Source organism: Diadema antillarum, unplaced genomic scaffold (genome assembly GCF_040938485.1).
Source record: "Diadema antillarum isolate AM-2024a unplaced genomic scaffold, OU_Dant_1.0 seq00000953_RagTag, whole genome shotgun sequence".
NCBI classification, from domain to species: Eukaryota; Metazoa; Echinodermata; class Echinoidea; order Diadematoida; family Diadematidae; genus Diadema; species Diadema antillarum.
Window position 1 is genome coordinate 1,358,034 of NW_027271801.1, and position 61,908 is coordinate 1,419,941.

The following is a 61,908-nucleotide window of genomic DNA, read 5'->3' on the forward strand; positions in this document are numbered from 1 at the left end:
CCAAGGTCGAGGAGCATGATCAGGACGACGGTGATGGAGACCCACCGATGCCTCCTCCCGATCGTATGGAGAATAATGCATGGTGCACTTGTGGAAGATGGGAGCCTCTGGACAGACCAGTACAGTGCCAATGCTGCAAGGAGATAGTTAACTGCAGACGTTTTTTAAGCGAGGATGTTCCATGCATCACAAGCCACGAAGACTTTCCCAGAGTTGTTTTGCAGAAAGCTGTCCTGAGAACTGCGCTGATTGCGCGCCTGGATACAAGTTGGACAGCACTCACTAAGAATAAAGAACACATTAGTCGTAATTGCCTACAAGACTGCATCATAGGTATACCATATCAACTTGGTCTACACACTGCTGTCACTGTCACCGTGAAGCAAGACTCTAGCTTTCATTCACAGGCAAAATGACTGACACCCTGCACAATTCAAATGCACATATCGTGTGATATTTTTGTGCAGTCTGTCATTTTTGTGCATGTTCTTCCCTTCTTTAAGGCACTACACAGGAGCCAGTGGTATCCGGATGCTGCAGGTCCTTGCTTGGGTGCAAGACCTGCCTTGAAGAGTGGTAGAGGACATCCCAGCTCTGCCCCAAATGCAGGGCAGATGATGCGGAAATAAAATCGGTAAATGTGACAGGACTCGACAAGGTATGTGGTCTAATCAGACCAGTTTTGGCAGAATTTGAAAACATGTAAGAAATACAGCCTCTATTTGATATCTATCAATCAATCAATGCATGATGTACATGATGATCTGATGAGCTGCAGAGAAATGGTAGCCAAAGCTTTTTAGAGTAAATAAACTACTGCTAAAAATGAAAAATACAATGACAGACAGATGTATCATGAATTAAGAAATTCATAGAGCTCCTTGAGCAGTGGCAAAGAGAGGCACTAGCAAAAGTAATGGAGCATTAGGATACATCAAGTGAGTCTGTGAAGGACAGTGATAATTGTGAATGATCTTTACTGTGGTAAACACTTAATATTGACAGCGCGAGTCGATGGCCTGAAGTTAAGGTTCAAAAGCGTCAACTTCAAGCTTCAGCATCCAACGAGGCCGAGGTCGAGGAGCATGATCAGGACGACGTTGATGGAGACCCACCGATGCCTCCTCCCGATCGCATGGAGAATAATGCATGGTGCACTTGTGGAAGATGTGAGCCTCTGGAAAGACCAGGGCAGAGCCAATGCTGCAAGGAGATAATTAACTGCAGACATTTTTTGAGCGAGGATGTTCCATGCATCACAAGCCACAAAGACTTTCCCAGAGTTATTTTGCAGAAAGCTGTCCTGAGAACTGCGCTGATTGCGCACCTGGATACAAGTTGGACAGCACTCGCTAAGAATAAAGAACACATTAGTTGTAATTGCCTACAAGACTGCATCATAGGTATACCATATCAACTTGGTCTACACACTGCTGTCACTGTCACCGTGAAGCAAGACTCTAGCTTTCATTCACAGGCAAAATGACTGACACCCTGCACAATTCAAATGCACATATTGTGTGATATTTTTGCGCAGTCTGTCATTTTTGTGCATGTTCTTCCCTTCTTTAAGGCACTACACAGGAGCCCGTGGTATCCGGATGCTGCAGGTCCTTGCTTGGGTGCAAGACCTGCCTTGAAGAATGGTGGAGGACATCCCAGCTCTGCCCCAAATGCAGGGCAGATGATGCGGAAATAAAATCGGTAAATGTGACAGGACTCGATAAGGTGTGCAGTCTTATCAGACCAGTTTTGGCAGAATTTGAAAACATGTAAGAAGTACAGCCTCTATTTGATATCTATCAATCAATCAATGCATGATGTACATGATGATTTGATGAGCTGCAGAGAAATTGTAGCCAAAGCTTTTTAGAGTAAATAAACCACTGCTAAATATGAAAAATACAATGACAGACAGATGTATCATGAATTAAGAAATTCATAGAGCTCCTTGAGCAGTGGCAAAGAGAGGCACTAGCAAAAGTAATGGAGCATTAGGATACATCAAGTGAGTCTGTGAAGGACAGTGATAATTGTGAATGATCTTTACTGTGGTAAACACTTAATATTGACAGCGCGAGTCGATGGCCTGAAGTTAAGGTTCAAAAGCGTCAACTTCAAACTTCAGCATCCAACCAGGCCGAGGTCGAGGAGCATGATCAGGACGACGGTGATGGAGACCCACCGATGCCTCCTCCCGATCGCATGGAGAATAATGCATGGTGCACTTGTGGAAGATGTGAGCCTCTGGACAGACTAGTGCAGTGCCAATGCTGCAAGGAGATAGTTAACTGCAGACGTTTTTTGAGCGAGGATGTTCCATGCATCACAAGCCACAAAGACTTTCCCAGAGTTGTTTTGCAGAAAGCTGTCCTGAGAACTGTGCTGATTGCGCGCCTGGATACAAGTTGGACAGCACTCGCTAAGAATAAAGAACACATTAGTTGTAATTGCCTACAAGACTGCATCATAGGTATACCATATCAACTTGGTCTACACACTGCTGTCACTGTCACCGTGAAGCAAGACTCTAGCTTTCATTCACAGGCAAAATGACTGACACCCTGCACAATTCAAATGCACATATCGTGTGATATTTTTGCGCAGTCTGTTATTTTTGTGCATGTTCTTCCCTTCTATAAGGCACTACACAGGAGCCCGTGGTATCCGGATGCTGCAGGTCCTTGCTTGGGTGCAAGACCTGCCTTGAAGAATGGTGGAGGACATCCCAGCTCTGCCCCAAATGCAGGACAGACGATGCGGAAATAAAATCGGTAAATGTGACAGGACTCGACAAGGTGTGCGGTCTTATCAGACCAGTTTTGGCAAAATTTGAAAACATGTCAGAAGTACAGCCTCTATTTGATATCTATCAATCAATCAATGCATGATGTACATGATGATTTGATGAGCTGCAGAGAAATTGTAGCCAAAGCTTTTTAGAGTAAATAAACTACTGCTAAAAATGAAAAATACAATGACAGACAGATGTATCATGAATTAAGAAATTCATAGAGCTCCTTGAGCAGTGGCAAAGAGAGGCACTAGCAAAAGTAGGATACATCAAGTGAGTCTGTGAAGGACAGTGATAATTGTGAATGATCTTTACTGTGGTAAACATTTAATATTGATAGCGCGAGTCGATGGCCTGAAGTTAAGGTTCTTGGATCGACCACCAACAACAACATTACGAACAATCTGGACATCATGTTTGCCACTCACAGACTTCCTGTGTGCCTTGTTTCTGATAATGAACCACAGTTTGCTTCGGCAGAATTCACAACCTACTGCCGCACTCATGACATCAAACATCGCAAAGTCTCGCGTTACCACCCCACAGCAAATACCAAAGTCAAAGGCTTCAATGGCACGATAATGAAGGGCATTCACGCAGCAATCGCCGACAACTGCGACTGGCGCCAAACATACTGACGCCATAGTCCAAATATCACAGCACTTGCAATGGAAGGTATCTTACTGTGGGCGTTGAATAAAACGGGGGCATTTTTGGATGAATGCAGTTCAGACTAGAAATGTCGCTAAGGCGACTGCTATGCCTCCGCCATAATGCATGATTCTCCTAATAGGTCTATAGTACATGTGGACAATGTATAATTACATTTTCACAATATTGGCAAAATATTGAAATTACGTTTGTCACAAATGTGTTGAATGTGTTCACCTTCCTTTACCTAGGCTAAATTAGATGAATAGGAGAGCATGTATTTGGGGACTCAAGGACTTTAACTTGACTTTGACCCATTCATAAGTGTATGAATACTGTAATTTTCAAGGTATGGAGAAAAAGTGTAATTTCTGTATTGAAAAGTACACTGTTACCATTTTCTTTTGGCCTTTGACCCTAAAATTCATAGGATAATCACTATCAGGCAGAACATGCATAAATATGTAGTAAGTTTCAAGATAACTTGAGCCACTTCTGAGATATGGAGGAAAAAGTTAGTTCAGCACTTTCCCTTGATCTTTGACCTTTTGACCTTTGAGGCAAACACCCCCCCCCCCCAAAAAAAAAAAAGAACATTTCCAGATAATCTAGGTTATACATGCATACACCAAGTGTAAAAAAAAAAAATTGCTGGCATTACATCAATACATGTATGAGGGAAATAGTAAAAATTTGAAGTGTTGCACTTGACCTTTGACCCCTGACCTTTGACCCTATGAACCCTAGATTCTCTAGATAATAACTGCCAGTCAGTACATGTATATATACTATGTTCCATGAAGATACCTTGAACAATTTCCAAGGTACGGAGAAAAAAGCAAAGTTTCAATAGTTTAACTTGACCTTTTGACCTTTTACCTTTGACCTCACGACCCAAAACTTTCACCAGAGAATCTTAATTGGGTAATACATGTATACACTAAGTTTCAAGAAAATATCTGCAGGCATTGCATAGATATGGAGGAAATAGTGAAAATTTACGTATTTGACCTTGACCTTTTGACCTTTGAACTTGACCATTTGCACCAAAAAGTTGATAGGCACAACTTCACCCCCTAATACACATACATGCCAAGTTTCATTAGGATACCTTAAAAGGTTTTGATAGTTACCCTGTCCACAAAATTTATTACGGACGGACGGAAGGACGGACGGACGGACAACCCGAAAACATAATGCCTCCGTCACCACTTCGTGGCGGAGGCATAAAAAGGGAGAAAAACTTATCTCTAAAGCCAAGAAGAGTAGAAAATGATCTATAAACATTTGAGGAGAACAGACCCATGCTTAGGGGAATGCCTGGTGACGGTGAAAAACGACAGCCAGACTGAGAAGCTACGCCTAATCGTAGCAAAAGGATCTGCCCTAAAGTCTTACGGGCCGTGACTGGCTGCGGAAATTTCAGCTCAACTGGAGCACAGTAAACATCTTACTATAGCACAAAACAGCCGCCTGGAGAGTCTGCTTGACCATCACAGTGCCCTGTTCACACCAGAATTGGGGAAACTGAATGGTTTGGAAGTGGAGATTGAAATCATTCCATGAGAATTATCATTGTTTGTGATTATTTGTGAGAGGGTAATTTAAATCTAAGGGGGAGAAATGTGATGTATGTACACCAAAACCCTTGTAACAGTCTTGCAAAGAGACTACTACGCGAGCTGCACGTGTGTAGTTGGTAATAAACCACTCTTGAATCTGCATCTCTCCCGTGTCGATGTGTACGATTGTTTCTCTCACATTATTTTGTGCTTACAAGTGTAGTAGCAGCACATTACAAGAAAAGAGAGAAAAACATGTCTCTAAAGCCAAGAAGAGTAGAAATCGCTCTGTAAACATTTGTTCAGCTATTTTGCTATGAATGTAGCACATTTCTTTTATTTTTCAATGTCCATGATACTCTAAAAAGATTTTGTTAGAATGAAAATTTTGCTTTAACCGTGTTTGTTATAAGCAAATTTTGATAATTTGGGGACCTGAACTTTTACTTCGTTATTACGAAATTTCGTTTCTTATGTGTTAGTTGTAACGGTAGTGCACTGAAGCAAACTGGCCTGTATAAGATCTGTTCTTTGACAGCGAGCATGTGATGCTTCATAGTGTTTGGCTGAATTTTGGAGAATACTGTACAAGCTGAAATTTTCATGTACAGATATTTTCGCAAATTGCTACTTAGAGGACATTTTCGCGTGTTGTTAATTTCGCGGTTGTGAGGGTCTAAATGAACTTAGTTACTCGCATGTTGTTATTTTTGCGTGCTGTTATTTTCGCGGTTCAAAGGCGATTCGTGAAATTCGCGAAAATAAAACCACCGCGAAAATTTCAGCTCATACAGTAGTTAGGAACAGATATATATGTATATATATATATATATATATATATATATATATATAATTTTTTTTCATTTTTTTTATTTTTTTTTAGGGTTATGCTGTGGAGAGTAACTAAACTAGGTTTTATTCATTGCTAAGTTCATTTCAGTTTGCCCACTGGTATAAACATTTCACCCACCTAATTCCAGCCATCTGTCTGGTTAGCAGGAGCATGATAGCAATGTAAAATACTGTTGCTGATTGGGGGACTCCTAACAGAGAAACTCAATCTATGGAAAGCAACAGTGTGCAGGGAGGGGAGAAGTGGGGAAAACACCTGTTTGAGACAACTCCTTGGTTCAGGGAGTATATATCATTATGGTTATAACATATTGCAGTTGAGTACATACGTATAATTATTTTGTGGCACATTTGGGAAGTTACATGCATGTCAACATGTCACAATGCTAGACATTTTATTAAAGCTATTGGACCAGACGTTGTACACTTCATGATAAAGCCACGTCACCATACACACAGAGTTGCTATTGTCATTTGTCCGGCATGAATAATGCATTTGTAAAGAGACTGCAGGGAAAACCAATGAAGACGTCCATGTAAGGCTTGTTTGAGGAGAGATCATCATAACCTCTACAAAGTTCGTCTTGCCTCAGTGGGTAAAGATAAATGAACAAAAAACATCTATAAGAGAATGAACTCTCACACCACTGTGGTTTGTAAAGAACTGTGGGAGCTGGCATGTCCACTAACTACAAAAGATATCAGATGTATCATTGAGCACACTGGTAATATTAACTGCGTAATCAACACCAGATGACCTCATGTTGATGTCACGCGGGTCATCGAGGAGAAATTCACTCTGCACCTTCTGACTTGAATGTGTGCTTTTTAAGCGACCATTTCCATCATCAAAAATGGGCTTTGGTCATTCATTCTGTATCTCAGTCCACAATGCTAACCACACGTAAATAACAACTAGCAGGAGTGCCAGAAACACAAGCGAGTGTACAACAGGAACCCACATACCTCCCAATGCAGATTGGTACAAAGAAAAGCTGAATATCAATTCAAACAGAGTGACTTATCACAATCATCTCCGCCTCATTAATTACACTCAATACACAAGCCCTGGAATATTTGTCCACTGTAACACCAAAGGAATAAAAGCAGGAATTCAGTCATGCCTATCTACAATTGTAAATCCACCTGAAGATAAAAGGACTGATCCAATCAGGAAGGCCTACTTTCCTTCTCTCCTTCTCTGTATCTTCTTTTATTTCATCCCTTCTCTTCATCTCTTTTCTCTTCCCTCTATTTAATACATTCTTTTTTTGTTGTGTTTTACACTTACGCCAGTCCTGATTACACTGTTTAACTACCCAAGCAGACTCAGTAAATGCCTATTTAGCATCAGAGATGTGCTTATCATGACTACTGCAACCTTCAAAATTACACTACTGCGATCTCACTCTCTGTGAATTGTCAAGACAGATTCTATCTGTATAAAGTTGCGTAAATTTACACTCAACCTCCATGTCGTAGAACTGGCCAATATTTGTTCCTTTTTTTTCCCCTTGTTTGAAAATAACCATCACCAAGACTACAGCGACAACAAAACATGTAACCCTTACACAGTGACAACAGCATTGCATGATGCTGTATAAGTCCATCGCGGAAAGTTGACAATACATGTTTATGGGCATTTGCATACCAGGTATGCAGAGGCCCATCACTCAATAGTGAATGGGATAAGGCTGCTGAGTTAAGTTGTACAAAGGATAAGTTTCCCTTGTAAGTTCTATTCATCTGTGTTTGTATAGCTGCCCTGAAATGTCTTCCATAATGTAATCTATCCTTGCAAGAAGCAAGTTATCAAGTAAAGGTAATTTGCAACTGATTGTGACAAAATGAATATTTTAATCAGATGAATCTTTTCAGCAATATCCCTGTCCTGCACTATACTACCCATCTGGCCTTGCTTTAATCCCCCTTTCCTATCAAAGAGAACAGGAATGCAATTTTGCCACAGATTTTTGATCTCTGTAAACTGGCTAGCTTCTGATTAAATATGAATGGCATGTGCCCTATTTAGAATTACAGCACTAACTATTGCACACTAAAAAAAGGCCTTCAAATCCAACTGTGTGCTGCATGCTTGACAGAAGCTTGATGCCAATATATTAATTGGCTAACAATAAAATGAAGAGATTGGCAAAGGACCCTAAGTCCATCCCAACCACATCAAAAGGGTAAAAAGCAAGTACGAATGATTCCTCTGTACCGAGTTACCACCCAGCTCAAGGAGTGATGTAACTGTGCTACGAATCAACGTCCCTATCGATCTCTTCCACCGCTATGGCAGCATCACCATCAATCCCGACTTCCTGCAGCGTCTTCTGCCAAGCATGCTGGGATAGGTCCCGTCGGGGGTATACGGTGACGAGCGTGTAGAGCTTCTCGTGGTAGCCCCACTTCATCATCCAGTCAAAGAGGACCTGATTTTGTGAGCAAAGTGTGAAACATCAGAATAAATAGCTGAAATCAGTATGATGATTTAATCTTCCATCAAAGAAGGTTTCTGAGTCTTGTTTTTTAACATGATACAATGGCTTGGACGAAAAAATTCTAAATGGAGAAATGGAAAATTTATGTGTGAAGTTTATTTGACTTTCTATATCGACAGAGAAATGCCTGTTTACTGCTTGTCACAAGCTGATGACTACTGTACAAGATGTTATTTTCAAGGGTTTAATTTTCATGAATTTCGCAAATCACTGTTGGACCGCAAATTTTAACAACACACAAAAATATCTCGAACTGACAGGCATTAGTGTACTTTTGCTAGCCTTAGTGTCAAAATCGTCAAAACGACATTTCGCAAAAATCTCTGTGACCTCTTCGCCAGCAAAAATATCTGCACATGAATATAACAGTATAAACACCCAGTAATATCACATTACTTCACCAGTATTTTTGCTCACATTTTTTTTTCCACACAGTGAATACATATGATACACTTCATCACATATATAAAGAACGGAGCATTTCTCCTTCCTCCTCCTCCTATTTCTATCTCTCGTTCCGTCCCTCACAGACTTTAGTTTGTTTTGAACTCTTCCTGCACACTCCCTTTCATCAAGTGTATTGTGCAGACACAACATGGCATACGGTGGCAACTAAGGATTCAGATTTTTTCCGCAGTGTGCCCACGACGCACCTGAACAAACACACGCCTTCACAGTATTTCCATCATGGACAACAATTCGCTGTGTGATGTTTGTTGTTGGCAACAGCTCTGAAACTTAAAGGACAAGTCCCCCTTCATATACATGTGGATTGAGTGAATGCAGCAATATTAGTAGAACACATCAGTGAAAGTTTGGGGAAAATAAGAAAATCCGTTCAAAGGTTATGAGTCTTTACCTAAGTGACTGCGCAGTCACTGCTGGATGAGATAACTACTACAGTGTATGATGTCACATACGTAGAACTATAAAAGGAAAATATAAAGACAATTTCACAAAATCTTATTTATTGAAAAAAGTGCACATTCCTTCCACTTGTCACTGACATATGTTAAGGGTAATATTATTTCCCCTACCTTCTGAAAGAGGCAAGTCAAGTGTTCACTTATTATGCAAGAAAAGTGAAAATATGTTGAATTTTCTTTATATTTGTACATAGATACAATTTTCTATATATTTCTACATATGTGACATCACAAGCTGTCGTTGTCTTCACATCCGGCGATCGTGGATCTGAAACTTTAAAAATCTATACCTTTTGAACAGATTGTCCAATTTTCCACTAACTTTTACTAATGTGTTCTAATATTGCTGTATTCTCTCAACCCACATGTTTATGAAGGTGACCTTGTTCTTTAATGAAAAAAAAAAATAGAACAACAATGGGCACATTTTCTGTTAGCTGCTATGTCATGGGTAATCAATTTTGCTGAGAATACATGGATCCCTTTGAAATAGGCACCAATTGCTTTGGGATTGCTTGCACTAGATGAGCTAAAGGAAGAATGTACTGTAAAACATGATATATTCGCGGCATGAAATTTTCGCGAATTGGAGCCGACAGCCTTTTTCGTGGCATGAAATTTTCGCGAATTGCTACTGGCATTCAATGCATGTAGTGTAGACAAAAGCTTTCGCGATTTTAATTTCGCGAATTTTGGCACTCGCGAAATTCGCGAAATTAAAATGCACGCGAAAATTCCTCGTTTTACAGTATATTTAGCCTAACAGGACTGTCAATTTTGTTTGTTACGCCCACAACATTACAACACATTACCTGGACTTTATGCGTATATAAAAATCTCCGTGTCTTGCGCTGTCCTGTGACGCCCCTCATAATGACGGTAATACACTGGGATGCAAACAGACAAAGCAAAAAAAAAAAAAAAAAATGCATGAGTCATGTTTAAAGTAAGGTAACTCACAAAAATTTCTACCAGCACATCATACATATTGACACATATGTATGTATACATATTGGCACATATATGCTGGCAGCTCCAAGAACATCTCTTTGGTTATTAATCCATGCCATTTGGAACTTTGTGTGATCAGCATGAATGTTTGCAATAATGCATATATATTCAGGTGGAAAACGAAAGAAAAATGTGCTTGCTGAAATGTCCAAATGATACTGCACTAAAAGTAAAACCAACATGTTAGAAAAAAATGAAAACCGACATCATAGTTTACTACAGATGCCCATGGACACCTAAAACCTGGGTCCATGAGATTATGACATCATTTGCAGCTTCCTGTAAGCCAATTCATAATTTATAAGATAATTATTCAATGTAATTTTCTCATCTTTCAGTATAATTCAGATGTTTGAAGGAAGTATTTTTTTCCCATCTTATCAGACATCTGAAAAGAAAGCTCAAGGTTTATGTATCATGAGTAGTCATAAAGGAACATTATGAATCACAAATAATTGATTGTGACAGTTTATACACACAACACAGATATAGCCTTGTTCAAGTAGCAGCACAATTCAACATGCCTACTACATTCTATGTACCAACATTCACTGGATCAAAGGTGTATCACCAATTAAAAATGTTGAAAGAGCAATCATTCTGTGTCGAATAGGAAGTTTGGAAAGCATGAAATCAACTGAAAGCACTGTCTTTCCCAGTTTTTCTTTTTCCTGGCTCTACATCTCGACCAAGATTCTCCACCTTCCAAACAAATGGAATCTTACAGCAGACAATGAGTATAAATATGGGCTTGCTTGCACTGGATCAAAGGCTACTTCAGCAATGATGATTTCTAATTTGGGGTACTTTCTTCGGGAGTAATTGTAGTTTGGAAAGCAAGAAATCGACTAAAAGTATTATTTTCTTCAGTTTTTCTGGATCCATATTTCTTCTCTTATTTTCCACTTTCTGACCAAGTAGCACCTAAAAGCTTACTGAGTATGAAAACACTGCATGAACACTGCCCAAAACAACATTCAAAACAGCCAACAGCACTGTATGTGTACAATGTGTACAATGGGTTTGTAATGTTCAGAGTATTTTGAGATGATACGACAGTCCTCACACTGAAGATGCCATGGAATTTTAAATCACCTCTATGTAGAGGAACACTACACACACAAAAAAAAAAGAAGAAAAAAAGAGGAGACACAGTGCATTCTCACACAACGTCCTTTCACTTTAACAAAAGATTTTTTTTTCAATGTGTTGAATATCTGTTCCATTTTGTTAAAAACAGAGGAACTCCTCATCTTAACACTAAGAATCAGTTCTTACAATATCAGAACTGAACAAAGGTCTTATTTGGGGAGTCTTTTGTTGGTTTTGAGATCACCTATTCCTGTGTGTCACTTCTGTTGTCAATTTCTGTTCAATGGGCCAAGTACAATTCTCCTATCACCTGCTCCTCAGCAGATAATATGAAAAACTCATTTCTACTCTTTCCAACATTCTAAGACTCTCTTAAATAACCTTCTCAGAAACAAGAGAAAACAATGATATATCAAAAGATTTCTAAAAAGGGAAAACTTTCAAGGGTGCATGCTGTTTCATCAGCAAAGGACACTGATTCTTGTGTGTCCTTCAAGAAATATCCTACAGCCGCCCTGACGCTTGAATGAATTTGGCTTCCGCACTGGCTTCTGCAAATTGGAACATGTTGAAAATTTTGTCACACGTTTCTGCATTGGCCAATTATGCTCCCACATATTGCGAAGAATGTTTCCAGCACTGTCACGAAGTAGTACGTGCCAATGTGCACACCATGTGCAAACTCAAATACTGAAAGTGTCAGGGCAGCTTTTGGCTCTAAAATAGGCTACTTCACATAGAGCATTTGAAAAACTTGATATCCCCTACTGCTGAGAAGGATTCCTGCCTAGTTTGACAGAAATCTGATTTGGCAAAGATGCAAAAATGAAACATCGATTTGGGCGCTGACCCAACTTTTAATCATCTCATGCACATGCACCAAATCAGGTTACCTTGCTGCAACTGTCATGAACATTCTGTATATAAGCCTGACAGTCTGAAAATGACTTGACTGAACTACTTCTGAACCTGCAGAAGATCTCTGAAATTGCTCACTTCTGAGCCTTTGGGCACTGCCCATGGCCCTCTATCATAGGAATAATTTTAAAAACTTCGCATTCCCCTATCCTTCAAGGTCGAATAACCCTTTTGTAAGTGCCACACAATTTTGCATGTTTAAAGAATAATGCATCCTAAAATCATGTATGAAGATTTATAGCAATACACAACACAGAGTTTTACAGAAGAAATGAAAAACTAACCCCATGTCACTTGAGAATATGCTCCCCTTCCATATTGAGAATAGCTGTAGGATTTTTTTTTTTTTCAAAATCTGAATCAATTCACAGGAAATTCATAGTATTGCTTCCCTCTCCATCATTCAAAAAGAAGTTTCCAGTTTTATCATTCTGAGGAAATGTCTGAATTACCTTCCTCTACAATATACCAGCTCATGAAATGAATCTCATTTTCAGTGTTGCAAAAGGGATTCTCAAACTTTATGAATGATCTCTGCCAAGTTTCATTACATTTAAACGAGGGACTTACAAAAAAAAATGCTAAAATTCTTTCAACCCACAACAGACAAAACAGCCATAACAAGTTACCCGAGCCCTTAGCTGGATGAACATAGATTAAAAAGAGGAAACAAAGAGAGAATAGTGGCTTCACAATCATTGTCAGCATACACAATGTACTGAAAATTTGAAGCATCTGTAATTCTGCAACAATTCATAGTCAATGCAGCTGCAGAAAACACCTGTTTGTTTTAGACCTTCAGGGTTGACAAACCTGCTGCATTTTATCTCATGCAACCATTCAAAAAAGAACAGAAAAGAAAAGAAAAGAAAGACTTAACATACATGAGTGGTTACATTCAAATACTTGTTTTGGTATTTCTGTTGAATACACAGTCTCAACTATTTCAGACCGCACAATCATTGAAACCAGGCCAAGAAGCCGTCATTTATGTTTGGAATGAATACAATGTATCTACCTCTATTACTGGCATTCAACCATGCCTTTCGACAAACATACGTGTGCAATACATGATGTAGGTGAGACCGAAGTTTCCAGTTTTATCATTCTGAGGAAATGTCTGAATTATCTTCCTCTACAATATACCAGCTCATGAAATGAATCTAATTTTCAGTGTTGCAAAAGGGATTCTCAAACTTTATGAATGATCTCTGCCAAGTTTCATTACATTTAAACGAGGGACTTACAAAAGAAAATGCTAAAATTCTTTCAACCCACAACAGACAAAAGAGCCATCACAAGTTACCCGAGCCCTCAGCTGGATGAACATAGATTAAAACTAGATATATCGCTACGGCGACTGATATGCCTCCACCATAATGCATGGTTCTCCTAATAGGTCTATAGTACAATGTCTTGACAATGTGTGATGACAGTTTCACACAATTGGCAAAATATTAAAACGACAGGTTTGACACAAATGTGCTGAATGTTCACTTTCCTAGAACTAGGTTCAATTGGATGAATGATTAAAATGTCAGAATGCGGGTATTTGGGGAACTGATGATTTTTACTTGACTTTTGACCCTTTTATAAGTTTATGCATTGAGTAATTTTCAAGGTATTGAGAAAAAGTATAATTTCAGTATCAAATGGGAAAATAGCATTATCTAAACCTGGCCTTTGACCTTTGACCTCACAGTTCCAAAGAGAATCACTGTTAGGTTGAGGATGCATAAATATGTAAGTTTCATGATGATACCTTGAGTTACTTTTGAGATATGGAGGAAAAAGTGCAATTCAGCACTTTCACTTGACCTTTGACCTTTGACCTTTTGGCAAGAAACTTCCCACAGAATATATATTGGGCAATACATGTATACATCAAGTAAAAAAAACAAACCTTCAGACATTGCATAAATATAAGGAAAGTAGTGATATTTTGAGGAGTTGACCTTGACCTTTGACCCTGACCTTTGAAATATGACCCCCAACTTCCCTAAATAATCACTGCCCATTGGAACAAGCATATATACTAAGTTCCATGAAGATACCTTGAACCATTTGCGAGATATGGAGAAAAACATGAATTTTCAACCTTTTTTTTTCACAAAATAACCTGTGACCTTTGACCTTTGACCGCGTGACCCTAAAATCCAAAGAAAGTATTATCCCCCCAGGATATACCCTCATACCAAGTTTGATGTAAAACCACCACACGGTTCTTGAGATATCGACAAAAACAAAACGGGACAGACGGACGGACGGACGACCCGAAAACATAATGCCTCCGGCCACTTCGTTGGTGGAGGCATAAAAAGGAAACAAAGAGAGAATAGTGGCTTCACAATCATTGTCAGTATACACAATGTACTGAAAATTTGAAGCATCTGTAATTCTGCAACAATTCATAGTCAATGCAGCTGCAGAAAACGCCTGCTTGTTTTATGACCTTCAGGGTTGACAAACCTGCTGCATTTTATCTCATGCAACCATTCAAAAAAAAAAAAAAGAAAGACTTAACATACATGAGTGATTACATTCAAATACTTGTTTCGGCATTTCTGTTGAATACACAGTCTCCACTATTTCAGACCGCATAATCCTTGACACCAGGCCAAGAAGCCGTCATTTATGTTTGGAATGAATACAATGTATCTACCTCTATTACTGGCATTCAACCATGCCTTTCGACAAACATACGTGTGCAATACATGATGTAGGTGAGACCAGGGAGGTGTTAGACAAGAGACCCGGGGGTCACACGCTCACCCGAGTATCGCAATTTCACCTTCTATGCATTCTTGCACACTCTTACCCGAGAACATTGGAAACTTAGGTCTGCAGGCAGCCCTGGATCTGCAATGAACAAACTTGGAACTAAAGTCATCAATGTACAAACTCATGGTATTAACTATGCTTTATCATTTCTGGTTCTAGAGTAGAAGATTTTAAATATTCCTTAATGTGGGGGGGGGGGGGGCCTAGGGGGCCCCAAAGAGGGACATGGTGCCCATTTGAAGAAATTGAGATTCTATCCCCCTAGGGATGCTACCTGCTAAGTTTGGTCAAAATTCATCATGAGGTTTTCAAGAAGATGAACATGTACAATTCAGGCCCCATTACAACTGTAGGACTTCTCTCCATCCCCTCTCCTGGGTCCCAAGGGGGGTACCCCTGATTCCGCCAATCCCATGAACAAACTTGAATCTACAGTCATCAATGTACTAAGTCATAGTATTATCTAAGCCCTATCACTTCTGGTTCTACAAGATTTTTAAAGATTCCTTAATTTTAGGGTGTTTGGGCCCCCCTGGGGTCCCCAAGGTGGGCCATGGAGCCTATTTGAACAAATTGAGATCCTATCCCCCTAGGGATGCTACCTGCCAAGTTTGGTGAAAATCGGTCATGGGGTTCTCAAGAAGAAGATGAAAATGTAAAAAGTTTACGCACGACGGACAACGCACGACGGACGCCGGACGAAGAGCAATCGCAATAGCTCACTTGAGCCTTCGGCTCAGGTGAGCTAAAAAGGAGAGACACCTCTTCGTAATTCATGCAAACACATGTTTTGGTTCAAAGTGTTACAATGGAATGTCTAGCATTCCACTATACACTTTGAAGTCATATGCTCTGCACCGCTCTAGTTGCAAGGCGAAGTTCGGAGACGAAGAACGCATTTCACCTTTCGTTGAATTACAAGCTTTATTTCCCCGTAAAATTTTAAATGAAATACTCGAATTGATTAAGAGTAGTTTAGGAAAGAATTCAATATCATAAACATGTATTTCTAGTTTCTTCGTAATGCGCAAATTGAAATGAAATGAAAATTAGGCCATCTTAAAAACCTAATATTTTTCAATAATGTGCACATTTCTGCATGTTAGTTTTCTATCCTTTAATCTGGGATATTTTGATCTTTCAAATAAAGTACTCCGCTAAAGCGTGCACCAGCTTGCTTTTAAACTATTTGCTGTTAAGATTGTCAGTTTTACACTGCATTTTGATTCGCTGCTCCAATTGAAGGTACACAACTTCATTGTTGCCATCACATTGAAAGAGAGAGAGCGAAATGCAGTAGGGGCAAGTATTTCTAGATGTGAGAGCGCTAGTCCCGATTATTGATGCTCTCTTTTGTCGAAGCACCTGATTTCCACCAGTAGTTAAGCGCATAACTTCTCGGCGGTGCCGCGCATGACTTCAAAGGAGAGCAGGAGTTGTCTCTCCTTTTCTAACACCTCCCTGGTTAGACTTGACTGCACACAATCTATGCCGACAGATCACTGAAAAGCAAATAGATGCCGTCTAGTGAAAGAAGAAAGAACAGTTTGCCGTATTTGGTAGGTTGAAAACTAGACAAAACAAAGAGCCCCAAAGGGTCTGGATGCTCACTAAGGCTTCAAACATATTCATCATTGCTGCAAATTTTTTGTGGTGCCCTTGATAGCATGTTAAACTGATTAAAAGTACCTCTTCAGGAGCCTCACAAACCGTTTCGGTCTCCAGTAGCCCCATCCCATGCCCCCTATGGGAACTACTACATACTACACCTTTTTAATGCATCCCCTACCCCAAAATTTAAGATACAGCTGTTTGTTTCCCAATTTGGCTAAGGGAAGTGAATATATCCAGTGAATATTGCTTCACTTTCTCTATTCCTGCAGGAATCTACTGGTCATCAGAGGATAACCAAGGGGTCTAAGGCAATTACCCCCTGGGCAATTACTCATACCCTTCCCATGGCCCTAATCCTAATCCTAATCCTGAACCTAATCCTAACCCTAATCCAAACTCCTAACCCTAAACCTAACCCTAGCCTTTACTCTGACCTTACCACTAACCAGTATTTAGCCAGGGGGTAATTGCCCTCTGGGGGTAATTGCCCGGATACGTAACCAAGGCTTGACATTAGCAGTAGCCGGCGCCACTAAAAACTGATGTCAGACCACCAAACTTCAAAGAGGTTATAGTTTCGCGGCCCGATCAGGCAACTACGAATCAAAGTGAATTATTACATTTCCTTTTATTTGGGGCCAAAACATTTCTTTTTTGGACCACCAAAAGTTCAAATTTAACAACTTTAGTGGCCCAACAAACCACAAGAGAAAAAAAGTTAGCGTCAAGCCCTAATAACTCTTTCCATACAAATACATAATTTAATCCACAACGAAGCACAAAAAACTATGACACTCTACTGTGTGAACCATCATATCAACCTTCTTTTATCTTTATCAATAAAACTGTCATTCTATAGACTTACTTGAAAAATGAGGCAAGCATAGACAAGCAAATGCCAATGCAAATAGGAAACATAAAACTGGAATCTACAGCTACTGTATCTCTACCGAGAATGACTTTACCCAATCATCTGTCAGTCAGTTTTTCAGATTTATAAGCACAATCTTTGGAGAGCTACGAGGCAATGAAAACTCTTGCAATACAAGAATTGTATTTCACTAAATGTGAGACAAAGGTCCTACTTGCACTTTTGTTTTAAATGTCATTTTCTTTTGACACATCATACATTGCACCGATAAATGCCTCCCTCTTATGTTCTACTTGGCAGATTCTTACCTCAGGAGATCCATGCTCTGGTTCTTCGGGCAATTCAATAACCTTGGACCAAAATGAGAACAAAAGCACAAATGTTACATTACAGTTTTATATAGCACATCAACACATAGTGAATATGTTTCCATCAATGCACTCAAGAAAAAGAACGACTACATGTATAATAGAATTTTAAAAAAATTGTAATTACCTCAAGTTCTCTATCATTATGCTAGAAAAGTGAACATGTGTTGAATTTTCTTCATATTTTCTTTATATATTGTTGTCCATACATGACATCATGAGCTGTAGTAAAGAAAGTCTTATCAAGCCATGATGGCACTGAAACTCTAAAAAATTCATAACTTTCGAGGGGATTGCCCTATTTTCCTCAAACTTTCACTGATGTCTTCTACTACGAGTGCTTTCACTTAATCCAGACTTGTATTTCAGTTTGGGTTTACTTTATAAAAGGCCAACTACACTATCAACCAACAGTTTGAGAAACTAAGAAGTCAACAATAAACATCTTGTGACTTTTTACATTTGACAAAATTTTAACTTTGTTGTTCCATCACAAGTGTTCCATCACAGGTGAAAATAGTTATTTTCTGCATGATAGATATATGATTTGTTCTTTTATATGATTTGCTTGAAAAAAAAAACAACAACCACTGACATATCTACATATATGATCATAAGTATTTGAATTTATCACTTCCTAAATCATTTATGTATTAGGCACTTTTTATTCTAAGTTTACTTCATGCATTTTGCTCTCTATGAGTATCGCCTTTTCTTTCGATTTTGTATTATGGAAAGGTTGCAGAAATCAATAAATGAACTCAACTGAATATTCATTTATGTACGGGGCCAGCTAAATTGTCTTAATGGCCACACCTGTTTCTAATGGCCAACATTTATGTTTCCCTTGAGTGGTTGCTCTTGTCAGATTTGACTGCATTTCCTCCCCCCCCCCCCCCCCCCCCACTTCCACCCCTTTCCCCTCTCCCATCTCTCTCTCTCTCTCTCTCTCTCCCTCTCCTAGGTTGTGGGACTCACTCGTTTGGCCTGCTTTGGTTCTGGACGATGAGGAGGTAGAGGTCTTGGTGGATTTGTGGCTGCTTCGGGAAGCCTCCTGGCAATGGCTGCATCCCGGCTGGTGCCCTCAAGGTCCCTACGTCTCAGGGCAGGACGGGACTGAGGGCCCTCTCCCAGAGTCCCAGAGTCAGAGTCATCATCTGACTACACGGAAAAAAAAAATGAAAATAGTGTTGCAAGCTTGATACTTGATAGCAGGCACTGAAAATTCATGAAGAAACACAAAATGAATGAATGAATGCAACACAACTGTTACCTAGAGCTAATTCAACTGCTTCACAAAATGGACTCAGGTAATGCAGTGGTCTCATGTTATTAGATTCTGCTCAACGTATGGCCCCTTATCAAATGTACGTCAAGTTCATTCAGATATTTGACAGATTGTCTTAAACCCCTCTACATTTCTCATTACTTCTATCTTTATTGTCATGTTGCATTCCCAGTATAACTGTTTTAGCTGACATTATGGCTGCAAATTAAAATTCTAGCCAAATTTGGTGAGCTTTGCCCAACATCTTTGGACATTTGATCCAGGTACCATTCCTCCTTCCCACCAACCAAACATTTCATTACCACTGGACATTCAGAGCTGACGTTATGGTAAGAAAATGAAATTTTATGGGCTAATTGAAATAACCTTTGGAGCTTGAGCGACAATATATCACCCACTCATTCATTCAAATAGAGTGTTCAGTCTATTCATTTCTATTCATCCCACCAAATCATTGTAACACATGATATTTCTAAATCAAATTAGGTCTTGAGAAATAATATTTTTTGGCAAACTTTCAGCGACTTCTGTCTGAGTTGGATTGCACCCTAAATCTAATCAGCAAATCAGCAGCTGCCCGACAGGTCCTTCACGGGTGCATTGTCTAAACTACCTTGTGACTACCTCTACTCACAAGAATACAATATATTCCTGTGTACGAGTATCTACATACAGTCCAGTACTACTTCGCCATAGACAGAAAGTACTTCTGATTTTACAATATTAATTTCATTTCTCATAATGATATTCTTAAATCTTGACTACATACAATAGTCACTGATCATATCGTTAGCCTTTAGACAGTTCACACCACTATTGTGATATTTCTGTGTTGTATCTCCATCTATCATAACTTCAAACAGTAGTGTATACTGGTACTACATTCATTTACGTTAAAGACACACTCACTGCAAGTTTTCTCTCTTTTTTTTGTATTTCTAGAGATGTGACCCCAGCACGTTCAAATGATGGCATTGTTATTTTTACTTATCAATTGTTTACTGGAAATAAATGTCATTGAACTGAACTGACAAAAAGAAAAAAAAATTTCAAACTAGCAAGGAATAATACAATGGTGGGTTAGACTGCAAAAACTTGCACCTGCCAATGTAACAAGGTATATTCACTACTTAATCATATCGCATAAAACCAACATGCATACAAAATCAACCCCACAAATGGCATACGTTATCTGGTTTACTAGCAATTTCAGGCAATCTAAAACACTAACAGACATCTAAATCACTGCTGGCAATCTTCTGAAGCGGCTCTGAACCACCTGTGAAAGGCCCCTGAATATCAAAAGTGCCCTAGATAATTCCTCGCCTATTCCCCACAAACTTCCCCAGAGAGGCTCCCATTGTGAGGTTATGTACTACTTGAAACATACAAAAATGTACACTCACCCTTGTTCTTTCCCCTCTTCCCTTCCAGGCCGGGCCAGCAAACCTGTAGAACTCCTTTTCAAGATCAGCTTTCTTAGCCTCTTCTCGAGGCAAGAGGACTCTCTCTTTGTAGCCTTCTGCCTGGACAACAGCAAACGAGTAAATAAACGAAACTGATAAGATATGGAGCACAGTCAAGTCTTATCCTCAAATTTGATTTTCAATAGCATAATTCACCTTTTTTTTAAATGTAATTAAGACATATCATAAATTCTAAGCATGGCATCACACCTAGTTCAAGGATCTTTATCATGACATGGCCATTTTTTTTTTCCAAACAGTATGGTAACTAGTAAATGTATTTTAAAAATATATATGTATGTATATCAATATCATATGTAACTAACGAATGTAATAGAAAAAACAAAAACACTTCAAACACCCTGTATACAACAGATAACCAAAATACCTTAAAGTTGATGAAACAGTAATCTTCTTAAGTTGTTGTTTTTCTCCTTAAAAATCTGTTTTCCATAATTACTAATGCTTTACACTTTATGTACATACACACAATAGTATGTAACAATGCAAGTCACTGATGTACTCGTATCACAGATGTCTTCATCCTTGACTACACAGTCACAATCACTCCCTTGTTACAATGTATGTGGATAATAACTGGTAAACACAAAATAACATTCTTTGTGAGTTGCTATCATCTTTGTCATGTGACTATGACAATGCTTTTTCAAAAGTTCCCTGCATCTTTTCATTTGCTCTGTATACACTAACCCCCCTCCCCCCCCCCCCCAAAAAAAAAAGCATGAAAAAAAATCATAAAATATCAACTGAGGTTCAAAGTTTAAGTACAAATTCATGATGTTTGCAATTAATCATGATTAAAAATCTGAAAAAAATTCTGGGAACTGAAGAGCATGTCTCCTTACTGACATTGTATACATACACCAAGATGAATCTTCAGGAATCTTTGGGGCAATATTTGATTAGATATTATCAGCCGTTCACATTGATAATCCTCAATTCTATCATGAGCTGCAGTTGACTTTTAATGCACAAAGCTCATGAGTGACTGGCTTTGTTTTCATGAAAGAGAACAAGCTCAATGTATTATCCTGCAGTCCACAGCAACAAGTTCTCATTGAATCTATAATACATGAGACATCACGCTACATGCATGCTTTGGTTTTTAATTCAAATTCATCAAAGTATGAAAACTAGCATACCACAAATTGTTAATTGAGTAAAATGCAGATCTTTAAGAATTCCAGACGATCAATAAAAAAAGTTAAATAAATATTTTTAAAAAATGCTGAAATGTGACAACCCATGTTCCAACGTAGACTAGCAAAATTATCACAACTGCATACCTTGCTCTCATGATCCTCTTGCAATTTCTTTCTGGCTATTGTTCGTTGTTCGGCTAGAACTGAATCAGGTAGTTCTGGTATGGAAAAGAGGTGTTGCAAAACAATAAACACATGTAAGCGTCAGAATACAGGTTTTTAAATATCATTTCAATGGTTGTATGCCAATTTGGTCTTTAAAACGAATATAACATGCATGCTACCCACAAATGTTGCAATCACCTTGACAAGACACATAAATTTTTGTCTGTAATGAGCAGAATCATCTCCTTGACTCAGCTCGGGGTATGTGATGTCTTGTGGCCATTCAATACTTTTACTGGCATGTTAGTCTGCTATTCACAGATGTAATTCATGTCTTCTCAAAAGATCAAAGAAAAATTACCTGGTATATTGGAATCTTTGATAGTATAACAAGTCAAATGTCAAGCAATGGCTTGCCTATATATCACAATGCTTGTTTATAGTGTTTTTCATAGTGAGTTCATTGACCTTTTGACATTTGACCTGGCCAGACTTCACCAATATTTCTAATTGACAGTCTTCATTAAGTGATGTACCTGTGATGCGAGTTGCGTGGTCATAGCTCAAAGCCGTGGAAAGTTATGGAGAGCACACCTCAATATCACAAGTACAGTGCTATTAATTGCTAATCAGGGAAAGTTCTTGGACATTTTGACCTTTGAACTTGTCAGACTTCACCAACATTCAGAGACAGACTTGAATGCCATTTTTAAGTGATGTACCTGTGGTGCAAATTTGGTTGGTCATAGCTCAAAGCTGTGGAAAGTTGTTGAGAGTACACCACAAAATACTCGAGGTGTAGCGCTTATCAGGCAAAGTTCATTGACCCATTGACCTCTTGACCTTTGGCCTCGTCAGACCTGATCCACATTCAAACTAGCCCAGCAGTTTCAGGTTCTGTACCTGTGGCATGAGTTTAGTGGTCATAGCTAAAAGCTGTGGAAAGTTGAGAGTGCACCAAATTGTCAATGATGCTGTAGTGGCCGCAGCTGCTGTCGGTGCCGACGACGTGACAAGAAAGTGACGCTCATGTCTCACATTCGCTTTGCAGGCAAAAAAAAAGGGGGGAGGCAAACAAAATTTGTACAAGTGGTAGGGCATGGTCATGTGACAAAGAGAACTAATTTTGAGGTGCTGTGAAAACACTAGCAGTGAATGGTGAAGTGATGTTTGTGCTAGAATGTTCATTTTTCATATCTAGGTAAGCGACATGTAATTACTGCTAGAAAATGCACAGATCTATTAAATGCGTTTGTTCTTGTGCCTCTCAGTCTCTTGGGCATAAACAATTCACTGTATCTCCAGATACGTTGAGAATATCAAGTTCATCACTAAATCCTCTGCATTTATGCCTTGCTTCAATACAGTAGTATTCCACAGCATCTGATCCCAGATTACTCACTCTTCTTTTCTTGAGTCTCACTTGTGAACCATGGCATCAGACTCTCGAGGATTTTCTGGATGCGTCCTCCAAAGTAGAGCAGGAAGAGCATCAGCAAAGCGAGGTAGAAGAAAAACACTCCAGCCAGACGGACGCTCTCCCGGAAATCTGATTGCAAAGCAGAGAGCCAAGTTTCACTGGTTATAGCCAGCTCCTGGAAAATTTAAGCAAAGATTTTCAATGGGCAAGCTCTTACCTTGTATCCTTCCAAATACAGTCAACCTCGCCTAAGTCAGTTCTATTTGGATTGAAGAAATAGCGACTTAGAGAAAAGTTTACTTGTGAGGGATTAAGATCTATAAAATATTTATGAACAGAAAAATACTTGAAAAGACCTTTGACTTCTAAAAGGTGATTATTCGACTTACGCAAGGTCGACTGTAAGTACTAAAAACAGAACCATACACACTGCATCATTTCATGAATTTTGGCACATTTGACACTACTATATCTTGGACATGGGCTCCATTTTGGAAATGAATTTGCTATTATCTGCAGATTTGCCATTAACTGCACCATTACAACTGCAGTAATAATAGCAGCTGACCGATATATCGCACTCTGTATCTTGTCTTATCAAAGTCTGGCTTCACGGAATCCCTTCCTAGCAGCTGCTATTGGTAACATCAAGGATACAAACAATAAAACACGGCAACTGTATCATGCAGGGTGAAAAGGAAACAAAAGGCGTTTTCACATCAGCCCGATAAAAATCCAAGCTCGAGATATTTTTTAATTTCCCAAGTCAGAAAATAGCGCGCTATTTCGAAACATCGGGCTGATGTGAAAATGCCTAGAGAGAAGGATTCATTAGAAAGACACGTTAGAAAAAGATATGGGAGAGGATAAAAAGGAAAGACCCTTGTAGTTGGAGGGAAAAATAACCTGTGAAAGAAAAAAAGAACAATTTGGCAGTAAGTACAGTTAATTAGGAAATTGAGAAAGTTAGACAAGAGGAAAAACACAAAGAAATGATTGAAAGGAAAGATAGGGAAATTTAGGTATAGATCAGGCCCTAGTTATGGGCCTGTAGATTCTACCTAAAAACGAAAGAAGAAAAGGTAGAAAAGAAAAAGAAAGATACAAGTTGCAGCGCACACTTGTGCACATGCTCAACCGCTTTGAAGCTACACTGCTAATGCAAAACTTGGCAGAGGAAAAGAGAAAAATAAATTTTAGCTTTTCAACGACACCATAGAAAAAGCTGCTGTGTGGCTACATTCAGACCAAATAATCGACACTTGGCCTTGTGCATGCGCTGAAGATAAATTTATTCGTACCTGGTACTGTGCTTGTGTACAACTAGAGCTAGAGTAGCCCAACCAGACGTCGTGCTGGCGCACAACGTCTGACGGTCTGTGATACACCAATCTACTAAACCCCTCGAACACAACCACACAACAAAACTGTTGAAAATTTCCATGTTCTTATCACAAATTTTATGAATCACTCACGTGAATTGAGATGCTTGGACTATTATGAGCATGGTATATCAGTCCATAGTGAGCCCTCATACAACATACACTGAGCAAAAAGTCCAATCTTAACCCGGAATGTTGTGATCATCGCTGGGCGATTCAAAATAAATCTTTCCCAGCTTTGAACGATGCAAATTGCACTGCTAGAGTTTGTACGCCCGCATGGTCGACAGCGCCCCCTTTGCCCATCATTTTGCAGTGCTGTGCCGACATTTCAAATCATTTCTGCGATTTCTACGATTTCTGCGGTGTACAGGATTAAAAAAGGTGTCATTTTTAGTAAGATGTGAAATATGTACCACGGTAGGTCAATATCAATAGCTGAAGACAGTAGCTAAATAGATAAAGTTTTCATCTTATGTAGTCTGAGTAACAAATATGGTGCAGTAAATTCAAAACAGAATCGCCGCCCCGGAATTATAAGATTAGGTAGTGTCCACAAGGTACAGCCCTGTTGTGACTTACACTTTCGTACAGCGACAGGGCTGTGTATAGTTAGAGCTAACTATACACAGCCCAGTCGCTGTAAATAGTGACAGGGCTGTACCGTCACGACCCACAACACAAAGAGAGTTCAGCGATCGCATTGCAATCGCTTTGAGTTTTGATACTTTAGATCATTTTTTGTCACCTCAAACTCATCTAATGTAAATCTTCATTAATGAGACTTCATATCTATGCTATCAATATTGACATGCACATTTTACAACTTACCGAAAATGATGATTACATGCAGCATGTGCGAACCGTACCATCGTCTTTCACGCCAGGCCATTTTGAATATCGGGGGGTCACACAATCTGAATGCACATTCAAAAGGTCGCGCTGTCGACTATGCTGCTACACTCAAGCAGCGCACGCACGCAAAAGATCTCTCCGCAGCGCATACGCATAATTTGCAGCGGTCAAGGCGCCATTTTGAATTCTGCAACGATGAACCCCGACGGTCAGGGATTGTGCCAGAAAGTGTCATTTTTTTGTTCCATGGACTTATCATAAGGGCTCTCTATGGACTTAGGAATAAGGACTTCTGTAATACAAGCATTTTTATAAGAAACGTATAAATTTTCATAAGTTTTGTAGTTGTGTTGTGGTTCCCCACTCTGAAGGTACTTGCCTCTACTGTCAGACACTGTGCTTTGCACAGCGTCTGGTCGGGCTAAGTTAGAGCTAGAGCAGCATTTCAAACAATCAAGATTTTCCAACAATTTTCCAACACTTGTAATGTCTACTAAAAAGTGTTACAACTTAACTCAACTTTGGAGACTCAGATGCAAGTTACTGAATTAGCTGAATACTTAGTAATAAGGGTGAGTTTGTGCATGTTTGGAGATCATTTAACAATCAGTTGCGAAAGTACACAAGCACCGGAGATATCATGATGGGGTAATAAAACATATTATTTTGATAAATTTATAAGACGATAATCTCACAACATCTGGAGGCTGGGTACTATACTAACCCCGTCCTGACGCGGCCCCAAGGCGCTGTATCAAACCAGTAACATCGGTACGGGTAGGGGTCGCTGGTGCAGGTCGCTGGTGCGATTAGCTGGGTACATGCACAGCCACAGCCGGCAATCCTGGGTTTCTAGCGGCGAGTGAGTACAGCCTGCATTTTTGGTAAATTCTAACAGTAGAGGGTCTTGAATTTACTAACGTTAGTAGAACTCAGAACTCTATGTGCTAGCTAACTGGTTAGAGACTAGAAACACTACAACAGAGACGAGAACTCTAACGTTAGCTGACTTGTGTCTGTGATAGTGTCTAACGTAAGTCATTAACCTAAAGGTCCGGTCCCACTGCACTTACAGATGCAAAGAGGATGTAAAACGTTAAAAAAATCTTGCCATCCGTTGGAAAACGCTACGCATCCGCTGTGTACTCATCGCATACGTGTTTCATACGCTCTATCCATCAAGCATTGGTCCACTGTGATTTCATCCACGCAAAAAGTTTTAAGCTGCTTAAAACTTTTAGAACAGATGAACTTTCCGCCATGTACGATGTAAATCCACGACATACAAGCAACAAACGTTGTATGTCGGTTATCATCCCTTAAACGTCCGCTGTATCCTCTCTGCATCCTCTGGGCATTCTCGCAACTCACATCCGCTGCAGCTGAAAACGGAAAGAGGGAGGAAAGATATGGTACATGGAATGTCTATACATTGTTAATAGCACAGAAATAGAAAGGATGTAAGCGTATGCATCTCGTATATAAAGTATTTAGAATGGACAGAGTGTTTGTTTCTGTAGTGTTAGGCGTACGTGATGCATCCGATTTATCTGCTCTGCATCCGCTCTGCATCCGCTCTTTCCGCTATGCGTCCGTTTCGCAATTATCTGCGGTAACCCCTTCGGAGCTGTCAACCCCTTCCATCCGCTGGGCTTTCAATGAACATCCGTTTAACATCCCCGCTACATACTTATTTAAAGTTACTACCCACATCCGATCTTTTTCCGTTCTGTCGTCGCAAATTTTGTCAATTTCTGGAGTGGATGAAAGCGGATGGAGCCATCCCCAAAATTTTGCTCGTCCGCTGTATCCTTTCTGCATACGTTTTGTGTCCATCGGCCAGGGCAGTGGGACCGGGCCTTAACCTTGGCGCCGGGCGCTATACACAGTACATAATACACGTGTTGGGGTCGCTGTAGCCCTGGGGACCGCACCGCAAGGCCCAATGCTGCACGTTGAGGCTTCGCAGTTAGGGTCGCTGCTGCGCTGCGGTTATCACAGACAGAAAGACCCGTCTGTTATTGCTCTCCTCCAGGGGATCCGTGAAGCCAGACGTAGTCTCCGCGGAACATTTCCCCGACGACCAGATACAGACCGATCTTTCGGTCAACGGTTATCACTAACCCTAAGACTAAGTTAAGTTAGCTGTTAGTAAATTCTACATCAATGGTCCTATTTTACAAGTGTTTATTATGTCTGAGGGTGTTTCATAACGCTGTTCGTAAAGTTACAAACAACTTACGAGCGACTGGTAATCAGTTCTTGTGCTGAATTATGGAAATTCTATAACGCTAGCACGTCAGAACTGGGGCCGGGGTGTTTCACAAAGCTGCTCGTAAAGTTACGAGTGTCTTACGTCTACGAGCGACTGGTGATCAGTTCTTGTGCTGAATTATGGAAATTCTGATAAGTATAGCACATCAGAACTGATCACCAGTCGCTCGTAAGATGTTCGTAACTTTACGAACAGCTTTATCATGTTTATGAAACAGGGCCCTGATTAACGTTAATTAATGAAAGAGGATTACCCAAGTGTTCCATCGTGTTTGTAGACATGCGGGCACCGACGACATGCGATAGTGAGCTGTCTTTCGGTAAATAAGGTTCCACTCCCAGGAAAACTGAAATCAACAGCAGCACCTAACCCGGGAAAAGATCTAGGCCTACACAACAGTATTACACTACAGGCAGAGTGCGTAGCTTTGATTACAGGTCAGATATTGGTACCTCGCCTCGAGGTACAGTAGTCAGTACACGTAGTAACGTGTAACACGTACACGTGTCGGATTGGAAACTGTCAGCTTCGCTGGTCACACTGCTTGTTGTGTGTACACTGCACTGCATGTTGTTGTGCCTTGTTTATGAGCACGACTGAGACACCCAAAGAGAACCTCTTAGCGGCCATCCACCACCGCGAGCTCGCACCACAAGAGTTCTGTGGCTCGCACGCACAGCGCCTCGGTAGAGTGTGATCACACTCGATAGAGGGCGTTTTAGCGCCCGAGGATTTTGAACTGAGGGTCCCGACGTCGTCGGTCGTGGCTTCATCATCGCATCGTATCGCATCGCATTGCATTGTATCGCTCTAAAAGAAAGAAAGAAAGAGAGAAAGAAAGAAAGAAAGAAGAAGGAAAAAAAACCCGTCTAGAACCAGTGTAACTTTACAATTGGGATTAAATTAGGACCAAAAGCCCAGCAAACACATAACGTTTTCAGAACGGTTCCTCAACGTTTTTTGAGGTTCTGAATGATTATAGGCTACGTCTTTGTCTATAACACTTACAAACGTGTTTAAAACGTACATAATAATAGGGCTTGATTACGTCAAAAAATTGGACTTATTGTTAGCATTCATCGCAAAGCACATGATTGTGGAAAACGTTTGTATTATAAAAAAAGTCAATTGACGTTACAAGATCAAACAACCTTTACAAAACGTTTGGAAACGAAGACCTGAATATGAACGACCCAAGTCCAATTTTTGGCCAAATTCAGTTTGACATGGGAAATTGTAGTTTATGCATGGACTCATCTTGTGTATAAATGATAAATCCTAATTACCCCCGGAAGTGCCTGAAATGAAGAATGAAGGACTTGGGTCATTCTTACATGCAGTGCTTACATGCATATTGTAGCGCCCTCTATCATCCTCTCATCTCTATGGCAGAAAAGACCCAAGTCCATAATGATTCAAAGAACGACCCAAGTCCGTCACACAAAATGGCCTCTCCACAATAATAATGTAAATGTTAATTGTCATAATAATATATGTTCTAATTTGTATATACAATGTTGCCTTCCCATCACAGTTAAATAGAACATTATTGGACAAATAAAAAAGATATGAAGTTTTTTTAAGCTTACTCGAAATGGTCTTCCATGGACTTGGGTCGTTCTTATATTTAGATACTAAAACGTTATCGGACGTTACAAAATTAAACTAACAGTACCGAACGTGTCCATCAGGAAGTTTTTCCCCGGACCCGTCAGTATTTTTTGTTGAACATTGATTAAAATATGTGTTAAAAACGTCCAATTCCAACCGAGCAAACACACTGACCGTTTACAGAACGTTCACAAAACGTTTTATTATAGGTCCGCTATACGTATTTTATTGGTTTCTATATCATCTATTGAATATTCATGATATCTATGAAGATTCAAGTAAGAAATTCTAAAATTTGATATCTAGTGGAAATAGATAAAAAAAAATTAGGCTCAAACTTTCTAACTGCGTTAGAATTGTTTTAACGTTACTGTTCACTTATTCACAATATCAAATGTAAGACGTATTTTGAAAGGCCTAAGATTATGTGATTTAATTTTAGTGATCATGTCTTCAAGCTTTATACAACAAATTTGCCGGTATGTAAAAGAGTGTCAATGAAGAGTTTGTTTGCAAAAACCGATAAGTCCATTTTTGAAGATTTTTTGAATTACGGTCTCTGTCATAAAATGCAAAATAATATCTTTTAAATGATATATTGGTCACTACATATAAAGGCACATTTTTGAAGTTATGGCCAAAAGAAGCACATTTTTTCTTTTTATTCTCTTTATTTTTCTTGACCTTTAATCGCAAATATCTCCATTTGGCAAAAATGGACTTATCGGTTTTTGCAAACAAACTCTTCATACATCAGCTATAGGAATACACAGGACGTTAGGACGGATTGGCAAGGATATGTTATTATTAGGATTACGATACATTAATCACAGATTGCACCTGTTATAGTCTCAAAAAAAAAAAGATAGGACGCCCAATATAATCCTTATTTGCACCCATATTCTATAGGCTTTTAAAGGTTTTCATTTCTGTACGATACAGGATATGCATTTTTGAAAAGTTCTAAGACTTTTTTTGCAAGTTTTCTAAAAGTTCTTATCGAAGTAAAAGTTTGCTCTATACTCAGACGTTCTCAAAGGGTCTTCTGGACGTTCCAAACTTGTGACGGTTTTAAAGGTTTTCTGCGGACGTCCACAGAACGTTTTGAATATTCTTGAAACGTTTTCTGACGTCTATAACGTCCAAAAGACTTTCCAAAAGTTTTTTATTGTTTTTTATACGTTTAAGAATGTACAATTAAAGTCCATTTGAAATTATGTCGAAAACCTTTCACTAAAAAGACGCTCTGAAAACGTTATGACAGTCCAAACAACCATCGCAACTTCGAATGCTTCAAGAACGTTAAAAAAAAAACATGCACTTCCAGTGTTATTTAGCTGGGTAATTTGGGGTGCACGTCACGAGACCGACACCCACGGGTCATACAGCCCACGAATCATACATCCCATGAGCTCGAACGGGTACAGTAGATATGATTCTCCTGCGATTTTCCTCTTCTTATTCTAGTCTTGTTCGTTCCAGTCCTTGCTCCAGTGAACATAATTATTATGTAGATATATAATCAGACGCCGTTCTCACCGCGTCTGTCCAAGGAGGTACTATAACTGTATAAAAACGGTCAGTGTGTTTATAATCATAATGCCTGTCTAAGCCGGGCATCACCTTTTCTGAACTAAAAAAAAAAAAAAAGAATCACGTCGAACTGTTTTTATATTCTTATTCATCACACATTGTTCATGGTTTTTTTTTAAAGGCCGACTGCGTGACCATTCGTTATACAGTATAGCACAGATCGTACAAGGCTCAGGGTAACGGAGGGCACCGCTGAGATATAAACAGTATAGGGTTGCCATCCATGCGTATACGGAGCGTTCAATCGTATACTAGTAATATACTGAATAATACTTCAATCCGGTAAAAAAAAAAAAATCCGTATACTATAGTAAGTATATAGGACCTAATCACTGTCAAAGGCAAAATAATAGTTCTTTCTGTGTTTCACCTGCCTCTTCTGTTAAATTGTCTGTCTCTGTTGATTTTGTCTCCTGGTTCTTTCTTTGCTTGATTCGTATATGACATTTTTTTCTTTTATGGGTACTTTACCCAATTTGGATCAATTCAATTCAATTCAATAGAACATGTATTTCCAGATCAATTCGTGTAACAACAGTAACAATTCGGTAATGACAAACTGGAGGTGACAACGCACAGCTTGAAGTGAGTGCACCTTTAACATTTGAAAATGTAGTTGAATCTGATTGAAACATAGCTAAAAAGACATTTTTTTTTAATATTTTTTTTTACATATTTACAAGACGAAGTACAAATACACAAGAGACTAAAGCTAGGGATGCAGGAGGGAAACAGATAGGAAGAAGGAAAAAGAGAAGAAAGAAAAAAATACAGGAGAGGTAAAGAGAACCTAAGAATATATACACTTGTAATACTGAAACAACCAAGGCAACATTGTACATACATGTACATGTATTTCATTTTAGGATAATCAAGAGAAATTTAGCAGCCCTCACTATGAACTACCTATGCATGAATACAACTTTTTCTTGAGTCTTATCTTAAAACAATTTTGAGATGGTGCATTTCAAGGAGTATAGGCAAAAAAAAAACAACACCAACAACCAACCAACAAAAAAAGAAAAAAAAAACTAAAATAAGACATACAAATCAGACAAAACTAGTAATATTCAGGGACAGGCGCGCCGGAAGCAGTTTTGGATTGGGGGGGGGGGGGGGGGGGGGCAAACATTGGAGGGGGCTCAAGCATACTAGTATGTTACACAATATACACATACACACACACACACACATCTATTATATTCTATATATATATATATATATATATATATATATATATATGTATATATATATATATAATATTCTCTCTCTCTCTCTCTCTCTATATATATATATATATATAATATAGTTATATATATTCTACATATATATATATATATATGTAAAGTGGCGTACGGTGGGTCGAAACATGGGGGGGGGGAACCATTAAGTAATTTTGACGGTCTGTATGCTTGTGCGTGAGCAATAATGGGACTATACGTCATGACGGAATGTGATAGATTCAACAACGCAGTCATTGAGGAACATTGTAAGTTTTCCTTACATGGATTATGGAATGACGGTGTGAAACGATCGAAAAATTATATACTAATTTTGATATTCTATACAGTTCCAAAACTGGAGTTTTAATTGTAGCTATATATTTCGCTTTGGAAATAAATGGGGGCGCATCGGGCGCAACTGCTGGCAATTATTGGCAGCAACATTAGGAGAATGGCATAACGATTCAATGCGATCGAGCGAAGCAAGCAAGCTTGAAAATTTTGACATTCTACAGTCCCAAAACTGGGGTTTGTAGCTATATCTTTCACTTTGGAAATTAATGGGGGCGCATCGGGCGCAACTGCTGGCAATTACTGGCAGCTGAATGGCATAAGGATTCAATGCGAGCGAGCAAAGCGAGCGAGGTTGAAAATTTTGACATTTGACAGTCCCAAAACCCCCGTTTGTAGCTATGTTTATCTGTCGCTTTGGAAATTAAGGGGTGGGGGCATCGGGCGCAACTACTGGCAATTACTGTCAGCAACATTAGGAGAATGGCATGCGAGCGAGCGAAGCGAGCGAGCTTGAAAATTTTGACATTCTAGAGGCCAACAACTGCCGTCGTAGCTATGTTTTTCGCTTTAGAAATTAAGGGGGAGGCGCACCGGGCTCAACTGCTGGATGCGAGCGAGCGAAGCGAGCGAGCTTGAAAATTTTGACATTTTACAGTCCAAAAGCTGCCGTTTTTAGCCATATTTTCCCCTTTTATTCATATATATACATATTTATTTTATTTTCTTTGTTTATTCATCTATTTTTATTATTTTTTTTTCTTCTTTTTTTTTTTTTTTTTTTGGGGGGGGGGAGGCTTTTTTTTGGGGGGGGGGCAAAAATGCGTTTCCCCCCCCCCCCCCCACTTTTTGGATTGGGGGGGGGGGGCGGCCGCCCCCCCCCCCCCCCCCCCCCACTTCCGGCGCCTATGTTCAGGGACATCGAAAAAAAAAAAAAACTATTCACAGTTTTGGAATTTTGGAGTTAATCCCTATCTTCTTTTTTATGGATCGTAATCATTGCTTGGCGTCACACACAGCATCACAGCTCTCTGTCTCATTGGTTTGCACGCAAAATACAGTATGAGATCATTCCTTTGATCTAATGTTACACTTCGTGCAGCTGATAGAATTCCCCTCACTATTTGCAGAGGCGCATCATTGCGAAAGTGGTAAAATTTTAGGACAATTCTGTTGTATTCTAATGAATGAATGGAAACGTAACAAATTCAGATGCAGCGGTGATTATTTTTGTCACAAACGATCATGGCTGTTTTTCATGTTTGCGTGCGCTTTGGCTGCAGCTAGCTCTCCGGTTTCGCGCGCGCGAGTTGATAGGAGTACAAGTACAATTTTGTACTGAAAGTAGCAGCACGTGCCCGCCCGCCCTCCCAACAACCTCGTCTCCCGACCCTTGTACTCAGTATCTAATACATACCCAGGCCAGCTAAACCGCATGCTCCACTGCATCAGCACGCAATCCAGTCGAGGTCTTACACACGGTTAGCGAGCGTATCCCTCGCGCAGCGTCGGCCGCGTCCGTCCCTACAAAATAGTGGTGCTTCGATCCATCGGTCTCTTTCTCTCAAAATCAGCGAAAGGGAAACCACGTTCGTATTGTCCTCGTGCGGGAACTGACCGTATTTTGAAAGATGGCTCACCAAAATCACATTTCGTCGGTTGCTGAAGGGGATACTTTCTTGTTCACGTCTGAATCCGTAGGAGAAGGTCACCCAGGTAATTAATCACAAATTTTGCAGCCACAATTTGCTCACGCGTCGTCTGGTAGTCTGCTTTGGCCGTCGTCTATGGGCAATGCAAACTTCGCGGCATTGTAGTGCACGCCGGGTACGCTTTATCAAGCGAGCGAGCTAGCTCCCTCTGTTTACATCATCCTGTTTCACACGAGCGAGACGCTAGACGTAGCCTCGCGGCGCGGCGGCGTAATACAAAAACATGAAAGTTACTGAGATGGTATATGTGCAACTGCCATGCTCTTCTTGGAGAGGCCTTGATTATGAATTTACCTTGAAGTGCCACACCTCCATCTTCACGTAGATAGATTGCAAGTGTGGCAGGGTTTAGGGAGCTTTTTAGCCCATTAATAACCCAATTTATTAATGGGTTATTAATAACAGTTAGAGGTTCTAGATTTATACACAGTTATGCTTTATAAATTTCAGGGCATTATCCTGAAAAAGTCCACCACTCCATTCACTGGTGCACTGCCATTCATTTGTCACATTGTCATTGTCACTCATCATAGCTAGATCTATACCAAAATAGCTAACGTTAGTTGTTAGGTCACAGCTGGTGATTGACCGAAAGATCGGTCTGTATCTGTCCGTCGGGGAATGTTCCGTGGAGACTGCGTCTGGCTTCACGGATCCCCTCCGTATACAGACCGAAGTCAATGATCCCAGCTCCTGTGTGGAGCATTGCGCACAGATCAAACGTTCCGATAAACCAAATTTCAGACAGCTTTTTTACATTCAAACAACGACGCGACGGGCTGGTTAAAGTGTGTTTTACGTTGAACATTCTACCGAAATGTTGGATTATTCATTAATCTGGTGAGTGTAGTCTATTCTTGAATAGTTGATTTACAAGCTTAAATTTGCCGACCTAGGGCCGTGAATTAGACGCAATCGAGAAGGGTGAGGTACCTCACCCAATTTTCCATAGAGACAGTGGTTAAGAATATCCACACAGCAATGGGTACTGGTACCTTCCGTCTGTCTACGGAGGACAGCGTTAATGGCAAAATATAAAAGAGTCCTCTGGACAGACGGATCTTTCTGTCTAAGCTGGTGACTGCTATCCACCTCCGCCTCCATAGACTTTGCACATATCGTAGTGAAGATGCACTCGCAGACAAGAGCTAAGACTAGTAGAGGGGACCGATATCACAATTAGTGCTCTTCTGAAATATGAAAGAACATGTAATTCTTAAAAGGGGTATTTGAAATGGCTGAGACATCCAAAAAAGCAATCCAAATGAAATGTGACTGTGACAATCTCTGACAGGCCATGACTTTTATGATTTAATTTTATCAGGATCTCTTTCAGTCTTTGTTTATCTTTGATTTTGTATAGATCTAGGGAGCCTATATCCGTCATTTCTAAACCAATTTTCATCAAATTTCCCCTAGAATTGAATTTTGTACTTAATTGTAGAGTGGTTTCTAAATATCTCAGAAAACGTCATTTAAAGCTGAATCCTGGACTTCAGCTCTACCAATACTAGATTCTACCATCCCTTCTTGTTAGTTAGAAATCTATGTAGACTATAAGCATCATTGTACTGTACTGTGCACACCACAAATTTACACAGCCGTCACTACAGAAAGTCGCGGCAACTCAGCAGTCCTGTATGTTTACCATTCACATTCGAAACCAAACACCAGCCAGCCAGAAATCGAATTATGTTTGTACGTACCTCAGACCCATTATGTATGAAATATCTCAATCTAGCTACCCTTTGGTTTTGATACTTTTATGAATATTGGCCTAATTGCACAATTTACAACTGACAGATGAGTTGAATTAATGGCTGTAGTGCATCATCTGCACATAGTACCAAATGTTTAAATCACTTTTATTTTTCATTTAAAGATTTAAAAACCTACACCAAGGAGGGTTCGACCTCTCATGCCAAAGTTTGAATACACGTAGCAAGCAGTCAAATGTTAGACAGTGTTTATATGCTCAAATTATGGGCGGCTTGCTTCATAAAATTTTGTCACATATTGAGGTGTGTGATGATTTTTATGCAAATAGACTCACTGTTGCACAATGTGTACACCAGAATGTTAAAGTAGTCCATGCAGCCCGTGATTCATGAAATACATGTATCCCTAAAATGTTTTGCAAGCATCTGTAGTATGTTTATACATTGTGGTTACAAATTGCCCCCCCCCCCCCCCCCCCCAGCAGAAGTGTGTTGTACCTGGATACACATGAACATGTACATGTATAGGATCTACATGTACAGTCTACTTTAAAGGAGACCTCAGGATGATTTTCAGACTTTCACATAACAACTATAAATTGATCATACTTGGTACAGAGTTCCAGAATTTATAGTGATTGGGGTGAAGAATAAGAATGTTTTCAAAATTTGTAAAAAATCACAATGAACAAGGATGATGACATGGCAGCCTCGCTACAAGAATGCATGAGTTGGGGCTCAGGGAAGCAGAACAAAAGAAGAAAGCATGCATAAATTCTACACAGGTGAACTGGTTAAGCACTTGGTATTGTAATGGTACTCCATTGCTACGTTTCTGAAATATGTGAGGCTCCTATATCATCAACACTGTTCTGTGTAACTTGTTTCAGGTTTTTAGAATATTGATTTCTCTGCTCAGGGACCATAATAAATTCCACAAATCTATACATGGAGCTGTTGCTTTATGTATTCCATGATGTGAAATTATAAAAATCGCCTGGAATTCCCCTTTAAATTTGCCGAAATTTGATGGATCATATTTATGTTTTGAAATGTAAAGATTTGGTTGCTAGCGGTAGGGTCCGTGACTGGTGAGCCGGCCATACGCTACATGGTAATGATCGAGGTGATCTTACACACTCGCATGTAACACTTATTTATGTGCATTTGATTTTTTTGGACTTCAAACCATAATAGCCGGAATTCATGAAGGTGATACAAATGAAACCATGGTTTAAACCATGGACAAAAACCATGGAGCACCAAGTGTCGCACAGATTATTTCGTTTCGAAATTGATCATTTCGTCGACAAAACGACCGTTTCGTTAACGAAATTATCATTTCGTAGACGAAATGTTCATTTAGTTACAAAATGTTGTCATTTTGTTACATAATAATCATTTCATCGACAAAATGACTGATTTCGTAACAAAATATTCCGTGGGACACTTGGCACTCCATGGTTTTTGTCCATGGTTTGAACCATGGTTTCATTTGTACCACCTTCGTGAATTCCGGCCCTTGTGTACAAAGCAGCAACTGAGATCATCCTTACCTGACTACCCCAGGTTTATTTTGATGTAAAAGATTGGGAACTTTACAAGCATTATGTTTTCCCCTTTTGACACTCAAAGCGAGAAAAAGGTACGGTACCCGCAAACAAAGAAAGGGCTTTTTCACATGCTGTGTAATTCTTACATTATCTGGTACGTGAGGGGTCACTGAATATTGTAAATATGTAGCATTCAAGCATTTATCAGTTATAAAGCTTTTTTTTCTCATTACAACCTGATATGTATTCAAATTCATTAAATTCTTCCGTCGAGATATTTTCATTGCAACTGATTGACAAATTGCCCTACATCAACGTAAATAAGCACTGAATTTATCAGTGTTTTAGTAGTACCATGACTAAGAAATCATGATTAAAAAATCATGGGCGTACATGCTCGAGCATGATTCGAGAAGGTCGTAGGTTCGAATCCTGCTTCAGTTTGAGTATGTACGCCCATGATTTTTTTTATCATGGCTACTACAGGGCTGCACACTAACCCATTTCTTCTACTGGTCCGACCCGTCGGTTGGTCCAGTAGGTTTCTCCATTTTTCACTGGCTAATTCCTGAAAAAGTTACTGGTCCGACACTGATTTTCACTGGTCAGGGACCGTCGGACCAGTGCCAGTGTGCAGCCTTGGCTACTACTAAAAAAAAACACTGATCAATTCAGTGCTTATTTATGTTGATATAGGGCAATTTGTAAATCACTGGTATGTATTTTAGTAATCAAAATTTGCAAAGTAATTGTTGAAGGTTCATAAAGTTTTCCTCAATTGTGACAGTGGTGATACAGTTGCAGTGGTTGTCAGCCATTACAGGCATGACTAGAGGGACACTTGGCAGAGTCAGAGAAGGATTTGGCCATTCATTTGAAGTTTTACCTGAATTGAAGGAATTTCTGTGTATGTGGTATATTTCACAGTGTTTGTGGTATATTTCACAGTGTTTTGTTTACTTATATTTTTTTTCTACTGGCAGAAATATTGCTGCCAGTAAACACAAGTGGCCTGTTTTGTCTCCAAAGTAGAAATCATTACATTTTCACAAGACAAGGGGGAAAATTCTCCTTCCATGGCTTGTTCTTGAAAGCAAATTGAACAGCTATAGAATGGTTTTTCGTGAAGTGTATATTAAAGGCCTATATTGTGAAATACATTGTACTATTCATTCTTAAAAGTTATATTTAAAAACCGACACTCGTCACGGCTAACGGCAATTTCCAGACATTCCCATCATCATACAGTAGCTTTGATATTGAGTTATGTGTTACCAATCCTTAGACTTTATGAAATGGGCACTGCAGCAATTATACAAAGTCACTGTAATTTCAGTCTCTATGGCAGCAGTCATGCAGCAACCAAAGTACACCGACCTTCTACCTTGTCCCTCCTACTTTGTATGTAGTATAGATAATAAATTGTGTTCTCAGTGTCCCACCTCTGGATGTGGATCCCCAGACAGGTACAGTTCTATGTACCTGTGTTTGATGCTGTCTGAATAACAGCACTGTGTTCCCGGAGCCATGTAATGGCAGCCCCACAATTTCTTGATGCAGGCAGGCCTGTGAATGGAAAGTAGGAACTACAAATGTATCTAGAAACAACTTTTGCCAACTCTGAACTGGCTGTGTAGGGCGCAGACATTTTGACCAAAGTAGCAACTAAAACAAAACAAAACAAAACCTGGAAGGATGCATGTGAGTGCCGAAAAAGAGTGGCGCAAAATCCTAGCAAAAGATTGGTATTCCGCTGTTGGTAAGCCCTAGACATAGAACATCATAAAAGTAAGAAACTTGTGTTCCACAAGGGGGTCGGATCTGCTTCTGCTCAGGTAGTCACAGGTAGGTGGAATACATGTGCACTCTCTTTAAAAAGTTTCAGTTAGATGTGAAGTTGCTTCAGCTGTGTTTTAAAACAAACAGGCCTTTTATCTTGCTGGAACAAACTCCCCCCCCCCCCCTCCCAAGCTTTTATGACTGTGTACAAACAAGAAACTCTAGTCCTTCGGCATCATATTATATTCATTCACTCTGAACACACAATGCTATCATATTGCTGCTCATTAAACACATCCTTCCCCTTGACTTGGGAACTTTTTACCCAATCAAAGCCAAACTGGTTTCTGGCAGTTGGTAACCAAAGGTCAAAGCATATAGGATGTTGATTTTGTACATCACTAGATCATTGTTTGAAAAGATGCCTAAATAGTGCTGATAGCCCAAGTTATTGATCAACCAGGTATCTTTGATAGTTTTTTAACCTTTGCAGCTGACCACCGCTTTTTTTTTTTTTAAAGCAAAATAAGGTTTATGATAGCATTAGTCCTCGATGAAAGGCACCTTCTGTTCACTTCATTGTCACAGCTGTAGCTATATTAAGATTGTCATTGTGTGCATGTCGGTAAATGACAGGATTGTCAGGCTACAGTGGTGTGTTTGTTTGATTGCAGGGCAAAATCCTGCAAAGACTCCAAGCTGAAACTTGCTGTGTCAGCATTTTTCCCCACCCATAGGATTAGGCATTGGTATATTTGTTTCACCGTATACTGCGATTGTGATAACGTGTAAATGCACAGGGCCTGTTCATTAGCCTTGCAATCAATTGTAATCTGCAGGGGACAATTCTTCATGATTAGTTTGGAATAAGAATTAACTGCTTGATATCAAAGAGCAAGCTTCTTTCTTGTCTTTTTTCAGCCCTGGGACGTATATTTTTCTAAGTGTCTGTCCATTGTTACACAATACAGTTATTGTTCTCTCAGGATCAAAATCACTTGACAAAGGGCAGGGAGCCCCAAAATATGTATGTTCTTCACGAAACTGTCGGTGTTGACAGCATGATTTTCATGCCCATTTCTAGATTTCTGTTCTGTTATTGATTATATAATAAGCAAGTTTTAAAATTATGTTTTCAAGTGACTATTTATTTACCTAACCAAAAATATTGAGGATAAGTTATGTAACAGCTGCAGTATAAATCGTTATCATTGGCCAATAGATAATATCAAATGAGTACAGTCAAACTTGTCCGAAGCGGCCATCTCAGATCTCGCACATTGTCTCTTGTTTTTAAAGTCTATGAAACATTACTGATAAGAATCTAGTTTTAGGTGTTATATAAACAAATAAAAAATATTTTTCATTCATGCAATGGATGGAATATTTTATTGAATGGACTTTTTCATTTTTCACATGAAATATTCTGTCCATTGCACTCAGAAGTATTCATGATTTGTATACTGTTCACCCAATTGCCCTCCTTTTTAACTGTTAAGCAGGAAGAGCTTTTTAATAATTTTGTTAACTATGTGCAAAGTTGCTCTAAGAATGAGCTCATTGAGGATATTGACATTGTGCTAAATGTTATGAGCGATAGAGGGAGAGAGAAGGAAAATGCCGATTCAGCACAAATCAATCAACGTTGAGGACAGGACATAAACTTTGAGCCCATGCATATTAGCATTGATATTAGCTCATAATGATACTCATTAGGAAAAGAAATAAGAAGGAACTTGCTGAGCTAGCAAAAGGTAATACAAGCTGTACTGATAGTGGTAAAAGCAAGTAAAGTTACTGCGCACTTCACTTCTCTATTCAGAAATATCATGTCAGACTATGGGTCCATGGTCCAGTACTTTGCAAAATGATGCACGTTCCACATATTATATTTTTTTAGTTGTAATGGAGACCTGCCACCCCCCCCCCCCCAAAAAAAAAAGTCACAACTTGCTTGTATTAGAATTGGTTAGAATAGTTAATGTCCAATAATATGACAAATTACCATCATATTCACAAATAGATTTGTGCTTGTAATCCACAAAAACTGGGCAACTGGGTAATCTGCTTTAGGCTAAAATTGCCTTAAGTGTTTTGTTTGATTGTTTGTTTTTTTTACCCCAGAACTGGCAATTTTTTTTTTTTTTTGTAGGTGCATTGCACAACACACATCAATCTTCTTCAGGCAAAAAGGTGCTTCGTTACCATGGAGGCCAAATTATGAGTGCTTTATAGAATATTACATTTTTAGGCCATATGAAATTTTACCAATTACCAAAACAAAATATGATGATGGTTATGCTGGACGTGTATGAATGAAGAATACCGGGTAGTTAATCATTTGTGATGAATGTTCAGTATAATGGACAGCAATATCTTGTTAAGAATCGCTGAATGTCCATTGTTGATTGTTCACTAGAAATGATGCAATAATTGGTGATGAATTGCAAACCTGCTCACTCCATATGTCCCACAGAGCAAATAAGGTATGACTGGCAAATTTGTGTGGATGATGTATACCAGGCTTTATGTACATAATTATGTCTGAATCAGAGTCAAGTGCAGAGAACTGAATGGTGTACTGTTTAGTCTTTCATAATTTGAAAGTCAAGTCATTCTTCTGTAATGAATAAGATAGTCTACCACACAACTAAATCGTCAAGTCATGCACTCCTTGGCCCGAATTCACAAAGGTGGTACAAATGAAACCGTGGTTTAAACCATGGACAAAAACCATGGAGCGCCAAGTATCGCGCGGAATATTTCGTTACGAAATCAGTCATTTCGTTGATGAAATGATTATTTTGTAACGAAATGACAACATTTTGTAACTGTATGAACATTTCGTTCACGAAATGATAATTTCGTTAACGAAACGATCGTTTTGTTGACGAGATGACCAATTTCATAACGAAATATTCCGTGCGACACTTGGCGCTCCATGGTTTTTGTCCATGGTTTAAACCACGGTTTCATTTGTACCACCTTCGTGAATTCGGGCCTTTGTGTTTCCATGATTGTGTACAAAAAGTTAGTCTTTAAGAATATATCTAAATATCATATATATGATTTTTGAAGATGTAGATTACTTATGGAGCCACAATCTTTCAGTTATAAAATGCTTATACTCAGATTCAAGCCATGTTCAGACTTACATTGTATTTCTAGTCGGAGTAAAATTTCATGGCGCAGCAATTAGAATTCAAATTTATGCTTATCTTACCACAACCCTGTGGCCACACGGTAGTTGGAAGAAACTCCGACCAATTTACCACGTGGGGATCACCGTGGAGGGTCGGTGTAACTTCCCAAAGTGGTAGCGCCGCACGTCAACCATACCATTGTTTTTCACCAGCGGCATTTATCTTCTCCATTCTTGTTGATGAGAATTTCTGGGCGTTAGCTTCTCTGTCACGTTCGAATAGGTTAGAATTGTACTGCACATGCGTGTTTACTCGCATTTGACTTTGCAGTTTAACCTAATTCGTATAAGGTTTAAGGTCATAGATCTTCCGAGGGCTTGTCCGTATGGGCAATTTACTATGACCGGCTAGTTGTGGTAGAGAGAAACTCCGGAAAAAACTCAGGAGTATCTTAGTTGCAGGAAGAGGTCGTGGTAAGTTCCCGACCGGAGGAAGTTACCACGACCTTGTTCAAACGGGCACTACTGCGACCTTTCCTCCGACCTTCCTCTAACCAAGCTTCCTCCGACCCTTCCTCCGAAGTTACTCCGACCAAAACTGCCTCCGTCTGGGGGGTGTTTCATCAACGTTTGTCAGCGCTGACAACTTTAATCACCATAGTAACAGTCAGTGACCAGAGCATCTCAGCCAATCAAAACCAAGGATTTTGCTGAAATTGTCAGCGCTGACAAACGTTGATGAAACACCCCCCTGAACGCAGCTACTGAGAAATACCTGTGACAGACACCTGCATGGGTATTTTTTAGTCATACATTTGCCAATAGCTCATTATGGCAATGGAGAATGGTGGGGGGGGGGGGGAGGGTTGTTTCCGGCACTGCACTGCAGTACTCATTCTAAGTGCTTCTGTTTGCTAATGTCAATGCCAAAGTTCCTGCATGCACTGAAAGTAAATAAGATGAAAAGTATAATACAGTATACTGTACATTGTACGTATACCTCAAAAATAAAATTGTTGTTCCTTTTTTACATTATATAATCATTGACTTTGATGTCACTTTGTGGAACCCGAGTAGCAAAATGTGTCAGGTGTATGACGAGAACTGCTTAACCAGATGTGTCAGGAGGATTTTGCTGGTTTTTCTGTTCATTCAGTTAATATTCCATATTTGTCCGTGGTGCCAACACCAACAGCTGGTCAGTTGTGTTTCAGTATGGATGTATCATGCAGAGCAAATGCTGAAGTATTTTAGGCAAGTTTATCCTATATCTTGTTTCCATCAGTTCAAAGAGAAGGTAGAGCACTGTTCAATCTATTGGAAATGAGAATGGCCATTTGCAAGTACGCACTAGTAAATATGCAGCAAACTTTAAAGCTTATTCACTTCTTTGCAAAGCAGTTCTATTGAAGAAAAGGATCCATCTGGCTTGTGCCTACAAAAACAAAGCAGAAGAGCAAACTCTACAAGTATGCTTCTTCTTTTCTTTTTCTTTTTTTTTCACCCAGCTGCCTGGGATCTCATTCTGTAGTTTCACCGTAGACATGCTGCTCAATTATGGTTACACGTGTAAATTTAGGGATGGGTCATGATGGCATACATTGCCCTCAGATTCAGTCTTGTATACATAGAAGACAATATGATTAGCATGGTTATTACACACAACGTATATGACCTCTCGCTGACTGTGAACATGGAAAAAGGTTGCCGTCCCTTAGCGAATTGCATACCAGTACTTAACGTGATCCCTTGTAGTAATAAAGTTTCAGTATTCCCATCAAAGCCCAACTGGTGTTTTATCACATGTTCGTTTGTTTGTTTGTTTTTTTCCTCTCTTTTTTTCTTTTTCCCTTTTATTGGGGGCACATTTTTTCATCTGTTCATTACTTTAGTGTTAAAATGTTAATGTGTACACATGTAATCATGTGAGTATGATACATCATTATTTTTTAAGAAACATACTAGGGAACATGCCTCCTTCAAAATGTTAATGTTGTGTAGGATTATAATCTTTGAAGGATTGTGCGGTGATGAAATTAACATACAAATGTAGGGAGAGGTTTGTGGTACAACTGTACATGGTGTACCGCAAACCTCTTCTTACAATGAGCATGTTTCTACTGAGCGACGAAAATTCGAGGTGATGCCAGCCGATGTGTGGTGATACCGGCCGATGCCGGCCGATACCGGCCGATGCGTGGTGACACCTCGAATTTTTCCTCAGTAGAAACAGATCGGGTAGTGGCCGATGCCGGGTGATGCGAGGTGCTCCGTCATCCATCTATTGAGGTGGTCGATGCGTGGTGACGCGAAGGACGATTCTCAGTAGAAACACACCGGGTGGCGAAATTCGTGGTGTATCGGACGTCTAGAATTTTCCCCCGCACTTTTCAATTGGTTCATCGCACTCACTCCTTCGACACATGTGTACAAAATACGTGTGTACACACAGCGACCGTGTTCGCATCATTTGTTTGTACCAACTCGCTTGTGTACGTGTTATAGGCCCTATACGTTACGTTACATGTGAATTGTGGCATTCATCGTCTATTGTTCGCATGATTAACAGCCTAACTTATTGCATTACTAAGCCCTCATCACTTACTTTGATTTTACACCGCGTTACTTAGTATTTCATTTTATATTGTCAGGCAGTGCGCGCGTGACCCAATCTGTGACTTAAAAATACCTGACTTCCGGAATCGCCGCATTTGCACGTCACCTTTGCATCACCTCGCATTTTATCGCTCAGTAGAAACAGCTCGAGTGGTCGTAAAATACGAGGTGCTGCGTTGGACAAAATTCGTGGCGATGCCAGGGATGTGAGGTGCTCTCAGTAGAAACACGCTCAATGTATGTGTTGAAGGTTATGTTGTGTAAGATTTCATCCTATAGAAGTACTCTGTGGGTAGGAGGTTGGCTCAGTGTTTGATCCCCAGGTATTCAGGGGCGTCCATAAGAAGTTGTACAAATTATCACTTTGCAGAGGCAGCTTATGAGGGAAACGCCCACATTTAAACAGGCAGCCGATGTGTATCATACAGCTGCACCTGGATATTTTTTGTCCTATTAGAAATATATAAGAAGGATTGGTAAACCTTTTAGATAAAGCTATCAAAGAATTGATTAAAACCTATTAGGTGAAGGTAATCAATGTGTTGCAGGACCAGATGACATTCAATCACAAATGAATTTCTGCCAAATCAGTTTAATATGCTTGCAGATTGAGTGCATACTGTATATGGCAGTCTAACCTTTACACCTAGATGGAATATGTGTGAGCTCTCTGGTAAAAGAGAGAAAGATGAATGAGCTGAAGCCAGATGTGTGTGCAGAGACCATGAAAATGCTTGGGATCAGTTCATATGAATTGCTTCTTATTCATTTCAAGCTTTCATGGAAAAAAAAAAACAAGAACACACACACCCCAAAAAACAATGAAACAACATAAAATGCGTAGACTTTTCTTTCTGCAAGTCACTGAGGCATTTCTGCCCCACCAGTGAGTGAGTAAATATAAAGCACAGCAACGTAAATACAAAACACTGGCCAGGAGTCAAATTCCTCCCAGTAGGCATTCAAGTTTCTCTACGTAATAGGTGGTACACAAGAATTGCAATTATTGTGTGCTGTTTATTCCCTGACCGGTCATTATACACACAAGTGCAGTGTCATGCTTCAATTGATGTAAATTATTTCTATGTCTTTTTGACTCTTTCTATTACTGAAACTTCAGTATGTACATGTAGGCCTTATATACCCCACAAACCAACTTATGGAAAGGAGCTTCATGGAATTCTGTGATTTGAGGCTCAAGTGCTCTGTCGTGCTTGCTTGGTTATTTTATGACTATGCAGGTGTTACTGCTGACACACGTAATCAGTGTATGTTAGACTTTTGTTTCAATTTGATCTGCACTTTGATATTTAAACTGAAAACTCAGTGCTAGTCAGTAGCACCAACATAATTGTTTTACTGTTTTAAGGTAGTATCATTTTTCACAGATACAAGTTGATGAAGCAGTGTGTTGAAAAACTGTATCACTGCGTTCTGTTCACAGCTGTTGAAAATTGATTGATTCTGAAAATGTAAAAACGTAATCGTCTCAAACTATCATATAACAAATCAGGGTTTGTGTGTGGACTTTCCTCTGAATTGAAATTGAACCACATCTTGGTACTAATGCACTCAAATTTTGCCGCAATTCTCTTTGTATCCATAGATTTGTATTACACATATATTCACAGTCCTCCATTTATTTTAACCTTGTCCCATGTATTCTTATGGTCCATAGTGTTCTAGATCATAACTACAAATTCACAAGCCTTCGAGAATGATGCAACACCTGTACTCTCAGCGTGAAGAGGGGGAGGGGGCAAGCTGTCTGATGGTGTCATGTATTTTTTTTTTTTTCATATTGACACTGTTCTCAGAGAGAGAAAAGGGCAGACAAAAGCCATATGTTCAACTTTGCTAAATGAATCTACTGTATGTGTGTGTGCTTACATGTGTTTGGATGTAAGTGTGTGTCTATTTTATATAATAGAACATAATTACACACATACATTGATACATGTATGCATACCAGGGTATGTATCTGTATGTGTGTCTGTGTATAGGTTTACCTTTTTCATATATCTTGTCTATGTAGTGTCTCTTACAAACATGTAGCAGAGCTAATGTTCATTTCCAGTTTACCTTAGTACAGGATCAAGTACCTACAAATGTAAATACTGTGTTGATTGAATCTCTTCAATACTGAATATAAAGTTTTAGATATATGAGATATCGAAATTATGTGAATTCATAATGTCCATGACATTCACTACTGCCTGCAATTTGAATTCTTTACAAATTTGGTTTTACCTTGAATTTTGTGGATGATACCAACCAGTGCTCTCAAGTTATACTGACTCAACCTTTCTGTTGCCTTCCTTTGTATTTCCTCTCCAACATTTAGACAAAATCTGTGATCAAGTTAGCGATGCCGTGTTGGATGCCCATCTAGCTGTCGACCCAAATGCCAAGGTTGCATGTGGTAAGTCCAGTCAACTATGTCTTTTATCTGGCTTGTATGAGGTCGTATTTCTGTACTTTAAAACAAAAAAAAGATAGGCGTATATTCATGGATGTAATATGAATGATCAAGGCATTGTTCAGATCATACTGTCATCTCGTCCTAGATAGAATACTCTAGTGGACTTTCCGTATTTATTTGCTTTGGGACTTTTTAATGTCCCTGCACCAAGTGTGCTGCTGCTAGAATTTCTCTTTGTTTTCCTTCATGTGGCATAATTTCAGAAATACTGCCATCACACACTATATTTATTTCATGACCAGAGTAAGTGAACCTTTGAACCTATGTGATGTTGCAAGCCAGGTCTTTATGACAGTCACAATAAATAAATAAGTAGATAATAATAATAAGAAGAAAATAGCTTATCTCCATAAACTTGGTAATAACCAATCTCATCTCAAAGCTTGTTTATAATAAAATTATTATAAAACTTGCTTGCTAGAACATTTGACATCAAAGCAATGTCCACAGCTGTAAGTTGGCTTACAACTGTAGTTTCTTGATAAAACCTCACTACACACGAAGTGAATCACCCATGGGTATCAACAATTGATAAGTATCAGAAATTTTATGATTCCAAATGAAGGTATTCACCCTGATCACTGGAGTTGGCATTATTTTGTTGTCTTTTTTCAAAAGCTTTATTGTGTTAAAAAAAAAAAAACAGAAAAGAAAAAGTAAGCCATTATGGATTGGTCAGACATGATGTAGATCAAAAAGCATCTGTCGCAGAGTCTGTTTTAAACTTGCACAAGCTGGACAACAACCCATCAGTATTCAGCCTTTCATTTTTCTCCTATGAAGACTACAAATAATACCAAGTCACTTTGTGAAATAGGCCCGTGATACACCCACTGTAAAATGTACGGACATCATTCCCTTGTAAGATGACTTTAAATTCTATCAGCTGAAGATCAGCATGATCTGTTGCATTTATTTCATGTGTGTGCGTGTGAGTTTGTTTTTTTCTCCCCAAACTTCCTGTGGTATAAATGCAGCTGGTCGCACTTTCATCATCCTTTTAGCATACCCATTGATAATCAATCAGAGAGTTTCAGATGATGCAATGCTTTGAACAAAAGTGGATGGCATTTAATCACAGACTTCATTTCAATCTGATTGATCTGTGTATAGTCACTCACCCTTCCCAAAATGTCATTCCAGAAAGGGATAGTAAACAAGAGCTGCAGCGGCCGCGTGGTGCTCTATGACTCTCTTGTTTTAGATATTTCCGGAGAATTTGTGATTTCTTCTTACTCCAGCAGCATGAAACCACAAAACTAAATGTGTCAGTGCATTCATAAATTGCAACAGCTTTTTTGAACTGTGAATTTCCCCACACAGGGTAACTGAAATTGGGCTAGTGAAATGAATTGGGAGTTGCCTGTTAGATTTGTTTAAAACCTGCCCAAATGTTTATTCATTGTTTATACGAGAATCGTAATGCTTTATTTTCCTGGTTTTCTGTATACTCCCATTGCCAGAATGTGCCTCAAAGACAGGCATGATCATGGTGTTTGGCGAGGTCACATCCAACGCTCACGTGGATTACCAGACCATCGTACGTGATGCCATCAAAGAAATCGGCTACGATGATTCATCTCAGGGTAAGATGTTTCTGTCCACCCAGTTTTGTAATGTACTACTGTAAAATGAGGAATGTTCGCGTGCATTTTGATTTTGCGAATTTCGCGAGCGTCAAGATTCCCGAAATTGAAATGCATGCGAAAGTTCTTGTCTGCACTATATGCATTGATTGCCAGTGGCAATTCACGAAAATTTCATGCCGCAAAAAAGGCCGTCGGCTCCAATTCGCGAAAATTTCATGCCGCGAATATATCATGTTTTACAGTATAAATAGACATAGATCCAGATGTACACTGGTGGATAGCAATAGATATTTCCTTTTGCTTCTGAGTGGAAGAAGCAAGTTTGACAGTCATCCCTGCAGTATTTCTATGGTTTCACATTTGTAGTGAAATGTTTTGCCTTGTCAACTCACTTTTCCACTGTAAGACTGTCCTGCCTAAAGAAAAAAAAAAGGTGGAACATTTTTTTTTTTTTAATTGCTGTATGATGATGGAAGACCATTTCTAAGTTTTCATGGAAGTATTTGGTAGTTCTGTGTACACTTATTCATTGGTAGTGAATGCAAGAATGCGAGAATAAACCAAGCTGTATCTGTACAAATGCAGGATTTGACTATGACACCTGCAACGTGCTGGTAGCCATTGAACAGCAGGCTCAAGAGATTGCCAGCACCGTCCACGTGGGCAAGGCTGATGACGACATTGGAGCAGGAGATCAGGTAGGTGGTGGGGTTGGGTAATTCCTCTGTTTGGCCCAGTGTCTTGTCCACGCAAACTTTAAGATGTATAATCTTTTAATTTTCTTGGCTTATGAAACGATAAGAGGTCAGCCCAGTCCGATTGTGACCGGATAAAGGCCTGATAATGAACACAGATGCCTATTATGTAATCATTCATTTTATTATCTAGTGTTGTTTGCCCTGGAGCCTATCCACCAGAAAACAATAAGTGATCTGTGTCATTGAGAAATAAAGTGGCTAAAAATACTAGCTGTCTTGACTCTTTGGTGACCATTTAATGACAGATGCTGCAGTGCATAACTTAACATCATACTTCTGGGAGAAGAGATCAACAGTTCATCTTTTGTATAATGCAACATTTAAATGCCTCAAATGTAGTCCTTGGCAAGAAAATATGTCAATAGATCCTAAAGTCTAGTTTCATACCTTTTACAATGCATTTGACCATTTACACAGACAAAATGAATTGGTTTGATTGACGTAGGCTAATATCTAAGTGAATCAGCCTGGATTTAGACAAGGTTAAAATGTGAAAGTTTGTTGAGGCTGTCTAGATAAAGAACATGCAATGCAGATACCCTGCTTCAAGGTCTTTTGTCTGTTCTTCATATACAGTCAATTTAGCTAGCCCCAGAATATCTACAAAGTTTTACATTGCAAGAGCTTTCCAACTGGCAGCTACAGAGTTATGAAACAATTACCTAGGCATCTCAGGCAGACTGATACAGTAGATTAGTTTAAGAGTCCTTTGAAAATGTGTTTCTTTAATTTGACAGTGGATTAGGCCCTCTGCTGTTTATCAAAGTTTTGTCACTTTTTCATTTTGCTCATGTCTATTTTCCTTCAATTCTGCATTTTCCCTTTTCAGTGTGCATTGAGACATTTATTTGTATTTTATGATATATGCTGAATAGATATGGTTTATTATTTCAGTGATGTTATGATGGCTAGAATTTCAGTATGTGTTTCTCAGATGCATCAAGGTGTTAACAATGTTTTGAAGTGAGTAGACTCTACTGCAAGCTCTTCTTTTGTGATTGTGTGAACATTTTTGAGGCCGTGTAAATACAGAACATAAAATTCGATAATCCTGTGTGAAGGTCTCCTGTCTTGTCCTTCACATGCATACACATATTGAATTTATGACGCCTGGAATTTTAGGCATTGTTTCTAAAGTGTAACAAGGTATTATCAATACTTTACTTGAGATCAAGAAGAGACACCGCCTGCCCTTTTGTAAGTCGTTTAATAATCTGTCATTGGTTGCTAACCCCCCCCCCCCCCCCTCTTGTTCCTCCACCCAGGGGCTCATGTTTGGGTACGCCTCGGATGAGACAGAAGAGTGTATGCCCCTGACAGTGGTCCTCGCCCACGCTATCACAAAAAGATTGGCTGACCTCCGCAAGGCTGGAGACAGAAGGCTGCGGCCTGACTGCAAATCCCAGGTGACTTGACCATCCCCTATCCTCCGGCCTCTCTGGCATTTGTTTCCCCTCGTTATTCTTACGTCTTTATGAAGAGATGCCAACTTATACGTTTTCCCAGTATTTTGTGTGTTTTGTTTTGTTTTTTGTTTTTGTGTTTTTGCCAAGAATACTGCAGATTTGGTGGTAAATTCTATTTTCCCAAATTTTATTACTGCACATGTCTATGGCAGGGAAAGTAAACAAACTGTTTTTTTTTTCACAAAAGATATACCTTTTTAGCCATCAGAATAGTGCAGTGCTATTTACAAGGTTGGCATCCCTGTCAATGTGCCCAGGCACTCAGCATCCTTCTTCATAATACGTATGCCCAGGCACTCATCTTGACTCTGCAAGCTTTTTCATCCACCTTTAGTAATGCATCCAAGCTTGACCTAGTGGTAGATTAGCAAGCTCACTCGGGTGAAGCACAATGCTTCAGTCCAACTGGAAGGCCATGGTGATGGGATTAGGGGATCTCTGTGCTAATCTATTCACAAAGCACAGGAAGGACAGAGGCTTGAGTCAAATCATTGATTGATCTTTTATCCCGCCTGTAATAGGTTGAGAATATAACTGACCACTTGTAAATTGTAGTCCAGTAGAATAAAGCAAGTGATGGATTGTTGGTGCGAACTTAACTGCTGGAGACACCAAATCCAAAGAAGGCAATGAGCAAATATGATTGAGAGGAACACTGAAACACAAATGAATAAAATCAAACTCCATGTGGAGCATTATGTATCCGCATCCTTATCTCTAAGCTGTTGACCCTGAATCTAATTTAACTTCATGCAGCTATGTCATCCTCTGTTTCCATTCTAGGTCACAATCGAGTACAAGATGGACCGCGGAGCTTGTGTACCTGTGCGTGTCCACACAGTCGTCGTCTCAACGCAGCACTCTCCGGACATTACTCTGCCTGATCTACAAAAGCTGATTAGGGAGCAATGCATTGATGTGGTCATCCCCAAGAAGTATCTAGATGAGAACACAGTTTACCATCTGAATCCGTCCGGCTCCTTCCTCATCGGTGGGCCCAAGGGTGATGCCGGCCTCACGGGCCGCAAGATCATTGTGGACACTTACGGTGGATGGGGTGCCCATGGTGGCGGGGCCTTTTCGGGCAAGGACTTCTCAAAGGTGGACAGGTCCGCTGCCTACGCGGCACGGTGGGTGGCCAAGTCGCTGGTCAAGAGTGGCCTCTGCAAACGAGTCCTAGTCCAGGTGAGCCACTGTATTCAAACTGGTCATTAGTCAAACTAGCCACAAGTCATCATTGCTTTGCTTCTGTGTAACAGCACAAGGGAATATAGTCTGTGATATCTAGCCAGTAACATTTATTGAAAGTATGCAATCCTCAAGTTCTAAATTTGTTCTGTCGCTGGTTTTTATCTTGTCCTCCAGGTTGCATACGCCATTGGTATATCGGAGCCTCTCTCCATCTCTGTATTCCACTATGGCACCTCTGAGTATTCTGAGAAGGAACTTCTGCGCATAGTCAAAGCAAACTTTGACCTCCGACCTGGTGCAATTGTAAAGTGAGTAAATCCGTTGTATTTACCAATTAGAGAAAACTTTACTGCAGAAGTGTGCTCAAATTCTATCATCATTTGTGTTTGTCAGATTTTTCTTTCTTTTGTGATGATAAATTGATAGATAAGAGAAAAAAATTGAATGTTCCTTTAAACAGACTGATCTAAGAATGTTATGAAATGTTTAGTGTTTTATTATGATAGTTGACATAGTATCCAGTTTACAATTTTATTATGTTGTATGTCATGTCTCAGAAAATCATTTCTGAATCAGTTTTGAAGGAGGCCATGCAAAACTCCCAGCTGTTACTCAACTTATTTTGTTTTGTATGTTTGAAAATCAGATTTTCAAATGGATATATGTTTGCTGTCCACATAGAGTGTCCATCATACACATCCTGATTTGGATTTTGCCCTGTATATCAAATTTTGAATAACTCTTCAGAGCAACAAGGATGTGCTGATATATATTTCTGCTCCCACTGTTACCGTTTTCACTCTGAGCCTCCGTGTTTGTACAAAAAGATGATTGATGATTGTGTGTCCTCCAATTACCTCCACAGGGCTCTGGATCTCAAGAAACCCATCTACAGGAAGACTGCCACATTTGGGCACTTTGGCCGCTCGGAATTCAACTGGGAGCAGCCCAAGAAACTGGTACTTTAAACCCGCACCCCTCGTGGCTCACCACTGGGACTTTGTTGCTTATTGCACGGACTGGACTACTTCTGCAGTAGTGTGTGTGCGTGAAGCTTCAAAAGCTCGCAGTTGTAGCTTGGAAATGGCGAAGAATGCTCAAAAAAAAAAAAAGAAGAGAGAGACTAAAATCAAGATTTGTAAATTTGTCGTATGAACTGTTCCATTTGAAAATGTAGAAACTTTCTATGTGGAAACAGCACATACTCTCCAATGTCTGGAATTGTGGTCCTTTCTGTACACTTCAAAACTGTCCTGTCCAACTTGTTTTTCTTTTTCTTCTTTCTGTATAACGGTAAGGTGAGATTTCACGCAGGATTTGTTTGTCCATGACAAAGCCACACTGTACACCTACAAAGAGGGAGAGATGGAAGGTCTGGTAGTGATAGGAAGGATGTTCAGACATCATGTTCTCAAATTTCTCCAAGTGGGTTTGGTGCTGTTGCAAGTGGTTACAGACTGTCCTCGTCCAGTGTTATGGTCATGTGACAGACATATTGCTCTGCATGTGATGTGAAAGAAAAAGAAAATCTGCCATTCCAAAAGTGGTATTGAACCTATCATTGATTATGTGAATTTTAACAGGTGTTACTACCAGAAACGTGTTGGGTTTTTATATGCTTTTCTTCTTTTTTTTTTAAAATTGAGGAGAAATTAATTATGGTGATAGGTTTTATGTTCTTAATTTGGGTTGGAGGACACCGTGAGGTGAGACAAAGTTGTCAGCATGGACTAACGCTTGACTCCGAGAAGTAAAGATGAGTTATAAATGTATGGGCAGCTGGATGTAAATGTAATGTGATATGATTGGCAAGTGATGAATTGAACATTAATTTTGGAAAGCTTATTTGCTATATAAAGAAGTAAAGACTTTTTATACCTCCTAGCTTGTATCTTTATTCTCTTTTATGTAAGTTTTGTGCATGTGCATGTTCATTGATGCTTGTCTGGTAAATGCGCCTAAGTTGATCAAAGCTGAGAAAGTGCTATGCTTGCTCTTTTTTTTTTTCTATAGAAAAATGACAGTTCATGAGCTCGGGTGATCATGATTCCCATGTGGTTAACTGGTGGACAAATTGTGAATGAAAGGTGCTCAATGATAAGTTTGGAGTGTTTGGGGTTGGTTCTGAGCTCTCCAAGAGCTTCATATACTAGATGGGATGCATGAGAAACACGTTATCAGTACTGCTGGATTTTTTGTTTTTGTTTCCTTTATAATGTCTTTTGCAGATACATATCAGTACACACTTTGACAGGCTGTGGTGTCCACTTTTTTGTTCTTTTCTTTATTATGATTATTATTGTATTTTTTTAATGGACCAAACCCTGCTGAATAGATTGTGCACATCTTACTTGGCCTGTTCCATAACCACCATCACCCACTCACTTATCTGATCTCACATTCCATAATTTCGCATGAGGCAAACACTTCAAGTAAGTTAATGGAAAGAAATTGATAACAGGAACTTTATACCCCGATTCGGGATTCTCCACATTGCGTCTCACATGAAAGTGTGCATACGAGAAAAATTTTAACATCTTATAGTCAGTTTATTGTCTGTCCTGAGTTTCTGTACACTGTAGGTGGGCGCATGTGTGTTGTTTTTCTTTTCTGCTCCCCAGGAAAATGATGATTTTATACATTCACACTAGTGCACCGTAGTTTGCATGTGAAGAGTACATCTTTGTCACGTATTCATGATACAAATTGTGACAAACGGAGGACCTGAATTTCCTAGTACACAGACCAAACTTTTCTCATTAGGGCCTGTTATTAGCTCTGTGTCAGTGGATATGCTCTGTAGTATAAGAGTCTTCTTCTGCTAAGCTTACGATGTCAACTCTGCTCTGTGTTCAGCTGTGGGGTGTGTGATGTTATTATCAGTGTCTTGTCTCTCTTGATGAGCATTGCATGTTTTAGTGCGGCGCTGTTGTCCTTAACTTATTTTGTCAGCAGTAATTCATGTCATTTGGCCAATTTTTAGTGATTCCGTCACAGTATTTTACACACAGTGTCAGATGGAGCTGTGAGCATACAAGATTTACTAGAACTATGTTTCACCCCTTTGGAAGTAGGCAGCTGTGAATGCACAGTTTTTACTGGTAGTTGTTTTGTCTTTGATGCACCTTGGTGGTTGATGAAACATTCAAAAACAGATCTCGACATAATAATAGAACTTTAAGCTGAAGAGTGTCAACTTTGAATGCGAGTCATTCTTAATTATGGAAAGTATTTGGACAGATATCGGAGGGTCGGTATGTTGTCATTCAGTACAAAATTCAGATTATTTGGTCGTCCATCTAGTCTGGTCAACTTGGAAACTGAAACTGACCTTGGCCATCTTCAGAGGGTTTTTCATGAGTGTACACCATGCTTGGAGGCTAAGACAAAAGTGAATACGTCACTGCATGCTCCATCTGTCACTGGGTGTGTTTTAATGCACAATGACGCATCCCGAGTAATTATGCACTGTCTTAGCATGACTTACGCATGTCTTAATAACTTACCCCGTCCAGCTAGCCCCTCTTCACCTCTGTAAATATTGATGTAGTAGTCGACAGATGTTTATGAATATTTTGCTAACATGCCACCTATGAAACATTCATATCCTGAAAGTGATGTAAAGTATACCCGTAAACTTTGTTTTTTCTTTGCTTTGTCAATATTTTACTAATGGTCTTGCTGTAAAGATGTCTGATACTTGTAATCTTGGGTCAGAGAGCAAAAAAATGAAGCGAACAGTGGAATGAATACTGCTCAATCATTATTTTGAGTCTAAAAATACATTTCCACGCAGTGTGTCAAAAAGTATCACTAGTGTCGTGCTGCAACCAGTTTCCTCTTGTCTCAACTTCTCAAGCAGGGCTTGCATAGATGGAATGCAGCAGTGTCAGGTGCCTTTGATATGTCAAACTTTCACGGTCATGTGACTCATTTCCCTAAAGCACGGAAATGACACTGAACGAATGGGAAGCTACAATATAGTGTATTCAAAGTTGCTTTTTTTTTTTTTAATGTTCTTAAAATATCTATTTACGAGGGGAAAATGATTATATAATCTTAATTTGAAATGCTGAAATCCAGTCTCACATTTTTGTCACTTCATATATTACAAAGAGTGGGCAAAACTTTGTATAGTACAATAAACAGGATTTCTATGCCAAGATGGTTAATTGTCCTGCTGGTTACTATTTGTGTGTTGCTTGCTTTGCTATGTCTGACGTGTGATGAGTTCTGTGTTGCATGCTGCCACCATCACGTTTTAGTTGTCTTGTACATCACACTATCATACATCCTTTGAAAGTGTTATTTTACGGGCTGTTTACAGTCAATTTTAGTGAAGTTTTAGATATGAGTTCATACTACTTACTGTGCTGCTTTTATATCAAGTCAGTTGATATGTCTTGTCAAACAAGTTATCCTTTGTGTATTGGATATTAATGCTAGGTCATTTAAGCAACTACCCTAGTTCTTTTTTCCAGTAATGATATTGACAAAAGTATCTAAATATCAGGCATTATATTCCACATACTAAGAATGTTGCAATAGGATTGGTCCAGAGCTGATCACGTGATGAAGCGTAGTTTTGCCCATCACATCACCTGAGAAGAAAAGTTCGTTACACTCTATGTTGATAGTCCCTTTTGTTTCGCTGATCTCCACACAGTCCACACAGTCCTAACGCAAGACGAGTACGCGCGAAATAAAAGTGCGTTGCACTGTGGACTATCATGTGACCTAGGTCACTTGATAGTACACGGTGCAAAGTACTTTCGCTTCGGTACTGCGCGGTGCGCGCAGCAAATTCATTGTTTTGTCATCTATGCGCACACGTAGCCTAAGCCCTAAGGATATACCTAAAGACAGCTCAAACGGTTTCAGATGTGGAATAAAATGGGAATTTCTAGGACCCTAGATTTGGAATATAAAGTAAATAATCAACTTTTAGTTTCAGGCAATGATACAAACTATCACTTCCTCGGCGATCTGAATGTGTACGCTATCTTTCCTCAGCTGCGCTTCGGAAAGATAGCTACATCCAGATCGCCTCGGAAGTGATAGTTTGTCCCATCACCTTCATCAACGTTGATTATTTGCTTACTATCTTCAAGTTAAGCAATAGAGTAGTTGTCACGCTATAAAGCGCGGGTATTCAAAACACACATCAAAGGCAGGACAACTTGAAAGCTAAGTGGCTGGACGGTGAGGCAAAGAACCATCTTTTCCAAATTCTTGGGGAATCAACATCATTGGGGCCATGATTTCAAACTATTATGATATGATGAATGAATATGAAGTGTACCCTACTACTTTGGCTGGTTGGCCCCATTCACATAATAGATCAAAAAGGGTTCAAGACAATTACATCCATCACATGCTCTCTTGTCTGTTTGCAAACTGGCGTAGCAGATCATGAACAGAATCTGCTTCATGTCTTAGCTCAAGGTCAGACTCTTAAAAGTCACTCTGTATGAGTCTAAATACACAAGGTGAGACAACCACTCCCCTCCTTATATTTGTTGTGTTAGTGAGACTGTGAGTGAGAATGTCAAGGCAATGATCTGACTGTGGTGTGGGTCAAAATCCAGAGGTCAGTGGTCCAAGTACAAGGTCTGACCAAATCATTTGCAGAGAACGAACAGTTTTTGAGATGTGTGTGTGTGTATGTTTGGATGTTATGTGGGGCTGAAGGGTTTACTACACTTGAGTAAACCATCTACACACGCACAAACATCACACACACACACACACATACACACTTTTTTTTAAATGATATTTTTATTGGAATTCCGTTTGATGTCACCATCGTGTTCACAATGAAACGAATACAAACATTCAACTAAATCAATGTAATCAAACTGAAAAACGTCTGCTAAATCGAACATTAAACAAAAAGGAAAGGACAGCATGACATGGAAAGCCTGCTTCTTAATCGTACAAAATAGACAAATTAATGAAAGAATAGCATGACATGAGAGCCTGCACACACACATACATGTACATCGGCTAGATAACTAAGAACATTTGCAGGGGATCAAGTGTATCTCAGTCAACAGAATGAGCTAAAAGGGTTATTAGGCCTTGAAATCAGCGGTCTTATTGTAGGTAGCGCAGTGCCGACGGAGTGTGCAAATATGAGCCCTCCACTGAGGTACACAAAGGTGACAAATTTTACAAGGTCATATCATGGAAAGGAAAGAGATAACTTATCTTCAAAATTGAATTGACAATTTGCCACTTTGTAAACACACACAAAAATGAGTGATAGGCTATAAACGCCAGTCGATAGGTTGTACCAGTCACTATTGCTTGTAGAACATGTGATGTTGCCGAGAGAAATCAGGGTATACACTGTTATAGTTTTTGAAGAGATAAACTAATCTATTGGTAACCCTGGTAGCCAATATCCGCCCTCCTCCCCCACTGAGAAAACAACAGACAAGCAAACTAACAAGGATTCCCTGTATCAGGGCTCCCCCCCCCCCCCGGCTAAATACTGGTTAGTGATAAGGTTAGAGTAAAGATTAGTTTTAGGTTTAGGGCTACACTGGAGTTTGGGTTAGGGTTAGGATTAGGTTCAGGATTAGGATTAGGGGATAAGGTCAGGGGAAGGGTCTCGGGTAATTGCCCAGGGTGTAATTGGCCTAGACCCAGGGTTCCCCAATACAAACTGGTCTGGTCTCCAATGTTGTAGACCACGGGGCCTTTTTCAGGGTGGGGATAGAGGCTGCAGAACGGGTGTCGAGGCAAATGGTATCCCCGCTTATAGAAGAATTCAAGGACAAAACCCGTGGACATTCAATTTTTTTTAATGTGTTTCTTCCGTAGACGGGGGGGGGGGGGGGGGGGGGATACAGCCCCCCACCCCCACCCCCCCCCCCCCCCCCCCCCCCCCCCCCGCTCCGCCGGTCCGCGGTCCCTGATTTATACACAGCAACTGTTGAGGACTTTCTGCCTTCAGGGTATTTTTACTTTAGAGATCTGGGGCCTGTTTCATAAAGAGTTAAGATTGATCTTACGCTCGATCTGTTGAGGGTAAGAGCAAGGAGGTTTTCTACATGGAGTTCCAACTGGCTGTAGTTATTCAAATAGTTGTCAGATTGCTATTGATGTACAAAAGAAGTCCACAAGTGCACTTGTGCCTTTTGATGATCGATGTTCAACGCCGCCGTCTTGCTGAGCAATCTGAAGATTCGTTTTGAACGTTATCATAATGTTGGCCATATTTTCCTTATTTATTCATTAAATGAAATAAAATTTCACTTTCAATTCCGTCCAGAAATTTGCGCAAAAGTGTAAACCAGAGCTGTATCATGTGAAAATGTTTAAAACTGTACCATCCTGGAAAGCTGGTTTTATCACTTTTCCGCTTAATTTCCACAAATGAAACTAATATGGAATAATCTTCAAGTATAATTCTTTATTGATAGATATGTGTCAGATTAGTGCCCGGGTATGCCCAGTCGAGTAATTTTCATCTTTATTTCAGCATTTTTTTCGCTCAATTCGCGCATCCTCATGTCTGTACCACCTACCTTTTGTAAGAAGGGATAGCGAAAAGTAATTCCCATCACATAGACATAATAATCTTCCTTTGAAAGTGGCTGGTGATTATGCAATGAAACACGAGTCAATTGTCTATCGTATCTGCGCGGCAGATCCTGTTTGGCACATGCTTCAAATATTTTTGAGCGGCGGCTTCGAACATGGGATCCAAGGGAATAACACTGTTGTTACTCCATCTCTTGAACCTCCTTGGTAAGAGCAATTCTGATCGCAAGTGTGTTTCATAGAGGCACTTATATACGCTCGATTTAAAGCACAGATTTAACAGCAGATTGACCTTAACTGTTTTGAATTGCATCAATCATAAAATCAATCTCACGGTCAATCTTTATGTAACAGGTCCCTGAGATTACAAGTAGAACTCAAAAGGTGGCGAAGAAGACCAATGGAACTCGGACTAAAAACATTAAGAAATTATCGGGACCTAGTTGCTCGGCTGCATCCCATCACAGTTGACAGGGGCAGATCCAGGAATTCCGTAAAGGGGGGCGCAAAACAGTTTATTTACCACTTCCGGGTTTAGTCAGTTCAGAAAAAAAAAAAGCCCCAACAGGGATTTTCTCGTGCACTTCCGGGTTTCATCAGCTGACAACGCACGAGCCTCCATTTATTTATTTTTTTCTTTCTGTTTCTTTTATTAAAAAAACTGCGCGCCCGGTGCGCCCCTCCTGGATCCGCCACTGCATCGGTCAACAGAAAGGGAGGGTTGGTGTGAGTTCATCCATGTCACTCATCAGCGCATATTACTAGTAATTTGTCACTGACTGAAATGGTGATGGTGGTGATGTTGTTATAGATGTAATCGTATCTATTGTGTTTTTGTAAGATTACCAGAATGTCATAGACGAATTATTGTTAAAACAAATAATTATAACGTTATGGGCGGCATTAAACTTGCCGTTTGCGATTATAGTCGAGTATGACTGTGGCATATCGACGTCCATGTGCCAATAGAAACTATATATATCGCATAGTTATTGTGTTTTTTTTTTCAACGATAAACTGTGATAGAATGTGGAGCAAATTTGGTCAAAGCACAAGGTAAAAGAGGGGGGGGGGGGGAGGGGTGATGTTCGTTATTCAGAAAGTTCCTTTAATCCGATGATGTAATAAGGTTCGTTATTCCGCCATTTGAGGTTTGTTATCCCGAAACACAAATTCCCTACAGCTGGAAGATGTTCGTGTATCCAAAAATTAAAAGGGATTGTGGAGTTTTTCCGAACTTCGTTACTCCGAAAATGAAATAGAAATTCCGAAGGTTCGTTGATCAGAATGTACGTTGATCTGTAATCGAAATAAGGCTCGTTATTCCGAAGGTTCGTTACTCCCTCGAAAATGAAATAAGGTTCGTTATTTCGAAGGTTTGTTAATCTGAACATTCGTTAATCTGTAAGCGGAATAAGGTTCGTTATTCCGAAGGTCCATTAATTCGAAACTTAGATATGGTTCGTTATTCCGAAAATCGAATAATCTGTGGCGAATAGAGAAATGTATCGTTTTTATCAAGTTGTAATCTGGGTGGGGAGTGTGTGTGTGTGTGTGTGTGTGTATGTGTGCGCGTGCGTATTATACTTTGTTTCGTTTTCGGATTAACGAACGTCATTTCATTTTCGGATTAACAAACCATTGGAATAACGAACCTTATTTCATTTTCGGATGA

General features: G+C 39.6%; 2 protein-coding genes across 2 annotated transcripts; one reads left to right on the plus strand and one right to left on the minus strand.

The window, feature by feature from the left end:
* Positions 1-7,716: 7,716 nt before the first annotated feature.
* LOC139741798 (UBX domain-containing protein 8-like) lies at positions 7,717-28,504 on the minus strand. The gene is made up of 8 exons (XM_071652389.1): positions 28,212-28,504; positions 23,429-23,575; positions 22,006-22,079; positions 20,639-20,758; positions 18,923-19,105; positions 17,885-17,926; positions 10,102-10,176; positions 7,717-8,294 (listed from the first exon to the last, which is right to left on the minus strand). The coding sequence occupies exons 1-8, from the start codon at positions 28,237-28,239 to the stop codon at positions 8,118-8,120; spliced, it is 846 nt and encodes a 281-aa protein (XP_071508490.1). The 5' UTR covers positions 28,240-28,504; the 3' UTR covers positions 7,717-8,117.
* Positions 28,505-34,251: 5,747 nt separating this feature from the next.
* Positions 34,252-53,776, plus strand: LOC139741778 (S-adenosylmethionine synthase-like). The gene is made up of 8 exons (XM_071652368.1): positions 34,252-34,392; positions 47,541-47,618; positions 49,142-49,264; positions 49,853-49,965; positions 51,291-51,431; positions 52,275-52,676; positions 52,857-52,990; positions 53,548-53,776. Exons 1-8 carry the CDS (start codon positions 34,308-34,310, stop codon positions 53,648-53,650), a joined length of 1,179 nt encoding a protein of 392 aa, XP_071508469.1. The 5' UTR covers positions 34,252-34,307; the 3' UTR covers positions 53,651-53,776.
* Positions 53,777-61,908: the final 8,132 nt, after the last annotated feature.

Bases quoted from the DNA above. Each gene is read 5' to 3' on its own strand.
- LOC139741798 (XM_071652389.1), bottom strand. From the start codon at position 28,239: ATGTCTACAAACACGATGGAACACTTGG. The intron at 19,106-20,638 runs GTGAGTGTACAT...TTTTCCGTGTAG, and splicing joins GAAGAGGGGAAAGAACAAGG to TCAGATGATGACTCTGACTC. The intron at 17,927-18,922 runs GTGAGTCCCACA...TTTTGGTCCAAG, and splicing joins AACCAAAGCAGGCCAAACGA to GTTATTGAATTGCCCGAAGA.
- LOC139741778 (XM_071652368.1), top strand. From the start codon at position 34,308: ATGGCTCACCAAAATCACATTTCGTCGGTTGCTGAAGGGGATACTTTC. The intron at 52,677-52,856 runs GTGAGCCACTGT...CTTGTCCTCCAG, and splicing joins GCAAACGAGTCCTAGTCCAG to GTTGCATACGCCATTGGTAT. The intron at 52,991-53,547 runs GTGAGTAAATCC...TTACCTCCACAG, and splicing joins CGACCTGGTGCAATTGTAAA to GGCTCTGGATCTCAAGAAAC.